Consider the following 70,745-nt stretch of genomic DNA (forward strand, 5'->3'; position numbering starts at 1 on the left):
ATATTACTTGCCTATGCTACTTACCATGGCTTTAAGCTTTACCAAATGGACATGAAAAGTGCCTTCCTCAATGGACCAATCAAGGAAGAGGTCTATGTTGAGCAACCTCCCGGCTTTGAAGATAGTGAGTATCCTAACTATGTTTACAAACTCTCTAAGGCGCTTTATGGGCTAAAGCAAGCCCCAAGAGCATGGTATGAATGCCTAAGAGATTTTCTTATCACTAATGGCTTCAAAGTCGGAAAGGCCGATCCTACTTTATTTACTAAAACTCTTAACAATGATTTGTTTGTATGCCAAATTTATGTTGATGATATTATATTTGGGTCTACTGACGAATCTACATGTGAAGAATTTAGTAGGATCATGACACAAAAATTTGAGATGTCGATGATGGGGGAGTTGAAGTACTTCTTGGGATTTCAAGTGAAGCAACTCCAAGAGGGCACCTTCATTAGCCAAACAAAGTACATTCAAGACATTCTAAACAAGTTTGGGATTAAGGATGCCAAACCCATCAAGACACCCATGGGAACCAATGGGCATCTCGACCTCGACACGGGAGGTAAATCCGTAGATCAAAAGGTATACCGGTCGATGATAGGTTCTCTACTCTATTTATGTGCATCTCGACCGGACATTATGCTTTCCATATGCATGTGTGCAAGATTCCAAGCCGACCCTAAGGAAGCTCACCTTACGGCCGTAAAACGAATCTTGAGATATTCAGTTTATACTCCTAAGTTTGGGCTTTGGTACCCTCGGGGATCCACATTTGATTTAATTGGTTTTTCGGATGTCGATTGGGCGGGGTGTAAAATTAATAGAAAGAGCACATCGGGGACTTGCCAGTTCTTGGGAAGGTCTCTGGTGTCTTGGGCTTCAAAGAAGCAAAATTTCGTAGCTCTTTCTACCGCCGAAGCCGAGTATATTGCCGCCGGCCATTGTTACGCGCAATTACTTTGGATGAGGCAAACCCTTAGGGACTATGGTTACAAATTAACCAAAGTTCCTCTTCTATGTGATAATGAGAGTGCAATCCGCATGGCGGATAATCTCGTTGAGCATAGCCGCACTAAACACATAGTCATTCAGTATCATTTTCTAAGGGATCACCGGCAAAAGGGGGATATCGAGATTGCATATATTAACACCAAGGAACAATTAGCCGATATCTTTACCAAGCCACTAGATGAACAAACCTTTAACAAACTTAGGCATGAGCTAAATATTCTTGATTCTATGAATTTCTTTTAATGATTTGCACACATAGCTCTTTAACATACCTTTGATCATGTCTCTTTTATATGCTATGACTAATGTGTTTTCAAGTGAATTTCAAACCAAGTCATAGATTGAAAGGGATTTGGAGTCTTCGGCGAAGACAAAGGCTTCCACTCCACTCCATCGAATCACTCACCCTTCGCCGTCGCTCCGAGCAACTCTCCAACTTTGGTATAATATTCACTCATATTTTATTCGCCAAAGGGGGACAAAATAGTTAAAAGGGCTTATATTTCACTCAAGTATCCGTTTTGGCGATTCATGCCAAAGGGGGAGAAAGTATTAGCCCAAAGCAAAAGGACCGCACCACCACCAATTTTCAAAATTTGAGTTAAGAAAAGATTTTTGAAATGATGAAATTTTCAATTGGTATCTTATTTTTGATAGAATTTCAAATTGTAACACCCTCTTCAAAAACTAATATCTAAAACCCTCTTGAACACTAAGAGGAGGATTTAATTGAGGGGGAGTTTTGTTTAGTCAAAGGAAAAGCATTTGAAAAGGGGGAGAAAATTTCAAATCTTGAAAATGCTTCTCAAAATCTTATTCATTTACCTTTAACTACTTGCAAAAGGACTTTGAAAAGAATTTACAAAAGAATTTGTAAAAACAAAACATGTGGTGCAAGCGTGGTCCAAAATGTTAAAAATATAAAGAAACAATCCATGCATATCTTACGAGAATTTATTGGTTCAAATTCTTAGTAACCTTTTGCACTTACATTATGCAAACTAGTTCAATTATGCACTTCTATATTTGCTTTGTTTTGTGTTGGCATCAATCACCAAAAAGGGGAGATTGAAAGGGAAATAGGCTTACACCTTTTCCTAAATTGATTTTGGTGGTTGAATTGCCCAACACAAATAATTGGACTAACTAGTTTGCTCTAGTCTATAAGTTTTAAAGGTTCACAACAAGCCAATAAAAAGACCAAAGATGGGTTCAAATAAAGAGAGCTAAAGGGCCTGTTTGGTTCAGCTTTTTTCTGACCAGCTTTTCTGAGAATCTGGCTGTGAGGAGAATCTGGCTGTAGGGAGAATCTGAGTATTATCAGGATTACGTGCGGAGAAAGATAAAGATGTTCATAGGGCTCAGGATCTAGAAAGTGACGGATTCCAACTATTGCAACAACTCAACCGATTATATGTTTATGTTGATTTTGAATAGTTTTTACCTAAACGAATTTTATAGAAGCTGACTGAAAAGCTGACGTGTTTGGCAGTCTGCAGCAGCTTCTGGTGGCCAGAAGCTGTAAAAAGCTGAAACAAACACCTACAAAGACATCCCAAAGGCACCCTGGTCTGGCGCACCGGACTGTCCGGTGTGCCACCGGACTGTCCGGTGCACCAGGGAACTCGACGCTGAACTCGCTACCTTCGGGAAAATGGGAGGCTGGTCCGCTATAATTCACCCGGTGTCACACCAGACTGTCCGGTGTACCAGCGGAGCAACGGCTACTTCGCACGCAACAGTCGACTGCAACGCATTTAATGCGCGCCTACGCGCGCAGAGGACAGAGCACGCGCAGAAGGCACACCGGACAGTCTACAGGACCTGTCCGGTGCACCACCGGACAGCCCAGAGACCCCACCGGTCATAGCTCCAACGGTCAGAACCCAACGACCGGCTGACGTGGCTGGCGCACCGGACAGTGTCCGATGGTGCACCTGACTGTCCGGTGCGCCATGCGACAGACAGCCTCCCAACGGCCACTTTTGGTGGTTGGGGCTATAAATACCCCAACCACCCCATATTCAATTGCATCCAAGTTTTCCATCTTCACTACATTACAAGAGCTATAGCATTCAATTCTAGACACAACCAAAGAGATCAAATCCTCTCCCAAGTCCGGAATCACTCCAAATCAAATAGTGACTAGAGAGAGCGACATTTGTGTTCATTTGAGCTCTTGCGCTTGGATTGCTTATTTTCTTTCTCATTCTTCTTGTGATCAAACTCAATTGTAACCGAGGCAAGAGACGCCAATTGTGTGGTGGTCCTTGCGGGAACTTTGTGTTCCGTTTGATAGAGAAAAGAAGCTCACTCGGTCTAAGTGGCCGTTTGAGAGAGGGAAAGGGTTGAAAGAGACCCGGTCTTTGTGACCACCTCAACGGGGAGTAGGTTTGCAAGAACCGAACCTCGGTAAAACAAATCCTTGTTTCTCACGCTTTATTTGCTTACGATTTGTTTTTCGCCCTCTCTCTCGGACTCGTTTATATTTCTAACGTTAACCCGGCTTGTAGTTGTGCTTAAGTTTATAAATTTCAGATTCGCCCTATTCACCCCCCTCTAGGCGACTTTCAGGTACGCTGTTTGAGTTGAATTGAGTAAATACCTGAATAAGAATTTGGATTTGACTATCCGTTTTGTATTTGTATCCAAAGATATACGAATTCGTATCCAAAATCGGACTAAAGTATGGCAAACTATGATACTCGAATTCATATACGTGCGTATTCGATCTATTTCCATTCCTAGCCATGAGCTCGAGCTTTTTTTTTCAGCCCTAGTTATAGCAATCAGTTCTGTTACCTACCATAAAACTTAGATCCAACCAAAACTGAAACACACAAAAGTCTAAATGTAAGTATTTGTTTAAATAAAAAACTAAAAAATTAGAGAAATCTTGAAAGAGATAATACAAGCGGCCTACAAACTAACCTGCAGCTTATACACGAGAACCAAAAAAACCGTGAGAGAGATAATTGGAACATATAGTAATTATAATAGGCTAATCATTATACATCTCGACTATAAAAAATAATCTGTAAATATCCTTATAGCCATCCGTTTGCAATATTATGAAACTTGCTCTTACAATTTGGGTACCCACCGGGAGCTTCCAGTGGCTCGTACGCTGCTACTCCCCCGTGCTTTATCGCTAGTAACCGAGATGGATCTCGTATTTCTCTCTCTGCTTCTTTAATTAATAACATTTTAATCATGGCGTCTGCGTCGGTGCACAGGTGATTGCGTCCTAACCCAAGCCGGTCCATTTATTAATTTAAAGGTTTTGACACCAAACAGATCTGGCTGATGGGCATGAGGAGAGGATGGTCGCCTGTCGGTTGTCATCTGGCAGCTACGTTTGCTCCGGTTCCCGTTTCTTTTTTAACCGGGGGAGCAAAGCATATCGCTTTCGGCATTCCATATGTGCGCGTAATCAGATGCGCCAGTGGCTCAGTGCTGCTGACTATGATGTTAGCGTTACGTGGGTTCGCTTTGAATTAAAACCGGTTGTTCGTTTGACTGATACAACTATAATTTATAAAAATAAAATACTGTAGAAACAGTCCGTTACGAATTAAAACTTTAAGACTTTGTTTGAATGCTTTAATATTGACCTCAATCCATATATATTGAGATAGATCATGATTTAACTTAAATTAATTTATACTTTAATCCACCTCAACGTATGTAGATTCGAGTCAATACCGGAAATACCGGAGTAACTAAACTAGACCTAAACGAATTGTTAGGGCGAAAAGGCAACGGACACATGGACGAGCTAGCGCGAGCCTAGCAGCACACGTGGTGGACTGATTTAGGCCTCCTTTGAGTAGGAATTTCATAAAAATAATATAAAAAATTTACAAAATTAATTTTAGAATATAGGAAAAACATAGGATTCAGGAAATAATCATGGGATTCAAAGGATGCCTTATAGGCAAGAAATTCTGCAGCTGAGCGGTTCTAGCTCCGTAAGAAAAACAAAAGAAGGACCAGTCATGTGATTCGCGACTTTTCTAAGCTCCAGAAGGAACGAGGGTTTGACGATTGACGCCGTCGTGAAAGGAGGAGGGCCTCCCGTTCCCGTCCTTCCAGTCTGGCCCACCTACCAGTCACCCAGCCAGCCTGTGATCGCGTAATAATAACCAGATCCAACTAAACCTCCCCAACTGACTTTTCGAAAATGGAGGAGTCGTCGGTGACGGTACCTGTGCTTTTCCCAGCTCCAGCTCGTTTTTAACAACCCCGGACAGAATTTTAATCCAAGCGAGAAGGTACAAAAAAAAGGAAACACTCCACCGTCGTTACCTAATCACCGTAGATTAATTATTCTGTACTCCCGCTAACCGTCCGATTAATTATTATTCGTTCGCGCAGCAAGCATTCCCACTCGCGGGGTGGGGTGCCTGGAAAGAAAGCACGCACAATTCCTCTTTCCCTCACTGCTCGCCAACCCAGCGCACGGCACAACCCATTCGCACCGCAGCGCGTCGCGGCGAGCGGGCGGGCGGGCGACACCGACAGCTCAGGAAGACAAGGAGGGGAGCGAGGGAGGCGGAAGAAAAAGGCACGAAAGCCAAGGGAAGCGGGCGCGACCACCGCCACGCCCTACCCCCCCCCCTCCCCCGCCGCCTAGTCCGAGTTGTGGAATCCCCGTGGACTCCCGCCCCCCGTCCATCCCCCGCGCGTCGCCGCGGCGCGCCGGGCCGATCTGCTCCGCCGCCCCGCCCGCCTCCTCAGGTGCGCTTCTGGCTGCCTTCACGCCGTCTCCGTCGCTGCCGCGTCTCCTCCCCCGGTCGGTCCGAGAATGGCTCGGCCACCGGACCTCCTTCGGGGACGCGGCGGTGTCGGTGGCTGCTAGATCTGGGGCGCGCGGCACGGCCACGGCCGCGGCCGCGAGGTTGCCGCCGGCGTGGCCCGCGTAGATCTAGCCGTCCCGCATTCTTTTTTCCGGTTTCTGGGGCTGCTTCGAATTTTAGAGCTGCGGGGTTTCGTGTCGCCGTCCAAATTCGTGCTCTGAGCTTCCAGCCGAGGCCGAAACGGGAGCGCGAGCGGGAATGCTTGCGACGGGATCTCGATCGCAGCTGGATCTTACGTACGCGGTGTGAATGAATTGTCTCACCCCTGACTGTTGCAGGTGTCCAGCCGAGGAGGACGTAGAGCTGGGCATATAACGAGCTAGATTTCAAAAAAAAAAAAGGGAACCATGAAGAAAGTGTTCGATCAGACGGTCCGGGACCTGTACGTGATCTGCGCGCTGTATTCCTGTCGTTTACCGCGTGCGATTCCGAGCCGCGTTTGTTTGCTAGCTCTCTGGCTGCATGGATTCACATAGAGATTTGTTTTCACGTCTTCCCTTCGCAGAAAAAGAGAGGTGAACAAGAAGGTCCTCAAGGTGCCTGGAATAGAACAAAAGGTGAGGGATCTGTGCGCTCTGCACCCCTTCTCATCCACGATCATGTTCTTGGGGGCGTTTGTTTGTTTTCTGTTAGTATTACTTTACCTTGCCAGTTGTTACAAGAAGGAATAGTTTTGACACTCCGTTATTACTTTACCTTGCTAGATCCTTGATGCCACAAGCAACGAGCCGTGGGGTCCACATGGATCTCTACTGGCAGACATTGCTCAAGCGACGAATAACTAGTATGCTATTTTTTTCTCCTGTTTTTTGGTTGGCTACTTGTTGAACAGAAACCAGTTTTGATGGCGCTAATGTGGCCTGCATGTCCGTTTGCAGTCATGAGTACCAGATGATCATGCACATTGTGTGGAAGAGGGTCAGTGACACTGGTAAAAATTGGCGTCATGTTTACAAGGTAAGATTGTCCTGGCGCCACGAATATTCAAACATTGTGTTTTGGGAAATATGCGAAAACATAAATAATTACATCATTATTTTGAACAGTTGGATCTGATTACTCTCTCTGTCGTGCTGTAGGGATTGATTGTTTTGGATTACCTGGTGGCGCATGGCACTGAACGAGTTATTGATGACATCAGAGAACATGCTTATCAGATATCAGTAATGCTAACTGCCCTCTTTTATGCATTATATTTTTAATACCATCTTTGGGTTTGGTTCTGGTATTGGGAATTCTTGGATCTTGTTTGTTTGGTGCGCTAACACTATGCTTCAAATTCCAGGCACTAGCTGATTTCCAGTACATTGATTCTTCTGGGAGAGATCAAGGTAGCAATGTACGAAGGAAATCTCAGAGCCTTGTCAGTTTAGTTAATGATAAAGAAAGGATACAGGAAGTTAGAGAGAAAGCACTCTCTACCAAGGACAAGTAAGTAAAACTTTATGCCATGCTTGCTTCATATTGAATAGTGCATACTGTTTTGCAGGCACTTAAGTTTCCTGTTGTTGAACTGATTACCTTTATCTGATTATCTTTAGGTACAGGAGTGCGTTTGCCCCCAGTGGCAGGAGCCCAGGTGGATATGGTGGTGGTTATGATAATGACCGCTATGAAGGCAGCTATGGCAGTAGATATGACAACAGAAATGGAAATGGGAGGGGAGACTATGGATACAGGGACGATGACAGATATGGTGGACCTGGAGGTACACCCAATCGGGAAGGAGATCGTTATTCCAGAGATTCTAATGAACGCTATGGCAGAGATTATAGAGAAGATGAATACAAAGGAAGTCATAGCAACCATGAATATGCTGAAGGAGCAGGTCGCAGGAGCTATGGTCAGGAAAGAGATTCATATGGGGATGGTGAAGCTTATTCATCCCGGTCTGTTTTCTGTTTCAACTTGAAAATATTACTTATTGTCCATAGTTGTTGTCAGCAACTAATGTACATAATACTTAGTTCCTTAAACTAGCAATACACCAGTCTTACGATTTTAGGGCTCGTAGTGGATCATAACACCCTTCTTCCCGTGCAGTGGTCGTGGCAGCAATGCTGATGATCCTACTCAGGATGATAGGTAAATAATGGAGAGTGGTCATGTGCATTAACTTCTTAGCTTATCTGTTGAAGTATTCCTTCTAAGTTCTGTTTCCTGTGATGATAGGCCTATAGAGCGAAAGCTTTCTAACCAGCAAATTTCTTCACCACCACCGAACTACGAAGATGTCACAAGAGATGGCCAGGACAATCTTCACGATGACAGGTCGGTATTATAGTTTGGATGCTTTAATTTCTTGCCTGAGCAATGTCTGGATGTCCCCTTGCTGAAATTCTCAAAATCTCAGAAATGGAGGAAGTGTTCCTGCTGCTGTATCAAGGGTGCCCTCTCCTTCAGTTCCTGCAACAACTGTTCCTGCAGTACAGGTGAATGGGGTTCATGACAGCACTGTTGAAGATGTACCTGCACCACCAACTGCTCATGCCGAGCCTAATGGATTTGATGAGTTTGATCCACGTGGATCTGTACCAGGTATAGTTCTGTTTCTGTGGTAAATACACCACTTGTTTAAATGAAATTAATGAAAACATCAGTATGGACGGGATATATGTTGTTTTTTCTTGTACAAGATCAATGTACAAGGGAATGGTGCCTAACCTGGCATGTTGCTAGTATTGACATTTTTGGTTGGTAAATATGTGCTGATATTATGTTTGGTGTTCAATATCCCTTTTCAGATTCTTCCCCTCCTGTAAACCCTGCATCAGTAGCGAATAGCTTGGAGATGGATTTGTTTGGATCAGATCCTATTAGTTCGTTGGCTTTGGTGTCTGTGCCTCAACCAACGACTACATCAAATGTTGAAGCACCGGCAAATTCAGGTTTTGAAACAAATAGTTTTGTGGGCATGCCTCCTGCTTCAACTGGATTTGGCGAGGTATATGCATAACTAACTGTCATTCATGTATTTGTTCTTGTTGGGTTTGTTGATGCTATTTTACAATGCGTGGGTTCTTAAATTGGCTTGCAACTGTTCTAAAACATCGGAAGAGGTTTCCACAATTTTGTGGAGTTTGATGTACTAGATAAGCTAAATGCTAGGCCCCGTTTGTTTCGTTGGAATTGAATTCCATTTTAATAATTATAATTTAGACAAAACTAATTAAGTTCATATATTTAAATATTTAATGTATTTGTATATTATCCTAAATCATATGAGAGAGATAGTTGTATACTACATTTATGTTATAGCAAAGCAAGTAGAAGAGTGTGCTACAAGTTGTGCATTGGAAAAATAGCATGTAAATCTATAGAATCAATTTCCATCTCTCATCTCATGAATTTGAGATAGGCTTATATGATAACTTTGGAAAGTGGTGAAAAGTCACATTCTAAAAAAATAGCCTATTCCATTAGTAAGATTCCAATTCCTCAAAATGAAAGGAAACAAACAGGACATAAGGGAAATGCCTTGTTAACATAGCTATAGCTTTCTATTAAAACTACACTTAGACTTGAAGCACAAGCAGTAACAAGTAACAACAGAATTTCTGTCAGTAGTCATGTTATAAATCAAACATCAAGTAACTTCGTTTGGTGATATTGTCTGTTAGTGTTTTATTATAATCTGTCTGGTCATAATAGCTAATCTAAGAATTCTCTTGTTCTCTTTTAACTTTGCAACAGATTGATGCTTCAAATCCTTTTGGGGATCCTACACCTTTCAAGGCAGTTCTTGATGAAAGTCCAGCACTACCTCAGACACATGCTGCACCAGCTGGTTCTTTCCAACCCACTGGACCTGGTACGGATGTGAACCCTTTCCAGCCTGCTTCAGCCGCAAGCTTTGGTTTTGGAGACACTCTTGGTGATCTCACTTTTGCACCAAATGCTGCACCTGAGCTGCAAGATATGTTTGCAAACACAGCCTCCTTGCCTTCAGAGGTAGCACCAGCAAACCCATCTGTGGTTCTCCAACAGCCAGTTCCTACTAATTTCTCCTCTCAGGTATCTCAGCCAGTTGCTGGCACATTGCATGCTGCTCCTACAGCATTTGCTCCTTCTCAGGCTCCTCCCACATCATTTGCTCATTCTCAGGCACCTCAGGCTGCCCCTGCATTTTCTTATTCACAAGGGCCTCATCCTGGTGCTGCCATCCAGTCTCAATTTCCCCAGACTGTCGCCCCATCATTTCCTCCTTCGCAGGTGCCTCAATCTGTAACACCCAATCTGCCACCAGGCCAATCGAACTTTTTTTTGCAATCAGCATCAGGGTCTGGTATTGACAGCCTGTCTGGGGTTCCTACCCAGAATGGAGCACCATCCTACATTCCCCCACAGAATTCTCAGTTCACTGCTCCGGCAAATCAACAACCATTGCAGCCAAGCTTCATCCCACAAACTAGCACACCAGCACTCCAGCCGGCCTTGATCTCTAGGGGGGCATCCCAGCCCCTTGGTGTGCCAAATTCAGTGCCTACTAGTGGCAGCTTCCCGTTGCAGTCAAGTTCATCAGCTCCCCCAGAAACAATCGTTTCTGCTTTGCAAGTCAATCAAACTGAGCCAGTGAAGAAGTTTGAGCCCAGATCTAAACTGTGGTCTGATACTTTGAGCCGAGGTCTAGTCAATCTGGACATTTCTGGACGTAAGTGGCCTGTCGTCGTTTACTTTTTTCCCCTGCAATGCCAACAGCTTACCTTTGTGTTGGCTGACCCCATTGCGTATGTTTTTTTTACAGCAAAAGCGAATCCTCATGCTGATATTGGAGTTGACTTTGATTCAATCAATCGCAAGGAGAAAAGGCAGGAAAAGAAAATCAACCAAGCACCTGTGGTGTCTACAGTCACCATGGGCAAGGCCATGGGAGCTGGTTCCGGCATTGGTCGGGCTGGTGTAGGTGCAATGGCACCTCCTCCTAACCAAATGGGTGCCGGGAGGGGTATGGGTCCTGGTGCCGGTGCCGGTTATGGTGGTGGAATGGGAATGAACCGGCCAATGGGCATGGGGATGGGAATGAATCAACAACAGATGAGGATGGGGATGAACCAACAACCGATGGGAATGGGGATGGGGATGAACCAACAACCGATGGGAGGAATGAACATGGGGATGGGGATGAACCAGGGGATGCCGATGCGTCCTCCAATGGGGATGGGTCCTGGTGGAATGCCCGGTGCTGGCTACAATCAGATGGGCGCGGCGTACGGTGGCCAGCAGCCATACGGTGGATACAGGTGAGGAGGGGCTATGCAGTCCCCCACACCACAGATTTATGGGGGCGAGGTGTTGAAGAAACGGTTTTGGAGGCATCTGTATTTTGCTCACCTGGTTTTGCTTTGGGTATGATTTCTTGTTTCTTTTGGGGGTGGAGGTGAGAAGGGTATAATTTTCGTCACTATTCTTTTACAGTCTATGTTGGATACTGTACCTACTTTACTAAATAGCAAAAAGCAAACATATGAACAAGGGCGGTGCTACAACTACTGCGTTGTGTTGGATGTAAAGCCTTGATATATTATCTCTTTCCCATGTAGTTGTGGCTATAGGCGGCTTCTTTTCAGTGAACATATTGTCTGTTCCAGCGTTCTTGCTGGATGGATAGTAAATGGCTGTACCATTTGGTTGAATTATCATGGTTTTTGCTTTGATGTTAGTTTGCATGTGAAATTTGACATGCTTTGTTCACATCGTTATTCTTGTATCAGTTACTATCGAGGAACTAACCGCAATGGCTTAGATCTAGCTGGAGGACAGTCGTCATTCTGAAGGAACAAAGATCGGTCAAAAACTAGGTCAATTTGGCTACCGAAGATTGGGACGAAAACTTTGTGCGGGAGCCTGAGACATTTTTGGGAGAGGACTTGGTAGAATGAATTCCACCTCCGTCTTTAAATAAATCAACCCAAAACCCATTCATGCAAGTCAAACTATCTTAAAATAAATCACCTCAAAATCCATACAAGCAAGTCAAACTATCTTATCTTAAAAATAAATCAACTCAAAATCCATACGTGCAAGTCAAACTATCTTAAGTTTAATTAAATTTACAGGTCAAACTTTTACAAATTTTACGTGAAAGAGAGCCACCATCTATGATATAAAACGAGTATATTATAAAAAATATGTTCTATGGTATATATAACACGAAAGCATCTAGTCCCTAATTTGATTTCGGTGATTAATGGCGTATGTTTTATAGAAACAATGTAAATTAGGTCATACTGCCTCCATCCCATAAAATATGGCATATTTTTTTTTTGCAAAATCTTTAGAGTGAAACTTAGACAAGTATTTTTTTAAAAAAATACGACATTAACAAATATAAATTGAGCATCATATTAAAGTATTTTAAATACAAATTCAAGTATATAAGATGTATACACTATTTTTTCTTGAATTATTAGTCAAAGTTTTGAAATGTTGACTTTTTTAAAAACATGTACGACTTATTTTATGTGATGGAGGGAGTAATAATGAAAGGTGAATGACCTCTTATGGTATTCATGCCCTTATTAACGAAGGCCAATGATTGATTTTTGAACGATGGTCGAAAAGGTTAAGGATTAACTAGTTCTAAGTGTCAAAGCGTCAATAGAGTTGTTTAAGCACCCAAATTAATGATATGATCTTTATTTTATTTCAAGTCGTACTATATTGGGGCGACAACATCAACATTCAAACGACTAGTACATGTGTCAAGCTATGAAGTCATGAGAAGATTCAGAACGATGATCGATGGTTTGACGGTTGGCATTGGATGGTCCAACACCCACAATTTGTGCACACTAAAGGGGCCAACTCTAGTTGTCTCTGGGACCCTATAAAATAGAGCTCATCCTGTCTTGAGACATCCTAGTTTCCCAATTTGATGTACACCCTATTAAATTTAAAAAACATCTCCCACTCACTCTAGTGATATTTATTCATCTAAAGTGAAATTGAAAGTGGTCTCTAATGATTTGTATTGAGTTGTTGCATCCATGGACGACGCCAAAAAAAATAGAAGGGCCTAAGTAAACCACTACAATGATATAATCTCACTAAATTACTTACAATAGACATATAATAGCTTGAAGTAATATTATATTAAAACATTGATGCACAGTACAAACCATAAAACACACAATAGTATTATATACTATGCACGTTTAAAAAATTAGGAGAAATTTTAGTGGGTCTCTATAGGCTTGGGAGCAGTAGGGGGCTCGAGTCCCACTTGCCTCACCGTTAGAACCGTCCCTGGTTGTATTTAGTGGTACTAGTGATCATATTAAGCTATGAGATTCTTATTGTTATTGATGGTTGTCGCAACCTAGATTGCTTGATGGCACAAGAATATTTGAGCAGCTTTGGCGATTGTTGCCGCTCTGATCATCATTGAAAAGGTCTCTTGTGGTTATTCCTTGTGGGAGATTTGAGAGGATTAACTATAGTAACATTGTGGCTTGTTGGAGTGACTCTCTCGAGTGATTTTTGGACACCCTTATTGTGAGAGGTACATAGATGCACCACTGATAGAATCCAACAAGAGACTTTGGTGTGCTGACTTTCTACCCACCACACTTGTCGAGGCCCGACATGATTATCAAGTAGATGAGCATGGACAACATCACAAAGTTAAGAGGGGAACAAAGGACATAGAGAGGCTCGGGCCACCGAAGTGTAATACCCTACATTCTCTTTTGAATGAGGTGGATTGACTAAAATTATTTAGTGCCTGTTTTCATGGACACTCCTCTGTGTTGTTCGTCCCCTCCCCCTCTCACTTTTATAGATCAAGGGAGAGTGAGTCACAACCTGATAGTGGGGGCAATCCATAAATTATCATATCTTGCAATTAATGATTACACTATTTGACATCAATCTGAGGTCCTATAGCTGCACGTCTTTTTAGGAGGGGATGTTCCTAGCATGTACATTTCGCAGCCTGTACGGGAACTCGAAGATGTGACCGGTGGAGATCTACACCATCCATGCTGCTATAGGTGACTTGGGAAGCTGTGAGCACGTCCCAGATGAGCGGTTATATACACTAGCGCATACGTCCCAGAAGACCCGAGAATGTGGTATGGCATTGTGGAGTTGTCCATGCCACTACATGACACATGGCAGGTTGTGGAGTACACTTCCATGTTACCACATCGACCCATTGTAGCCATGCTCGAAAAATATTGGGTCTTGGTTATGAGGAGATGTGCAGAGTGGTTATACCAGCACCCATTCCGTGGAGTATTGTCTTGTAGGGCTTCTTACCCTCATTAACTCTTTTAACCAGGTACGCAGTATGGCCGATCCCATTCCCATGTGGCATCTTTGGGACGAGAGAGTGATATATATCTGTTGGGTATGGCCGTATGGGTCCTACCCGAAATAGAGGCATAACTACTCCTATCTTGTCCGAGACAGGACCCTCTCTAGAAATACGAGGCTCCAGAGCGAACTCAATGAAAGACCCTCTCTCTCTCTCTCTCTCTCTCTCTCTCTCTCTCTCTCTATATATATATATATATATATATATATATATATATATATATATTAGTTTGTGGATGCACAGACCCAAGACTTCCTGTCCCCGTCGCCGCCTCGCGCACAGATCCAAGACTCCCTGCCCCCCGTCGCCGCCTCGCGCCTCCCTGTCCCGCGCCGCCGCGCGCCTCTCTGTCAGCGCGCCTCCCTGACCCGCCGACTCCTCCTTCCTCCGATCCTCTAACCCTAGATCCATGGCCCCACCGTCGCTGCCGCACCTTGAATCGCCTCGATGCTCAACCCCGCATTAGGTGTGATTGCAACTGCTGTATAATTCTACCCAAATATCTGTTAAAAAATGTAAACAAAATGATTGCAACTGCTGGTGTGGTGTGGATGCAACTGCTGAGTTACTCTGATGTGATTGCAAGTACTGAATAACTATGTGAAATTTTGTTTAAAAAATATGATTGCAACTGTTGGTCTGGTGTAATTGCAACTGCTGGTCTGGTGTGATTGCAACTTCTATATAACTATGTCCAAAATCTGTTAAACAAATAATGATTGCAACTGCTGTCTGGTGTAATTGCAACGGATGGTCTGGTGTGATTGCAACTTCTATGTAACTATATCCAAAAATCTGTTAAACAAACAATGATTGCAACTGCTGTCTGGTGTAATTGCAACTGCTGATCTGGTGTGATTGCAACTTCTATATAACTATGTCCAAAAATCTGTTAAACAAATAATGATTGCAACTGCTGTCTGGTGTAATTGCAACTGCTGGTCTGGTGTGATTGCAACCTCTATATAACTATGTCCAAAAATCTGTTAAAATAAACAATGATTGTAACTGCTGTCTGGTAATTGCAACTGCTGGTCTGGTGTGATTGCAACTTTTATATAACTATGTCCAAAAATTTGTTAAACAAAACAATGATTGCAATTGTTGTCTGGTATAATTGCAACTGCTGGTCTGGTGTGATTGCAACTTATGTGAAGAGGTTGAGCCGTTCGCGGAGGAGCCGTTCACGGAGAAAGAGGGGCGGGGGCGAGGAAGTGAAAAGGTTCTGTCAGGAGCGTGCGGGAGGGACGAAGACGGCCTGGGTGGGGCGGTTGGCTCGGACCTGGCGCGTAGATTCGGCCTGGGTGCATTCTCTATATTGAATGCACCCAGGTGTAATATATAAAAACAATATATATATATATATATATATATATATATATATATATATATATATATATATATATATATATATATATATATATATATATATATATATAAACTTATATGTATAGTATAGCTTATACATGATTTTAGACATTCAAATAACTTAAATATGTATTGTTCCATATCAAATACTATGTTAAAAGAGTATACACAGTGCTGACATCATGTTCTAGAGAAAAGCATCATCCATCCTTTATTTTTAGAGATGAATTCTTCATAATTAATGGGCCGACAAACAAGGACGGTTCCATCACTATGTATGATCGTATATTCCTATTCTATTCCAACGAGACGAACAAATAGGCCGGCAAAAGGAGCGAATGTGTGCTTACTTGTTTGTTGATTGTTAATGGACCAAAGCCAAAACAAATTGGAGGTACTAATTTGTACCAAAGCAAAAACAAACTTGTTAGCAGTGGTAAAAAAATTGTTTTTGCTTTGGTATTAGTATGGGACAGTACTAATTTGTACTACCATAAATTTTGCAAATTTTGGATTATCAATTCATGGAAGAATAGATAATAGAAGGTGTGTTGCAGCTGCACATAGCTGACCCCCCCCCCCCCCCCCTCCCCTTAAGCCATCTTCCTGGTAGTTGTATGATGGTTGACTGAAGAACAATGATGTGAAGGATTCATGATGTCAACTTGTCAAGGTAATGTGGTCAAAAAAATCATCCATCTTCCATGCCAAGGTGTCAGGCTGTCTCCAGCAACGTTCTCTATATCTATCCTCTATATCCGTCCTTTACAGTCTCTTCTAAAAGATTTCATCCTCTATATCTCCTCCTCTCTTACAATGTCCTCTAAATTACGTCCTCTATAGTCGAATACCTATATTAGAGACATTTTTTATTTTTATTTTTTATACATACGTATTTGTTATACTCTAAAATGTATTTTGTATATTTTAGTTTTGCTAAACCGGTTATTTAAAGTATTAAAATGTATAGAGGACAGTTTAGAGAAACTTTATATATAGAGAATTCAGCAGCTGCTGGAGAGCATAGAGGACCAAATTTGGTCCTCTATATTTAGGGTAGAGGACCCTTTAGGGGTCCTTGCTGGAGCCAGCCTCATGCTGTCTGCCAAACTCTGAAACACAGCCATCTTGCTGCTCTTCAGCCTTTTGTTTCGGATTGTATCCATAGCCACTTTTTATGCCATACAAAAATTACGGAGACTCTTCATTTGAGAAGGACTTGGATTTGTATCGATTCCGTTCTACGGCCAGCTCATCTACCAATACGTTTCATTTCACCGAGTTGTCTTGTCTCTTGCCCGCAGAAGACACTATTTTCCATTTGATTCTACCTGCGTCTCAAGTTTAACTAAGTTTAAAGGAAAATATTTATTACATTTATGACTTCAAATAGATAGATTATTAAAACATATTTTATGAATAATCTAATGATATTCGTATTATAAACAGCATTATTATTTTTATAAATTTGGTTAAACTAAAACCATTTGTTTATAAACTGCTTGTCTTACTGCTGCTTTATTCATGAGTTTTTTCTCTCTCTCTCCTTTTGCTGGTTTTCAATATTATTGATATATCTACTTCTCTATTCATACACTAATCGACATTTTTAGATAGAATAGAGGAAGTATACTGTATACCATAGCAACAAATGCCACGATAATTATTCGCTCGTTCATGCTAAGGTACTTTTTCATAGTCCAGTTCATGTTGCTTGTTAGTCATCTTGCAGCTGCAAAAGTAGCCAAAGCCCTCAGCTCATTAGGATTACTGAAGCCATTTCTGAGCTGCAACCGAGTGAGGAGCTTGAAAAGGATAAAGCCCTCAGCTCACAGCTTCTGTATGGATGGGGAGCCATGGAGGCAACAAGGCAGGAGAAAAGAACGAGAGCAAAAGCATATATAATTAATTATTCGCTAAGAGGTAGCACTACTAGTATAGAAGAAACCAAACAACACTTATCAAATCCCTAAACATAGATGAACTGCAAAAAGAAGTTTCAGAGTTCAGTACACCAAGCTCCGGATACAGAGTACAGACTATGATGGATGATGGCTGTCCCCCTCTTCTTAAGTTTTAAAATCATCATGGACGATGATAGCTACTACTGACCTGCCCTGCATAACCTCCCTTCTAATTAGCAAACCAACAAATTCCCCTTTCATTTGCTTAAAAGCACTCTCCATGCTTTCTTCTAATTGATTGACTGACTGACTGACTAGCTGCAAAGTTTCCTCTCTAGATCTGTCTCCCTCTGCTGCTGGTTTAGCTCTCCTTCTCACCTAGTACCTAACCTGCAAGCAACTGCAACTGCAATGCAGCAACCACTCTGATTCATCTATTTCTCCTGCCTCTCCTCTCACCCTCCTCTCTCTTTCTCTCTCTATACAAACAAAAAAACATTCAGGGGGAACCAATTAACCAATAGACAGAAAAGAAGAAAGGTAAAATAACACTAGCCCCCGATGAGAAAGAAGACCTAATGAACTAAACGCGCCGGGATGCCCGGCGATGGATTGGGATTGGATGGATGTTGACAGAAACCAATGCATGTGATGAGGGGTGGGATCCATGCCATGGCGGTGACCGGTGAAGTGGTGATGATGACCATGATGGACGACGACGACGACGACCGACGACTGCTGAAGCAACCATGCATGCATACATACTAGCATGTATACATATACTATATAGCTAGCTATAAGGGGGACGAGACCGACCGACAGTCCGGCGACGCCGTGCCGGGACGTCAATCCCGGCGGCGGATGAACTGCAGGAGGTCGCACGACGGGTCACCGCTCCGGACAGCCTTCTGGCGCATCTCCACCACCTTCTTGTGCGAGTTGGAGTGGATGGACGGCACGAAGGTGGGGCTCGCCGCGGGACGGTACTCCGGGAACAGGCGGCCGGACTTGTAGCGCACGCCACAGGCGTTGCACAGCGTCTTGGGCCCCAGCGGCCCCGCGCGCCACTGCGGCGTCTTCTCGATCTGGCAGTGCGTGCACCTCCTGACGGCGCCGCCCTGCGGCTCCGCGCGCTCGCCGCCTTCCTCGTAGTCGGCGTCGCCGTCGTTGTCGTCGGAAGAGGCGGGCGCGGGCGGCGCCGGCGGCTTCTTGGCCTTCTTCTTTTTCTTCATGGGCGGCGCCGGGTGCGGGCTGGACTCAGCGATGCTCTCGGGGTCCGAGTGGGACGGCCCGGACGAGTACATGGGCGTCGGCACGAGGATGGTGGGCGCCTCCGCCCCGGCGCGCGTGAACGCGGACGGGCGGGAGCGCTTGCTCCGCGCGCGCGCCGGTATGACGAGCACGGGCGGCGGCGACACGGGCGCCGACCACGCGTGGCCTTCGCCGCTCCCGCTCCCGCTGCCGGAGAAAGACTCCGAGGACGAGGACGCCGAGGACGACTCCGACGACGCGGAGCAGCCGCCGCCACCGCCGTTGGCGTTGTTGAAGCTGCCGTGCTCCAGCACCGAGATGGGGCTGGAGCTGCGGAACAGCAGCGCGTCCTCCATCTTGTCCGGCGGCAGCAGCGCGCCGGCCGCCAGCGCGGAGCTCTTGATGATGGGCGCCGCGCCGGGGAACGCCGGCTCGTGCGGGATGGATGCGTCGTCGAAGAGCCCCGACAGCCACTCCAGCTGCGCCATGTCCATGTCCATGTCAATGTCGTCGCACTGCAACCAAAGGGAATCGGAATCGTTAGCTGCCACGTCAGGAGGACAGAATCATGCGACGCGCCGCTCGCCCGCTCCCCAGCACCGACGCCGACGACGACACCGACACCGACACTGCCAGCTTTGCAGCTGCAGTTACTACTTACTACCTGTGTATCTGCCATGAATGACGTCATCGTCTTTCCCCACTACTTCAGTCACTGCACACATTACGTGCCAGGCCGGGGCCCACGTTTGCACTGCAGCAAAGCAATCATGAACGAACGGGCCAGGCCGGGGCCCAGGTTTGTGTAGAGCAGGAAATAAAAATACTAGTACAGCACTAGTGAATTAGTTACTGGGCTGGCGAACTACCAAGAAAAGCGACGGGCCCCCCGACCGACGTAACACGGGCCCGGCCGTAATATCCAAGTCCAACCAACAAACCAAACAGCGGCCGGGCGGTGGTAACTCCGGTCACGACTCCCACCGGCCACCGACACCGCCCGCTCCTCCTCCTGTCCCAACCAGCAACCACCAACCGCACCGCACCGCGCCGCGCAGCGCACGGACAAGACAACAAGTCATCACGTCCCGCGCGCGACGCAAGGCAGGCACCAGGTCGTGGCCGTGGCCGACGCGCGTGGCGTGTCCCGTGGTGCCCGCGGCGTTGGCGTCCAGCTATTTTGAACTCCGCTCCATTCCACGAGGAATCGCCCGCACAGCACGAGCAGGGTTAGAGAAAAGGGGGGAAAAAAGAAGAAGAAAAACGCGTCGCGGTTGCACGACTGGCACGGGCAATGCGAGGAAGGAGGCACCCACCGAGCCGAGGTGAGCGCCGACGTCCCTGGGGTCGAACACGTCGGGCCCCGCGGCGGCGAAGAAGGCGGTGGTGTCTTGCTGCGCGGGAAGCGACGGCGCCAGCGCGGGGGGAGCGGGCGCACTGCCGGCGCGGCCGACGTCGATGATGCGCGCCGACGACAGCGGGCTCCCCGGCGCCGGCGCGTCCAGCAGGAGCACGTCGGCGGCCGAGTCCTCCTTGGGGAAGTCGAGCAGGTCGTCGATGTGGTCGAAGAGGTCGCCGCACGTCGCCTCCAGGAGGCTCTGCTCCCTCATCATCTCTCCTCCGCGAATCCGCCGCCTGCGTCTGCTTCGATGGATCGAGCAACACAGTTGCGCCAGTCAGTCAGTCGCCTCCGGGGCTGCGTTGGATGGACGTATATTTATGAATAAATAAAGTGTAAAGGAAGGGATAGATAGGCAGAAGATAGAAGACGATGAATATCCTCCATATCAATGCGCAAAATGCATGCAAATCAGGCTGGATACGCATGCACTAATCACAAAAAAATGGAATGAAACTAAGGCAACGCCGATTATACTTTCACCTGCTATTTACTTATTCCAAAGATACGACGACGACTGCATATGGAGGGCAGGGAGGCGAATGAATTCGTATTCTTTTTTGTCCCATTACTTTTACAACTCCTACCCCTTGCTATAGCAGTATCCCAAATATGACATTTCGATGAGCTGGGCTGTATAAATAAACACAAACAAACAAATAGAGGGGGAGCGAGCGGGACAACAGGATATTTTTATTCCGTCCCAAATCTCAATTCAATTCAATTCAAATAGTGACGGCAGGGGGCGGGGTCCATATGTATGCGGTGCTGCATGATAATGCGTGGGGCCCACCCACCATGCGAGCAGCGCATGTGACGCGTCCATTTTTCTTCGCTCATTCTTTATTCTGAAGCAAACATAGGCGACCCACATGGAAGCACAGTACAAGCACGATACGGTAAATTTCAAAAATAAAATAAAATAATATATACTAGTAGTAAAATAATGCGAACAAACGAGGGTGGAAAAATCTGAGCGTCGCTGGGGCTGCCACCTGGACGGCTGCTTCGTGCCGAAGCGGCTTCCACCCTCGGTAAAGCGGCTAATTATTGCCGAGTCCTCAAGTGAAACCCCCGAGGAATTCTACAGGCTGGAACGGCGACTCTTCCGTTTTGCTTTTTCTTATTTTTTTCAACTTCTAGATTTTATAACAATTAACAACCATTGTGCGTTGATCCGATCGCGCTGGTTGCAAATAATGGAAGGAATCGAATCTTCATGTCTTTCAATTCACTATACTACAGGCATTTTACCTTTTTACCCATTCCAATACAGCCAGGAACGAGCAACTGTTTGGTTTGGTTTTTGGACATTTTGTTTTTTTGGCGCTGTCTGCCTGTCCCCTCCGCTTCGGGGAGGAATCCATCATCCGGACTGGAAGGAAGGGTGGAAGCGTGTATCTGCGAAAGCACGGGGGGGATGCGTGCAAAAGGTACAGACAGGGACGCTGTGGAAAAAACAGGGCAAGGCTGCTGCTGGGATTGGAACGGAATGCCCTGCCAGAAGCAGCGTCTCCCCTTCTTCACCCCAGTCAATTCCAATTCCACCGATTCATACGCGTCTATCCATTTACCAGGACAAGGCCAGCAGATGTCCTTGCAACCGGGAAGCTTCTGCCTCCCTGCCTAGTGGCCTACTAGATAGTCCCTTCCCTTGGCAAGCAATTCTGTGCAGTCATGGAATTCAATTCAGAAACAGCAGTTCATATTGGGTCCTTGTTTTGCCTTGTCTTTCTTGCCTTTTCTTTTCATTTCCCCCCATGAATTGAATTCGAAGGTGCCTGAATAAGCTGTGCGACTACAGATATACGCATGGGGAATGGGGATCAAGAACCAACCGCACATGGCAATGAAGCAGCCGGCTGCCGACAATATTGCCCGCCAGGCCGGCCGGCTCTCAGTTTCAGAAAATGGCAACTCGAGAAAGCAAATGAAAAGGCCAAGAAACGGGCAGGCGAAATGGAGGAACATGCGATTCTTCGCTGCTGCCCGCGACCAATCCTTGCTACAGAGTTTCGGAGGCGAAAAAATGGCTAGTTTTTTTTTGCATGACATGCACCGACCGTCGGGGATCGGCTGATGATGACTCACCTGTGAGTTGCTTGCTCTGTTCGCCGGAAACGATCGGCCAACACGGAGAGCTTGGACTGGGGTTGTTGCTTGGTGAACACAGAAAAAGAAGGCCGCTTTCTCTCTCTCTCTCTCTAGCTCTGCCCGGCCCGTTGCACTCTCTCTAGCTGACGAGTAGCTGTTGGTGATCACGAACGCCTGTAAATAAGCAAGGGACAGCGGTGGGTGGAATCAGGGTGGTGCACTCTCTCTCTCTCTCTCTCTCTCTCTCTCTGGCTGTACTCTTACTCCTCCTGCTTGGCTAGCTTGGTGACAAGCAAGCTGCTGTGTCGATGGACGGGGCGGGAGGGAGGACTGGAGAAGATGAAGAAGAAGGTTGCTGAGCGGCTTGTGCAACTCCAATTATAAGGAGGACTGTGTACTCCTAACGAGAGAAGGGAGGGCCGGGGAATTATGGAGAGATATATAGGTGGAGGTAAAAGGAAAGGGGTGGGGTGGTGGTGGTGGTGACCTAGAGGTGCGTGGGTCGGTGGAATTCAATTCTTGCCCCTCTCTCTCTGTCTCTCTCTCGTCAGGCGAGTGTCTCCACGGGGAGAGAGAGAAGAGAACAAGATTAGACGAGGGTATTGTTAGGATTTATGGGTTTGGCCCAATTAAGAATTTCTAATAATTCCAGGAAAATCTCAAAAGCCCATATAAGTGGATGGCAAAGGGATAGGTGGAACCAATAGCACCATATTGCTAACTCTTGTGGAGTAGAGCTAGCTTAAATATGGAAGCCACACTCACTCACCAAGTCATGGATGAGAGGAGAGAGTGTGGAGAGCCACACGCGCGCGCGCGCTCGCTCGCTCGCCTCGCCGGGGCGGGGCGGGGCGGGGCGGGGCGAAGGGCGCGGGCGCACGACATGCGCGTGAATGGTCCGCCGAAATCCGGCCCCTCGCCTTGCGGGGGCGCGGCTACCTTTTGCCGTTTGATTTTTTGGTTTCTTGGCTGTTACGCTTATCCTAACCGATCGCTACAAAATCTCAACTGATTGCGAGATTTTCGTGGGCGGATAAGCACGGGGGGTCGCGGACTCGACCCTATAAAAGGAGCCCGGCAGCCAGCCTCCAAATCATCCCCAGATCCCAGTTCCCTTTCGCCTCTCTTCATAGCTGAGCCGCTTTTTAGTTCCCTTCGTCCCGACCGCAGAGGTGCATCTGCGATCAGGAGAGCAGGTCTCCGGAACCCTTCGTCTTCTAGATCCTGCACCGGGAGAGGGCGAATAAGGTTTTTGGGAAGCGTCTTCACGCGACTGCTCGTGATCTTCTGACATCGTCGACCCAGCTGATCCTGGCGCGCGCCAACAATCAGTAAGTCTAATCAGTACGCATCATCTGATTTGGCTTTTATTTCAGTTCTTCTGATTTGGTCATGATTTATATTCGGAATTTAATTTGGAATTTGTCTAATTATTCAACAATCCAAAAACCTTATTGTAGACAATTTCCTAGTTTTTCTATGGCTGCTTTTGCCGACGCGCTGAAGCCAGAAAAGTTTAATGGTATGCACTTTAAGAGACAAGTCAAGGCCACGCTCTGGCTTACTGCTATGAATGTCTTCCATGTTAGTAAAGGCAGACCTGAGGGTCCACTGACTCCTGAACAGGAGAAAGAGTACGACCATGCCAATACTATGTTGACGGGAGCCGTTCTTAGCGCCCTTGTTGACCGTCTGGTTGATGCGAATATGCAGTACACAGACGGGAAAGAGTTGTGGGATGCACTTACTACTAAGTATGGTGCATCAGATGCTGGCAGTGACCTGTATATCATGGAGAGCTTTCATGATTATAAGATGGTTGATAATCGCTCTATTGTAGAGCAAGCTCATGAAATACAGTGTATAGCCAAGGAGCTCGACCACCTTAAGATAGTCCTTCCTGACCGATTTGTGGCCGGATGCATTATTGCAAAGTTGCCTTCTACATGGAGGAACTTCGCCACAGCTCTGAAACATAAGAGACAGGAGATATCAGTTGAAAATCTGATAGCGTCTCTGGATGTTGAGGAGAAAGCTCGGGCTAAGGACACGGGATCTAAAGGAGGCGAGGGCCACTCCAGCGCCAACATGGTTCAGAAGAACCACAACAAGGGCAAAGGAAAGCCAAAATCTAACAAGCCCAACAAAACTACCAACTTCAAGAAGAAGAAGAACAAGGCTGAATTGACATGTTTCGCATGTGGCGAGGCGGGTCATTTTGCCAAGGATTGTCCCGATCGAGCGGATCGCCGTGGCAAAAAGGGCAATGTCAACACAGTGGTCGCTAGCAATGAGGAAGACAAAGGGTATGGTAATTTACCTTTCATCTTCTCAGTATTTCAATCACCTAGCTGGTGGCTTGATACTGGTGCTAATGTTCATGTGTGTTCTGACATCAACTTGTTCTCTTCTTATCAGGGCGCCCGGGATTCTTCCGTGCTAATGGGGAATGGGTCACATGCTTCTGTTCATGGCACTGGCACGGTGGATCTGAAGTTTACTTCGGGAAAGATCGTGCAGCTGAAGAACGTGCATCATGTCCCTTCTATACACAAGAATCTCGTTAGCGGAACCCTTCTATGTAGAGATGGGTTCAAGGTAGTTTTAGAGTCCAATAAGTTAGTTGTGTCCAAGTCTGGACAATTTATTGGTAAAGGCTATGATTGCGGAGGCTTGTTCCGCTTTTCTTTGTTAGATTTCAATAATAAGTCTGTGAACCATATTTGTGCAAATGTTGATGATCTTGCGAGTATTTGGCATTCTCGTTTGTGTCATATTAATTTTGGCTCTATGTCTCGGCTTGCAACCATGAGTTTAATTCCGAATATCACCATAGTCAAAGGTTCTAAGTGCCATAGTTGTGTGCAGTCGAAGCAACCTCGAAAGCCTCATAAGGCTGCTGAGGAGAGACACCTGGCACCACTAGAACTCATACATTCTGATCTTTGTGAGATGAATGGTGTGTTGACAAAAGGTGGTAAGAGATACTTCATGACATTGATTGATGATGCGTCTAGATTTTGCTATGTATACTTGCTAAAAACTAAAGATGAGGCTTTAGACTACTTTAAAATCTATAAGGCTGAGGTTGAAAACCAACTAGAGAGAAAGATCAAACGTCTTAGATCAGATCGTGGTGGCGAGTTCTTTCCCAAAGTCTTTGATGATTTCTGTGCAGAACATGGCATTATTCATGAGAGGACTCCTCCCTATTCACCCGAGTCAAACGGGATTGCTGAAAGGAAAAACCGTACGTTGACTGACCTGGTGAATGCCATGTTAGACACTTGTGGTTTATCTAAGGCATGGTGGGGGGAGGCAGTCCTGACTTCATGTCATGTTCTGAATAGAATTCCTATGGGCAAAGAAGAGAAAACCCCTTATGAGAAGTGGGTTGGGAGAAAACCATCACTTTCATACTTGCGCACTTGGGGGTGCATGGCAAAAGTCAATGTACCAATTAATAAAAAGCGCAAGCTTGGTCCAAGGACAGTGGATTGTGTCTTTCTTGGATATGCTTCGTGTAGCATAGCATATAGATTTTTAGTAGTTAAATCTGAAGTTCCTGATGTGTATGTTGATACTATTATGGAATCACGTGATGCTACTTTCTTTGAGCATATATTTCCAATGAAAGACATTCATAGCAATTCTAGATACTCTTCTGAGATAATTCCTGAACATAATACACCTATTGAGAGTTTTGAACAGCCACATGAAATTGTCCTAGAGGAGGATGACAATGATGCTCCTAAAAGGAGCAAGAGACAAAGGGTTGAAAAATTCTTTGGTAATGATTTCATTGTGTACCTTGTGGACGATACTCCTACTACCATTGCAGAAGCATTTGCATCTCCAGATGCAGATGATTGGAAAGAAGCAGTTCATAATAAGATGGACTCTATTCTTTCAAATGGTACGTGGGAAGTCACTGATCGACCCTATGGATGCAAACCCGTGGGTTGTAAGTGGGTGTTTAAAAAGAAGCTCAAGCCTGATGGTACAATTGAAAAGTACAAGGCTAGGCTTGTGGCTAAAGGCTATACTCAGAAAGAAGGAGAAGACTTCTTTGATACTTACTCACCTGTTGCTAGAATGACCACTATTCGAGTACTACTTTCTTTGGCTGCCTCGTATGGTCTCCTTGTTCATCAGATGGATGTAAAGACAGCTTTTCTTAATGGAGAGCTGGACGAGGAAATCTATATGGAACAGCCTGATGGATTTGTAGTAAAGGGTCAAGAAAGCAAGGTGTGCAAGTTATTGAAATCTTTGTATGGTCTGAAGCAAGCACCAAAGCAGTGGCATGAGAAGTTTGACACTACTCTAACGTCTGCAGGCTTTGCCATTAATGAGGCAGACAGGTGTGTATATTATCGCTGTGGTGGGGGCGAAGGAGTTATATTGTGCTTATATGTTGATGATATATTAATATTTGGCACAAACATTGATGTGATCAATGAAGTCAAGTCTTTTCTATCAAAGAGTTTTGATATGAAAGATCTGGGAGAAGCTGATGTGATTCTAAACATCAAGCTGATTAAGGCAGATGGTGGGATTACTCTCTCGCAATCTCACTATGTTGAAAAGGTTTTGAAGCGATTTGGCTTCTCTGAGTGCAAACCTTCTCCAACACCTTATGATCCTAGTGTGACACTGCGAAAGAACAAGAGAATTGGTTTAGACCAATTGAGATACTCTCAGATTGTCGGTTCACTCATGTATCTTGCTGGTGCAACAAGGCCCGATATCTCGTTTGCTGTGAGCAAATTGAGTAGGTTCATGTCAAACCCCGGGACTGATCATTGGCATGCACTTGAGCGGGTTATGCGCTACCTGCAAGGTACAATGAGTTATGGAATTCACTATTCTGGTCAGCATGCAGTACTTGAAGGATATAGTGATTCGAACTGGATATCTGATGCAGACGAGCTTTATGCCACCAGTGGTTATGTCTTTACTATTGGTGGAGGTGCGGTATCATGGAGGTCATGCAAGCAGACCATTTTGACGAGGTCAACCATGGAAGCCGAGCTAGCTGCACTTGACACAGCAACTGTTGAGGCAGAATGGTTGCGTGAACTCTTGATGGACTTGCCGGTGGTTGAGAAACCAATACCAGCTATCCTTATGAACTGTGACAATCAGACAGTGATTGCTAAAGTGACGAGTTCTAAGGATAATGGAAAGTCATCAAGACATGTCAAAAGACGATTGAAGTCTGTCAGAAAGTTGAGAAACTCCGGAGTTATAAGTGTGACTTATATTTCAACAGATAAAAATCTGGCAGATCCTTTTACCAAGGGACTACCACGTAATGTGATAGAAATCGCATCGAGAGAGATGGGTATGAGACCCGAATAAAGTTGCCATGGTGGAAACCCAGTCTATGTGATCGGAGATCCCGTGAATTAGGTCCTGGGAAGAACAAGCCATTGGTGAACTGAGGAGAGTAACTTTTGACCCTCTCTAAGTAAAGATGCAATACTCTCAAATGCTGTAAGGCAGGTTGGCTTTGTGCCTTAATGTGTTCTGTTGGCTTGTATTAGCGAAGATGTTGTCCTGCAGAACATTCTTTGAAAGAACACACCTATATGAGTTAGACTGTCTAACGTCGCAGTCTATGAGATTTGGGTGATCTCTAGTAAACTCATGAAGAGACCTTGGAGTACGACGTATATGCTCCACCCGAGAAGGGGACTACTGGTAGCCAAGTACTGGTCATGACTTCAAGTGAAACCCATTCACGCAAAACTTGCAATTCAAGGCATAGTCCATCGTCCAAGTTGTGGGTTGGTGTAACTTGGAGTTCTAGGCGGAAGTTCAACTTAACAGTCTCTGCTGAAAAACTAGTATATTAAACGGTAGTGAAGAGTGGCGAAAACTGCAGATGGGCATTTGAGATCTGGTGGGGGATTGTTAGGATTTATGGGCTTGGCCCAATTAAGAATTTCTAATAATTCCAGGAAAATCTCAAAAGCCCATATAAGTGGATGGCAAAGGGATAGGTGGAACCAATAGCACCATATTGCTAGCTCTTGTGGAGTAGAGCTAGCTTAAATATGGAAGCCACACTCACTCACCAAGTCATGGATGAGAGGAGAGAGTGTGGAGAGCCACACGCGCGCGCGCGCTCGCTCGCCTCGCCTCGCCTGGCCTGGCCTGGCCGGGCCGGGGCGGGGCGGGGCGAAGGGCGCGGGCGCACGACATGCGCGTGAATGGTCCGCCGAAATCCGGCCCCTCGCCTTGCGGGGGCGCGACTACCTTTTGCCGTTTGATTTTTTGGTTTCTTGGCTGTTACGCTGAGCCCGGCAGCCAGCCTCCAAATCATCCCCAGATCCCAGTTCCCTTTCGCCTCTCTTCATAGCTGAGCCGCTTTTTAGTTCCCTTCGTCCCGACCGCAGAGGTGCATCTGCGATCAGGAGAGCAGGTCTCCGGAACCCTTCGTCTTCTAGATCCTGCACCGGGAGAGGGCGAATAAGGTTTTTGGGAAGCGTCTTCACGCGACTGCTCGTGATCTTCTGACATCGTCGACCCAGCTGATCCTGGCGCGCGCCAACAATCAGTAAGTCTAATCAGTACGCATCATCTGATTTGGCTTTTATTTCAGTTCTTCTGATTTGGTCATGATTTATATTCGGAATTTAATTTGGAATTTGTCTAATTATTCAACAGGTATTGTACTACCATAGAGTTCAGGCGACAGTGTGTGAGCTCGGAGAGTGGGAAATAATAATCGAAGAATTATTAATACAAATAAACCCTAAACCAATAAACTAGGGGTGGCAGAACGTGAGAGAGGTAATATAAGTGATGAGGCCTACAGCAGCTGCTGATTCGTTATCAGGATAGATGAGGGGGAAAAAAATATGGCTGGGATAGCCTCCTGGGTTTTGAACGTTTGGGGTTGAAGGGCAGGCAGACAGGCAAGCAGGGGTTGTGTCGACGGAAGTGACGATCCACTCCCCTCCTTTTACATTTGACCCGCTCGTCCTCTCTCTCGATCCACCGGGTCTATCAGGAGGAGGACGACGACGGGAAAGAAGACGACGACGGGGGCTAGCTGCAGCTGGCCTAACGTAAGGACGGACGAAGGGGGACGAGGTGCACGCATGGTGCAATGCAACCGGCCAAGTCGTTGGCTGGGAGAGTACTAATCTAGCAGTAGTACGTGCTCACACTGCGGCGGTTAAATGTTAACGGATGCAGCTAGCCCTGCCGGATCTTTCACTGCATCATCGTACGCGCGAGGAGCAATCAATTAGTGCCGGTCATTGTATTAGCACCAGCAAAGCACGCAACAGCAAGTTGGTCGCTGCACCGCACCGCACCGCACCACTAGTGAGAGCTTGAGGACTAGTAACATGGGACGGGGCGGAGAGAGAAAACAATCAGGCTAGAGAGAGAGAGAGAGAGAGACTGTGTGTGTTGTGTTCTCATGTTGTGTGTGAGGACAGACAGACACACGGTAGGTACGCCAGCCTCCCTCACCGCCAGCTGTCGTCTCGTCCCCCCGCCTTTCCTGTCGTGACGTTGAAGTTTCCTCCCGATCCCCCCTCCCCCGATTTTTTTCCCCGGCTGTGTGGGAGGGAGGGAGGGATTTTAAAGAAGAAAAAAAAACAGAGGAGAGAGAAGGTGCTGCTGGGTTTCCCTTTCCCCTCTACACATGGCACGTGAGGGAGGAACTAACCGACGGCCACCGCTCCAGCTCTGGATCCTCTGCGGCCGGGAGCCGCAGCCGCGACCATCCGTCGCGGTTACCGCGACCGAGAGCCTCCCTCTCCTCATCCTCCAGTAGTCCAGTCCACGGAACGGAAGCATCCACCCGGCCGCGTGCAAACGTCCCCATTGGCCGCCGCGGCTCGGCTCGGCTCGTCCGCGTCCGCTGACCCGTATCCTGTACACGCACGCCCAAGTCGCGCGGCAGGACAGCGAGCGGGCAGGCCGCACCGCACGCGCTGCGGGGGGGCGGGATTGGCTGTGTGATTGAGAGGGACGCGGACCGGCCTGGCAGGCCTTGCGTTGCGTCCGTCCAACGACGCGCGGCGCGGACTCGCCGGCGGAATCTGGCGGGGGTGTGGCCGCCTGCCTAACCTCACCTTGGTTCGTTCGTTCGTTCTGGCCTCTGACCCAACCCATGCACGTCGGTACGAGTACAACAAGCATGTTTACCGAACCTGTTAGGCTAGGCTGTTACTGTCTCTAGGCGTAATGCGTTTGGTCGAATTAAACCCGATCCATAGATCTGATACAGACCTTCGCTTGTACGTAATTTTTTTATATATATACGTATACCATATGCTGCGGCCATTGGCAGTGCCACCGACTGCCGGTGGTGGATCGCATCCGAAACTAAGCCGGGGGGGGGGGGGGGGGGGGGGCGTCTGTCTGAATGGCAGAGTATTCATTCATTCGGTATACGATGCGTGCAGCCACGCAAGCAGCTCCCCAACGTCCTGCCACTGCCATGCCCATGTGACGCCGGTTAGCTGGCAGCTGTTGGAGCAGGAGACGGGACGGAAAATGTAGATACTAGCAAGAGGGATTAAAACTGACGAAAAGGAAAGGCGCTGCGTGTGCTGCCGGGAGCGGAAATGAATGAAAAGCGAGGAGGGCGGAGAGGCGAGGACTGCTAGTATCGGAGCAGGAGTAAAGTGACCGCGCACCCGACGGTGGTTCGAGAGCGCGGGGGGGGGGGGGGGGGGGGGGGGGGGGGGCTCCCTGTCCCAGTCCCAGCGAAACAAGCGCAAAATCATCATACGATCGAGTCCGGAGGGCCCGGCTGCCTTTTGCAGCGCTAACTAACTTGGGTTGCACTCCTTGCATCCGACCGTCCCATGCCTTGAGCTTTACTGCTTGCCCCTTTCACTCGCGCTCCCGCGCTGACGTGTGTTGCGTTCGTTCGCGGCTTCGCGCTGAGTCTGTCAGTCGTCTGTCAGAGAATCAGAGGCGACAGGGGTTCTGCCCAGGTTTTGCCGATGGCTGCTGCTGTCTGGCTAGGTACGGCCTCAATTTGTTGGTGCCGGATCACTCATCAGCAGCCACCGTCTCCTAGTCCTATACGTGCGGAGCTGCAAGGCTGGCGGGCGCCCGGCCCAACCCCAACTGCCGCTGCCATCTAGATGGACAGACCGTCGCGTGCACTCCCAGCAACTCAGCACGACCGCACCGCAACCACCCACCCCATGCCGAGCACGGACCCTGAAAAAGGAGCCGCTCGCCTTTGTACTACCCTCCTCCTCTGCTCCTGGTACCATGGAGCAGCAGCAGTAGTGTCCGGTCCCGGTGCAGAAGCTACTAGATGGCCCCTGCCTGCCGCGTCACTGGCGGCAGGGCTCCATCGGCCGGACACGGGCGCCACGTACGGCGCTTTATGAGCGGCGGTTGGTCGATCGATCGCGTTGCGTTGCGTTGCGACGAACCCAGCCAGCCCCGTCCAGTCCCCGTCCCCGGTCACGGGACCAGCTAGCCCGTCCGTCGGTCGGTCGGTCGGTCCGGCCGCACGGCGGGACCAACGAGCCGTTAACTGCCCTGGGCAGCCCGATCCAGCGTCTGGTGCGCGCCGTTGGCAGCAGCCACGAGCGAGCGCACGCTGTCACGGGAGGAAGCAGGCGGAGAGCACACAGGCCGGCCTTTCTGTTTATCCCGCCAGGTAGATCGGGTTTAGCGAGATGATTGCGGCGGTAACAGCCTCGTGATCCATTGCCCACCAGTAACAGGGGCCGGCCGATCCATCTCTGACGACAACGCTGGCATATAGAACTCGCCGCGCCGATCCCGAGGCCGCGAGGCGACCAATGATCGCTCAACATGCGGCCTGCATGTCCCCATATATATATATATATAGTACTATATCCGATATTTTTTATTTCAAAAAAAAAAACAATCAATAGGATTCCATTAATTCAATAGCTAGACCATGTGTGCCGTACGCGTGATACGGTGGCGGTGCGTGCAGTGGTGAACTGCATGAAGTGGCGGTGGCCGATCGATCCACCACCCATCATCACACATGACCGTGATCCGGTCCGGGCACGTCCGGCCAGCCGGCGACGACCGCAACGGCAGCGCCCTTGGACACGGCGGGAGCTGAACGTGCCCCGGTAACATGTCCGCGTCGTGTTCCTGTTGCCGCTGCGATTGCGCGCGTTGCTGGCTAGCGCGTGGGGTAGTAGTGGTGAGTGTGCGAGCACAGGACAAAACGCAAATAAAGGCACCCGCATCATGCATGCATGCGTGCTGTGCATCTCATGCGTCTTTGTTCCATGTAAGTGCCTGGTGCTGTGATAACAGGCGCGAATCACGGGATTAGTTTACGATGACAGCGTCAAAAGGAGAGAAAAAAATGTCAGAGGACACGTATATATATGGGCATCTGTGATCCACTGTCTCGCAATTCAAACAGGTTGATCCAAACCGCAGGCTACGCCAGTGTTCCTAGCTGGCTGTTTTTTTTTTGTAATGAATATGGTTTTTATATCGATGGTTCGATTATAATTATTAATCAAGCTAATTGATCGATTATAAAGTAGGTGTAGCACACTGTAACATGCATGCTAATGGCAGCAGCGATGGGTCAGCGGTAGTACAGAGTGAGGCGAGTCATGTGCGTTTGTGTGATCCACCGGTGCGACGACGTACGGTGCCCCCACCGGACGACGCCGCGCATGTGGCTGCAAGCTCACCCGGGGCTGGGCCGGGCCTCGCCGTCGGTTGCGCGGTCGCTACCTGCTGCTGCCGCCGCTCATCATGCGCCTGCACCGGCGTGCGTGGGCGTGGGCGTGGGCGTAGGCGTCCGCGTGGATGTGGATCCATGCATGATCCATCTCACCTATCTATCTTCGTCAACTTATTCATTTTCATATTCATAATCAAATTTTGCTATACGAATAGCGTAATCTATAATATAAAATCGTGTTTTAAGTGGCCATATAGGTAAACTGCTTTAAATGTATGTATTGTCCGCGCGTGTATATATTTGCGCTGTAAATTCGGATTTGGTACTGCTTTTTAATAAACTTTTAACTTTGGCTCAAATACAGAATCCTAAATTTTTAGGACTGGGCTGGGGCGGGGGTGGAGTAGGTACAGACGTACAGTGCGATTCAAAGGAAGCTGGAATCGTCTCGTGTGCATCCTATCGATGGATCGCCTGTATTTATGCTAGTATCCTACTACCACTACTACGCACAGTGCGTACCAGTGACAGTTGGTGGCTGTCCGATGGACGACGATGAGGCCATTGACCAGAGACTGGCCTTGTGGTTTATTTGCTGATAGCTAGCTAGCCTGAGTGGCTGATGACGATGCCATGCCAGCCTGCAGAGATCCTCGATTGCTAGCTGCTTGCCCTGGGGGCTAACGTACGACGACCGAGTCTGAATTTGACGACGCGTAGTATGCGTGCAATGGGGTTCGTTTCTTTCCCGGACAGCGTCAGCGTGTGATTCACAGTGGGGTTAACGTTACTACTTTACTAGCCATCTAGCCCTCTTGTTCGTTGACAAGCGAGACAGTGATGCTGACCGTGCCAGGTAAACTGCATGCAGCCTGCAGGCGACTGGTCAATCCTTTTCGCTTTCACCCTGCCCCACAGCCACAGGTCGTTGTAGCACTCCGTCAAAAAATGGTTTGTTTTTGCCTCGGCAGACGGTGTCACGTTGAAGCGGTATTGTAATTGTACTAGCATTCGGGGACTGCCCACGACTACGAACCTGTCAGGTTGCTGGATTGATCGGTTCTTGCGCACTGCATACTTGCAGCTTCCTTTCTGTGTGCCATGTCCAAATGGGCATGGGGTTCGGACTTCGGAGCCAGGTAACACATGCATGCAGGTCATCAGATTCAGAGGCTCCTTCGTGTGATGTGTTGTGAGTTGTAACCATGCACGCACGTCATGGGCACCACTTTTTTCTGTCTCCTTTTTCTTTTTTTTTCCAAGGATGATGCGCGTCGTGCTGTGCATTCCTCGCATAGTCGCTTGTGTTTCTTGCCTTTTAAGATACTGTTTTCTTGAGGGGCGAGTACGTATTTTTCAATGGCATATCCTTGACCGGACAGATTTCTAACGATACAGCTCACGTACAGACCTTTTTCATGTTTGGGTCTCTAGATTGCTGCGGTGCGCGCGCGGTTGCTTCAGCCTATAGACAAACAGACAGTCAAACAGTTTATCTCTACTATTCCTTAAGAGCATAGTGTAGACGTTCACATTATATTGGTGGTGCACGGTTCTGCCACAGCGTGTCCGCGCCCCTTCGTCCCGCCCCGAAATCTCGCTTCGCGTCGATGGAAGGTTGTGCCCGTACGTTGCGCCACCTCCTCATCAGCCGCGTTGCCTCCCCCTGCCCCACGAATCTCGCCCCACGAATCTCGCCTCCCCCACCCCCGTAAATCTCGTCGTCGCCATTATCTCAACCCGTCCACCGCCTCCTCTCCAACAGCAAGCCTACTCCGACGACTCTGACGAGGCCGCTGCCCCACGCCAGGAGGGAGGTCAAGAAGCCTAAGAAGCCCAAGGTGAAGAAGCTGAAGGTGACGATCGCCGAGGCCGCTGTCCTGATCGACGCCAAGAACCTCGCAACGCACCTCTTTGAGATCTCGGTAAGTCCCACGTCCCAGTCGAATTCCTGTTAAAAAATGAGATCTTGTGATGACCTCCCTCCTGGCGTCGACGGCGTGTCAGTCGTCGCGGCAGACAGATCTCTTGGGCTCCTGCTCTTTTCTCCGCACCCAGCGCCGCCGTGGGCGATTTTAGGGTTTCGTCGCCGGCGGCAACAACCTGCCTGTAGCGATTCGACGTAGGCATCCCCGTTCCTCTCCTCCAGAGGTCTGTCTCCTCGACATCTCGTCGGTGTAGCCTGAGTGCGGCTCCACGCCCCTACAGACCCACGACGACGGCCTGGAGATCTAGTCCACCTCCGACGACCTCGACCTATCTGCAACTTGTGGACAGCCTGCAGAAACAGCTCGTATTGGAGGTTTGCCTTTTCTGTCCTTATGGCTTCTTCTAATCCCCCTCATTTATGTTCAGTGATGATGAATTCATTCATGTCTTTGAGAATGTCGATTTGTAGTTGGATTTATGTCCCTTCGTGATTTATTTCATTTTTAGTAGGCCATGGCACCAGTAGAGTCGCCAAACTTCCTGCGATGTCTTTCGTGTGTTGTTTTTAGTTCTCTATTAAAGACTCTTCTGAGGTTGGGTTGTTTCTAATTTGTTAGGTTTCTAATTTGTTAGGTGGCCTCAGGTCTGGTGGTAATGCTTATGTGATTGGTGGTTCTGCAAAGCCTGAGCAGAAGTGGCACGCCTACTATGCCACTACTGAGCACCCCTGAGGAGCTTGTTGTTACTCTTAACATGTGCATGGCTGGGCTGGACAAGAAGAGAGCTTCTGTCTTCTTCGAGGCCTCTGCTGATGGTTACACATCTTGTGCTAAGGAGATGACCAAGCTCTCAGGTATCTCGGACATTATCCTATAGACAGAGATCTGCGACTAATTTGTTAGGTTGGTTCTTCATCATTTTGTAGATGCCCTTCCTTCTCGCTACGTGAACTAACTAATGAAAGAGGGTGGAAGTGACCCATGAAGCTTGTCGTCAAGCTCACTACATGAACTAACTATACTCAGACTGCTTGTCGTCAAGCTCACTACATCAACAATATGAAGCTCAATAGGGTGGAAGTGGACCTTATAAGGCTGTTGGAGGCTACTTTATGGCAGCAAAACAGGTTAAACTTGTCTATGTATGTAACTGTAGCTAATATGAATATCTTAGATCATTTGTTTTCCATCCCGTGTAACTGATTTAAAGGAAAATAAGTAGTGCAGCCTCATTCTGTTCTTATTAGTGATAGAGAACAATCTCAGAGACTTAGACTATTTTGTTTTAGCACATGATGTCTGATTCTTCTATCAATCTGAGTTGGGTTACAATATTAGTGGTGTGGTGGTTATTTGTGCTCCCCCAAATGTTTTTTAAGGTTCCCTTGTTTGAATGAAACAGAAAAATAATCTTCTACATGACAACGGCAAACAAAATTGGGAAACTATTAATACATAATCCACTTTTTGTATTTTGCATCAATGTAAAAACCTGAATCCTGTACATGGAGTATTGGTCGCCAATTAAGAGTACATTCTGATAAGCCTTTTGCATATTGCTGCTGTTTACAGAGGTTTCAGGATTCAGGATTTTACATTGACACAGGTTTCAGGATTCAGGCTATCCTTGCATTCTTATCCACGGAATTCGATTTGGCTGATACTGGCATTGGGTTTCAATATTTTGTTAAATCTTTATGACTTAACATTATGATGAGCGACAAAACGGCCCAAAATGATAAGAATGGGGGCTTTAAGTGCTCCACTAACTTAGCCTCTAGGAAAATCAGTCAGGCGCATTATTTCAGGGTTCAGTCGGTCTCACAAACTGGGTTCTTCAGGTAGGTGATATTAAATTCCGTGGCATGAAATGATTTAATATAATCATGGCAATAAGCAGTATCTGCTTCTTTCGTAAATGTTTATTTATTATAAAAACTTGAAAAGATGTCTAGAATTGTATGGTTTGTTGTCTATGCTAATCATCTTTATTGATAAGACTTCCAATATTTTTTGACACAAATATCTGGGCAAGCAGCACAAAGTCGACCATGGCAGATATTATCGGTATCGATCTAGGCACACCGAATTCATGCGGGTTCCTGAAGGACAGATCGACGGGTTCCTGAAGGACAGATCGACGGCACTGACGCCCCCGCACCTGTTATTGTAAAGTTGAATGTTTACAATAATGGATGCCAATACACATGATCTTGCTGGTGCTTACATTGTTTCTGAAGAATATTTAGAACTAATAATGGCTTTTCCTGTTAAATTTGCAGAGAGAAGGGATGACCATTCATGCTGAACGGCTCAACTTTCATCGTTATATCTCACACTTCCGTTATGTTCATAGGGGCTGTGCTTTTGCTAAAATGCGTACAACATCTGTTAGAAAGTTACTCCCGGAGTATGTTTATCCTCTTAATGTCATTCTGCTGTTGTTTGCTTGCATCTATTGTACCTGCACTGAAAATGTCCTTGTAGATCATGGGGTTTCCTGTGTCCAGTTCATACACCTGACGGAGAGCCTTGTGGTTTACTGAATCACATGACTTCTACATGACGTATGATATTCTCATCTTGTCATTTCTCTTGAATTTAAATCTGCACAGTACCTCATGAACACATAACACAGCCTTCAATCATATACTTGATTTCTTGCTTCTCTTTCATCTTTGGCAGCGTACTGCATCTGCATTCTTCTGTCTAAATGTTTCTATATATAAATGTGTGCTTGTCCTTTTTGGGGACAGTATAGCTAAAGTTTGTAGTAAGCTATCATTTCTTTAGCTCTAGCTAAATTTGGTGTTTCAGGTGTTTCATCGTTCTACAACTCAGAAGGGGTGATCAAAAATTTTGGGGAAATGAAGAAGTTGCTTTCTGCGGTTCGTGTTGGAATGAACCCAGTGTTACCGAAGATTGAGCAAACCGGTCCCCCAGAAGTACTCCATGTCCATTTGGATGGGTGCATTCTTGGTACTATTGCTTCTGCTATGATTGAGAAAGCAGTTAATTATCTTCGTACATTGAAACTTCTGGCACAATCACTTGCTATTACTGACTGACATGTCCACTCCTCATATGTGAGATATTGGGGTTGATATATATGTTGTTCGTTTCCATGTACTTGTTGTGCACTAACATTTATCGAATAATTTGTACACCGTCGCAACGTACGGTCACTCACCTGTAACTAATTAACCATACAAAGTTGCCAGTTTGCCACGGTTTTTAACCTCTCGTGTTGTCAGCATTCTGTCCTTTGGTACCTTCTGTTGTTGCCCAAACCACAATAGTCATTGCCGTCCTCTGGTACCTAACGAAGGGGTACCTTTTGTTGTTTGTTGCCTTTAAAACACTAATATTTCTTTTTTTCGGTCATTGTTGAGACGTTACTAGGTGAGTGCTCGTGCGTTGCAACGGAGACATATAATACATAAGTTATCGTGATATTATATGTCCCCGTTGCAACGCATGGGCACTCACCTAGTTATATAATAACTGTGTATTTAGTTGTATGTGTACGAGTTTCTAAATACTCTATGGAAAACACCATCGTTTATATATGGAAAACACCATCACGTAAACCAAGAATTAGTCCTACAACGATCCTGTCATAGGTTACAATTAATACTGACCTCCGTTTTCTACGATACTCAGCAACTACACCCTCCAGGCCTCCAACAACCATCCAACAACGGTCATCTTTCATAAAAAATATCAAATGATTACATCTCCTAGATCATCAATATAGTACCCCATATATTATAACTCTATCCTCGTTTGCTTTTAATCTCCCACTGATTTAAGACATTGTTGGAGATGCTCTTAATATTCTCTAGCAATTCTAGCATAGTCATAGGAACAAGGTCCACAGTCACAAGATGTAGATGCATAACAACAGCCTATAGGCTCATCGGGCCAGTGGTTGACCCAAGGGAGGGTTAGGCGGGCTCCATAAAAAAAGAAGATAATTAGATTCAGTCCCCTTTGCAATTGATCCTAGATCCACAACTGCAACTCACACAAGTTTGTAATTCGTGCATCCTCTCTATAATGGTTCCGTTCATTCGTGCATCCCCGATCCATGAGTCAACCCCTCCCTTGATCTGTTTCTGAATTCATCGCTGAAAATAGTAATGGACTAAATCGCATACCTTGGACAACCATTTGCAGTCTCCCTACCTAAACGCTACGACTACGTTTTTAGACCACCAATAGGTCGACCATAACTCATATGTTTTCGAAGGACTTGTTAGGTTGTGTCTGTATCGAAGAGAATCTGATACATCACTAATAAAAATTGAATAAAAGATGATTTGATTTTTCCAATTCTCTTTGATCTATACGCAACCGAACCAACTGGATGCACCGACATATAAGGCCTTATTCGGTAGCCTAGTATTTGATACACACTGGGATGTAATACAGGGATGGATTGAGTGAATCCATCCCATATCAACTAAACCATGTGTGTTTTATTTACAACTTGAATTTAATACATGCACATTTTTTTATTGTTCGGTTGGCATCCCACACACCTATGGCATGCCATTCCAGTCTCACAAATCACAACTGCATCATCCAACCGGCATCACAATAGCAAGAGAAATATGACATAGCAAATTGGAATCACAGATTTTAGCGCCACAACACCACAGCATGAGAAATAATAGATGCAATCCAACATCAATAAAAAAACATGGATATATTCATTTGTTGCATGCATATAAAAAGATCAATGCCCCACATATTAGGTCTGCAAAGCGGATCAAACTTGAAGCATCAAAACCAGAACCTTGTTGTTGTTGGATTAGTTCAGTTGTCTCTTATTATATCACAATAGAGTGCTTGCATTTAGATTAAAAACAAACCAAAGAGAGGGGGCTAGTTTTTCATTCAAACATCATAACATAACTGGCTGTCCAGACAGGCAATTCAGACGACTCCACCTGCAAGAGAATGTAAGCGTTAAACACTAGAATTTCTCAAAAACTATACAATATGGAGTTGGAAATGCACAATGGGCTACAAATGGCATGAACATGTGAGCAGTGTCAAACAATGAACATATACAGTGTGAAGTATGTCTTTTAGCAGTGATAGACTATTCGGTTCGAAATGCTATGCCTGTAATCAGACAGGTAGTAACCTCCAAAAGATTGAATGGGAAGAGAAGAGATGAGAGAAGAGGCGAAGGAAGAGAGCGTACCAGCTAAGCCATTTCGTTTCTCAACCAAATCAGTGTAGACTCGGCATCATCATCGCAGACACTCAAGAAAATTTGCCTATTGGCAAGGTCCTTGAATACATTGTAGGCTTTCGCTTTTTCCTCCTTTGTAACTTCCATTGTACCAAGAATGGATATGCACTTCTTGATTGAGAAATCTGCAGCTTGACTCGCTTCCTTTTCCTCCCTCTCTTTTGCTAGTTGTGTGGCTTCTTCCTCAGCTTGCTTCATTCTCATGTCAATGTATCTTCCCATTATTCCTTCTAGGTTATCTCCCTTTTTATGCCTCTTTGTCCTTGTTTCTTCATTGTTCCCTCTTGCAGCAGTAGTCCTTCTCAGCGCCACTGGATCATGCCTTTCACCTGTTGCATCGCCTGCCTCAACTACATGGACATCATCTTCTTCATGTGTCGGCAAGATTTCTTCCACTTCATCTTGTTCATGTTCTACGTTGAGAAACTCATCTCCATTTCCTACTTGAGTAAGATCTGGAAGTTGGGTGGAGGTGTAGTTGTAGGTACCTTCAGCTGTTTGCCCTGCACAATGAAGTTTTACTAAAAAGGGTATACAACATAATATATTGGAAAGCATGGACATTGTAATGTGACTAACCATCATAAAGCTCCCCTAAGGCCTCATATAGAGGAAAAGACTTGTTGCGGAACTTTTTAGCCTTAGGATGAGAAGTCAGTATATTTTTCCATAAAGCTGGGTCAGCCGTAATCCTCCCTGTCTTCTCATCAAAATGAGCTCCACTTTGATTTTTTGCATCCTTTAGCAACCTATAGTCCCTTTTCAACTCTCTTTCTTTATCTTGTATTTGTGTTTTTGTGAAATAGACATATTGTTCCCTCTGATGAAATTCCTTGACAATTTTGTTCCATGCTTCTGTTGTCCATCCATTTTGACCCCTATAATCAGCTGTCTTGTGCTCATGCAAGAGGTCCACAAGAGTCTTCTCTAGAGTTGAGTTCCAAGCGGCTCTTAATTTCTCTACATAAGACAAGGAAGAAACCTTAGTTGCAAAATTCCAAGAGACTCTTAATTTCTCTACATAAGACAAGGAAGAAAAATCAGTTGCAAAATTCCAATAGAACCTCCATGTTTTCTTGGATCGCCAGCTTTAGGAGAAGGCTTCTTTGTTGCACTTTTTGATAAGAGCATGTTGATTCTTGGGGAACCCCTTCCAAACATGTCAACTGAGATTATATAACACAAGATTATACCAAATTTATATGCTGAAACAGAAACTAACTAAACAAAGAAACATATTTCTAGCAGATTTGATATCAATAAATTTGGGGAGTGCCCATAACGCCAAAGAGAATGAAAGTCCAGCCCAATGGGTATCTCAAACAGAAGCAAGATCCACATGTTTTTTCATTAGGAAGCAACAGTAAACAAAGACAACTTCTACTAATTTCTATGATGTTGGTAATCATTCCACATTTCTTGTGCTATTGCATCTCTAAGATTATTGCCTTGGACATTTCCTTGATCGTTGCCTTGATCGCCATCCGGTAGATCAACAAAGTTTTGTGGCAAGATATTATCCGGTTGATTATCTAACCATTCCTCATCCCCATTGAGTGATCGAATAATATTGTGAAGTACAGCGGCTGCTACTGGTATCTTCACTTGATTCCTTATTTTGTGAAATGTGGCAGCTTTGAGGATGGGAAAGCGCTTCTTCACAACCCCCAAAGTCCTTTCAACATGATTCCTCAGTATGGCATGTCGATGGTTAAATAATTCCTTGTAGTTCTGAGGTCTACGGTGACCTTGCCCATACTCCTTTAGATGGTATCTAACTCCACGATAAGGTGCAAGGAATGATGAGGTGTTGGCATACCCACCATCGACCAAATAGAACTTTTCTGGAGGTACATTGAATCCATTGTTCATTGCAGATCGAAGAACTCTAGCATCTGTAGCAGATCCCTCCCACCCAGTAGATATGAAAGCGATATTTAGGTCGAAATCACAAGCTATCATCACGTTTTGGCTAAGAGTTCCCTTCCTGTTCCTAAAAGGAGCAGCTTTGTCAGGTGAAATTGTAATGGGCACATGAGTGCCATCAATTGCACCAATGCAGTTCTGCATAAGAAAACTACATGTGAATTTCTAAAATTTAGAAGAAAATGGATAGATATTGGGCAAACATTGAAATGCCATCACCTTGAAGTAAGGATAGAACCTAGGATTCCTTTCAATTTTTGGATGTACTTGAATTGGAGAAGGAGGCTTCAAAAATCGTTTGGCGAGGGAAGGGACAACTATGTCAAAAAAATGCTTTATATGATGGTGGAAAGTGTCACCACTATGCCCGAACTCTTCTTGTAGGTCCTCAAATGAAGCATTATGGCTTATCATGTATAGAAAGAAGCCGAGCTTCTCCTCAACTTTTATCCTTGTGTCACGTACCAACCTTTCCTTCCTAAGATAGTTGGCTATGGCTCTAAAAATTTCAGGTTCCATTCTGAATGCTACTCGACAGTTCTTGACATGCCCTTGAAGCAACTCTGAAACATGCTCCTCGCCACTTAGCTTCGATGTGTGTCGCTGCTTCTTAACCCTCCTCCCTCTAGGAGAACTATAACGCAACAAATGTAATGCAGGAAGGAAGAACATCATCATATCATCATCATCCTCCCGTCTCCTCTTCCTAATGCGCTCCAATAACCCCATACTCATTGCAAAAAAGATGGGGGGTACCGGGTCCCAAGAAGTACCTCTTGGGGATGGTACCGGGTCCCAAGATGGTGGGGGTTGGTCTTCTCCAACTCTAACCGGTGCGGGTACAATCTACAAAAAAAAGTAGAATATTCAAATTAGTATATATACATTCAAATATATGTATGGCTGACTCATGAACCGTAGGGAAAAGTAGACTCCTTTCACTGGATTTCTGGATGCAAATGGTTACTTCCAATGTACAAAAGCACATAAGTTAAATGCCTCAATCGGCTGATGGAGTATCTGATTTGATCTGCTGTGGACGCTTGGACCTAACCCTTCACCGTTTTCAGTGGTGGCGGCATTGATTATCTACAAAGAAATAGGTCTAATGCCTACTATAACTAATTATGTAATATAATGAGTATATTATAACACTACCTACATATAATTCTTTTTCACGGAGTCTATGTATACATTCTCTAATTGTTACAGTTCTTCAATTAGAAACAACATGTGTGCAATTACAAACGTATTATTTTTCACATTATATATACAAAAAAAATTAAAGCAGTAATAATACGACAATGTCTTCACGGAATTTGACACTAGAATGACATAGGAAATTTCAATTTGTATACTGCTATCCACTATGACTTAGAAGCAGCACAAGATCTGTGGAAGAAGCCTAAAATATTAAACCGCCGTCCTAACCTACCAGAAGCGGCACAGTGGAGGGCAGTGACTCTGTAGGTATACCAGCAGGCACAAGTCTATGTATACTAGCAGGCGGAGGGCAGCAAGGCTCCCGTAGGTGGCGGCGACCATCAGCAGAGTGTGAAGCGTCGGCAAGAAACTCAAACCCTAGCACATAGACACGGGAGAGGAGAAGGGAAGCAAGAACTCACAGGAGAAAAGAGCCCTGATGAAGAGGGCGGCCAGCGGCGGAAGAAGCCTTGCGCCGCCGTCGTCTCGAATCGCGCCACTGCTCGCTTCCGCACCGTGGGCAGCGCAGTGTGGCCGGGATGAGTTCCACAGCTGTTGGTTTGTTCCAGGCCGGGGTTGAGGTTTTTCGTGTGGATTGGGCCTGGTTTGTAAACACGTGTGGGCTAAGCGAACAACTATTTCTCCGTGGGCTAGTATTTGATCCAGGTTGGGATGACACCCATAGATCAGGCCATCATACCAGCCAATTCCAACCCTAACGAACAAGCCCTAAACGGGAAGCCGACCGGGGCGGCGAGCGATGCTTCCCAAAACGCGTGCGTGTGGACGCCACGCAAAGCCAGACAAATCGAAGAGGTGTGTTCATACGTACGTACTTAGTCGGTTCATATTACGGCCGCTGCATGCGCTTTAGTGGGCATCGCATGCAGCTTGAGTTGGCATGCATGGATGGGATGGATGGGTACGGGAGGCGGGACACACCATCGATGGGCCCGCAGGCCATCCGGCGCGGGAGTCACACGCGTCGGCGAGCGGACTCTGCTGTCTGTCGGGGCGTATTTTGAACCTAAGGTACGTAGAGGGGCTTTGATTTTGTTCTTCGTTCGCTTGGATTGGACGCAGCTAGAGTTAGCGGAAATCACCTCCCGAAATCTCGTCCGGTCATCCTGTTAGGACGCAGCGCAACGCGTTACGAATGACATGTGGCGCCATCACGCATGCGCGTCCGCATCATATGACGGGGTGTGTGGGAGGAGAGTACAGCTTCAATTCAGAGGCAGCGCGTTGCCTTCCAAGCAAGGATTCGTCCGTCCAGCTGGCCGTGCTACGAGCCTACGACCTGTGCGTGTGTGGCTCTCTGCACAATGCCAGTGTACCGCGGGTGAGTGGTAACAGCAGAAAAAACAACAACTGGAGAAAGAAAAAAAAAAACGGGGCAGCCAGATCGGATTCGGATTCTGATTTGGAGAAATAGGTCGTGATTAGCATAGTGTCCATATTTAGCCATTTTGAAACGTTGTTTTTGCAGTGCAGTGTAGACTGCAGACAGGTAGCCCAGCAAGAGCAGGGGTACGTACCTGCAGACGGGAATTAGGTGCGGTTCGGTGAGCGGAGCAGGGGTGGTTTTGGACGCTTCCCCCGCCGACGGCTGCCGATGTCGACCCCGTTCCGTTCGTTCGGGTGCCAGCTGGAGGGTCGTGACGCTGACGTCCCCTGTAACACTGACCTGGCATCGCGCGCCCCTCCCCCCTGAATCCGACGTGCCACTTGCTTGCAGTTGCAGCCGCCTCGGCCTCGGACTCGCTCTCCCGTGCCGCAAGCTGACAAGTACGGCGTCGCCGTCGTCGCCATGTAGGCGCCCGACCGACCCCCGGGCCGGTGATGCGCCACCGGACGTGCGGAGGACTTTGGAGCGGGAACACACACAACTGCACGTTTAATGCACAGCGTCACGGTTGATGCTTACGGTTACGGATGCTCCGTGAGGTCCCTTTTAGCGGAGAGTCTTATCTAACTTTGTTTCTAAGGTTGTTTTTAAGCGGGTGCACAGCCAAGACAGGGACGTCACTTGGCGTACTCTTTCGTTCCTCCAATTTTAAAGAACAACTGGAAACAACATGTGATAGTCTTGTCTCAACCTTTGACCCTGAATCAAACAATTTTATTTGAGGAATCGTCTTACAACCAAACACGCTCTAAATGTACTGTAGCTAATAGTTAGTGGCTAAAATTAGTTTTGAGACATCAAACGCCCTAATTAATTATTCAACTATTAGCTATTTTTAGTAAATTAGTTAATAGTTAGCTAATTATTTATTAACTAGAAAATTACACTAGTAATTTTTTAGTCAACTAACTACTACCTCCGTTTCTTTTTATTTGTCGCTGGATAGTACAAAATTACACTATCCAGCGACAAATAAAAAGAAACGGAGGAAGTATTATCTTTAGTACATTCAAACACTCGCTAAGAATGCTAACGACGTTAGACTATGGACGAAACGCTAACACTCTAAATAATGTCACGACGAGTCCCTTAATTTTAGCCTCGTGCTTGAACAGTGATCCGATCACAGTCTTGTGCTGCACCCAGCCGAACCGATCTGCTGACCCCGCAGACCGTGTCGTGATCGGACCAGACAATAATAAAACCATGCATGTTTCGGGCTAGCCAGCTAGGCTATACCGAGCTGGGGAGTTGCACGCACGTCTCTCTGGGTGAGTGATCGTCGTCTCCTGTGAGTGTGCATGCATATGCGCGACGCGAGGCACGAACACACTGAAATAAATACCTCAACTTTTTTTTAACCCGCTGAGGGCTAGCCCTATTTTCTCAAAGGATTTTTATTTTTATAAGAGAAATTAGTTTATTTTCCCTCGTGAAAATAAAAATCTCTTGTAAAAATGAGGTTCTCAAACTAGCCGTAAAAGAAAAAATGATGACTTTATTTGGTCAAATGGATGCTGGTGTAGCACGAGTAGCAACAGTAAGTAGGTATTTGAATGCAATAGAGCTAATAGTTGGCTAAAAAATTACTAGATAAATTAGCTAGCTAACAAATAGCTAGCTATGTATTAGCTAATTTGATAAAAGTAGCTAATAGTTAAAATATTAGCTAGACTGTTTCAATATGTTCAACTTAATTTATCATCTAAATATTAGCTCTAGTGCATTCAAACATGATCTTAGTTTATGCAATGCAGCAGTAATGATCTCTGTTATCTGTAGCTACCAAAAAAATTGGTAGTGCTTAATTCTAAAAACGGCTACCTAGCCAGTTCATCACTGTCAAATACTGCTACTGAGTGTTTTCATCAGTTAGTTAGGGGCATTAGGTGATGGGATTCTATGCTGGTACTCCATGCATGCTCAACCATAAATTAAATAAGAAGGGGGTGTTGATTTGGGATCGAGAAGGGGGAATGCAAACCATGGGATCACGTTGCCTGCATGTGCGCGTATATAAAGATAGGCCACGTACACGCGGTCGTACCATGACCAACTACGTGCTTCTGCTAAGATAGGCCAGCTGCATTCTTAAAAAAAAGGATAGTCCGATCCAGTTGCCTTGCGTTGCGCGTATAAAGAAATCAACCAGAGTGGAAACTTTGGACTTTTTATTTATACACATGTTGTGTCTTCGTTCGAACGAACGCGATCGTCTCTGCATATGCATGTGTGAGCACTTCCAGATTATTTGTTTCCATGTTCTTTTAAGACTATCTACTTGAGAGACCCTCTCGAAAACAAACATTAGGTTACGGCAGCAGCTTATGCATATGGCTATACAAAGAATTGTAGAATGCATTGTTTATAGAGTAGAGTTTGAAATGAGCAGGGCTGGGCCTGATGCATGTGCCACGAGTGCGACCGCGCGGGGACCAAAATTCTGAGGGGCCTAAAAAACTTCTTAGCTCAGTAGTAAGCCTAAATAATATGCATCAATGAGCAGACTAACATTACACAATTTACACCATCTAAGTTGAACTCAGTTAGCAGCTAGACTATTACTCTTCAAACACATATATTAATACGTATGTTTATTTATATACTCTATTACAATATAATTTTGTAAAAACAGATAGATTTAAAAGAATTATCTAGTAAACCTTTTACAGTTCAGAATACATAAATTCTATTACAATGTAATTTCAATTATATTTTTCTATAAAATAGAATATCTTTTAAAGTTTAGTACAGGGCCTCTAAAATTGTCGGCCCGCACCTGGAAATGAGATATAGGAATAACTAAATAAGTAAGTTGTGTCGAAGATAGTCTTACAGCTTTTGTAATGGACATCCACTAAGAGATCGATGTGAATGAAAGTATACAAAAGAAAAGGAAAAAAGGCTTAGGACAGGAGCGTCGGCCATGTTGGAGTGTATTCTAAGCACGCGATTACAGGCGTTGGTGATGGTACCTATGCGCTGTGCACTGCGACGACCGAGCCTGCAGCTTCAGAGCTGCTAAAGCTAGCCAGCGTCGGCCACCGACACGGCCACTCCACCGGCTGCAGCCCGCGCGCACCCGGCACCGGCGGACGGCGCCGGTGCATGCAGACCTCCATGCCAGATCCTCCACTATACCCTAAAATTTAGAGAAGATTTTCATCCTCTATGTATCCAGCAGCGTCCTCTAAAAAGTTCTTTAAATTTAGAGGACGATACAGAATCTTATGTATATAAAGTTCCTCTCTCCTCTCCTCTATCCAATTTAATATTTTAAACAATAGATTTAATAAAACTAAAATATGCACAATACATTTGAGAGTGTGATAAATATGTATGTATAAAAATTAAAAATAAAAATATGTCTCTAATATAGGTATTTACGTATTAAGGACGAGATATAGAGAAAAATATAGAGGAGATAATCTTTTAAAGGAGACTGTAGAGGACGAATATAGATGATGATATAGAGGACGTTGTTGGAGACATTTAAGACTGGCTCCAACAGACCCTCTAAAGGGTTCTGTACTCTAAATTATAGAGAAGATTACCGTCGTCTACTCCCTCCAGAAGCGTTTTCTAAACGGTCCTCTAAATTTAGAGGACGCTGTTGTGGATCCTCTCTATATGGAGTTTCTCTCTACTCTTCTCTATCCATTTGAATACTATCAACCGGTTTAGCGAAACTAAAATATGTACAATATATTTGAGTATGACAAATACGTATGTAAAAAAATAAAAAATAAAAAATTTCTTTAATATAGGTATTTGCGTATACAGAACGTGATTTTGAGAGCGTTGTTGGAGTGGAAGGAGATATATAGGATACAATCTTTTAGAGGATAGATATATAGGACGTGATTGGCTCCTCCTAAAAATAATTTTAGGTTTTGGTTTATATTAAACTATTGATATCCATGGATCTATTAAACGATATGCTTTTAATACTATATTCCATCATAGTAAATTTATTGTTTTGAATATTGAACGCCATTTTTTTTTAAAAAAAAACTAACAAGGCCGTATAACCAATTACACTCCAATACATCTCAATAATGAATTGAGCTGAATAAGAGATTATACCGTATTGTTTTTTTACACGGAACGGCGCTAGTATTGGCGAGTTTGCCTCGTAAATTGCGCCGCGGCTGAGATGTCCAATTGCCCCCGGTCAAATCACACCAGCCAACCACAGCAGCGGCAATGTGAGCAGTACCAGCTGCTACTAGCACAAGTCAAAAGGATCAAGCTACTGACAAAACGCGACGACTTGAATTCAATATATTATTTTTTGCACATTTTATACTCTACAGATGGTCAGAAGTGAAGATGAAATGGTAGCAAGAGAATATGTTTGGTCCTAAAATTCAAAACAAGTTCTGATCATTTGATTAAGATTAGACCCCTTTTTTTCTGAAACGAAAAGACGTCGAAACCAGAAACTTAGACTCAAACCCCATTACTGTCTTACCACTGCATGTGATGATCGGACGAGCAACATTTTCTGCATGCGCGTCCGATCGATCTCGTCTGCTAATCCTCCCATTAATTAGCAGCGCGCGGTGCAGTGGCATTTAGTAGTGCATGTGGACTGTGGAGTACTCCCTTCCCTTGTTAAAAAACCCAGAGCTCCCTGCCGATCTGAATCTCGATGACCCAAAGGCAATGTATGTGGCCTCGATCCCTCTGAGAGGTGGTAGCATAATGCTGGCCAGGCTCAACGCAATAAAGGGGGACAAAAATGATGCGAAGAGTTCGTTGGGTCACATGCATTCAGCACACACGCCGTGTATCTGTCTACCATGTTGCTTGCTGCTGGTGTGGATATGATGAGAGAGAGAGAGAGAGAGGGGTGGGCTTCCAGGACAGCGCGTGTACGCATCCCATGTGAGATGTTCTTCTTCAGTTCAGATCAGGCCCATGCAAAGAAGCGGAAAAGATTTTTTTCCCCCTCAGCTCTGCAGCTTACCTGTGCAGGATCATCGCTTTGGAGCAATAATTCATGCACCAACAACTGATGTACATGTGGAAGGGGCATCTGCGCAGGATCTATGTATTGCAACTTCGTTTTTCTGACCAAATCTTGCGTTCCCTTGTGCAACCTTGGGTTCTGGCCATTTATTTAGCTCGATCCTGCTGCTACAAACATCTACATGGACGCATTTGAAACCTTGTTGTTTATTTGTACAGGCGCAGGGCATGCAATTCCATGGCCCATTGGGCCGACCCTCTACTTCTTGGACCTCCAGTTCTAAACAACGGAAATACAAATTCAGCTCTGCATTTCCATGGAACAATCAGTTCACCATTCTCAAGAACTTCGAGAGAATCACCAATAAACTTCAAATGAACTGCACTAAATGGCCTGAATTGGCTGTGTCTCATTGCATTTTCTTTATGGGGTTTTTAACAATATATCCATATATCACCCTTCTCATAATGTTCAAAAGGTTTTGTAGGAGTTTTGATACTGCACATGTCGTGTCTCTAATTTTTTTTCCAATACAAAATTTTAAATGGGATACCAATAACATAGTGATTTGCGAATTAAAATTGGAAAATTATTCTCATATATCATTAACGGTTGTGATATTTTACAAAAAAAACTTTGACGCTCCTCTCTCTCTCGTCAATCTATATATTTCAAGAAAAAAACACATGCACGATCAGTTGTCGATTATTAGACGAAGACTCCAGATTTAATTTGTGTATATGTTCATGGATAGATCGTGTGCATAGAATATATTTTCTTACAAATTATACCTATTGTTTTTTTAAACTCGTTTATGATTTTCCTTTCTCAAAAGGGATACATGTATAACTTTGGATTGAGCAATGTCATATTATTTTCTCCTCATTCACTACAGGAAATCAATTAATTCCCGTCGGCCAGGAACCGACGGGAATAAGCCTTAAACCGACGGGAATTACTTATTCCCGTCGGCTTAAGGCTTATTTCCGTCGGTTGTTAGCCGACAGACGTTAGATGTCGGGGATACAGTTATTCCCGTCGGCGGCTGACGGGAATAATTAATCCCCGTCGGCTAGTTAGTGGCCGACGGGAGTTATGGCTAATTCACGTCGGCCAGGAGAATCGACGGGCGTTATCAATTAATTCCCGTCGGCCCTACCAGCTGACGGGGATTAATAATTAATCCCCGTCGGCCCAGTCAGCCGACGGGAATTAACTGGGCCGACGGGGATTAATAGTTAATTCCCGTCGACTATGGTCAAACCGACGGGGATTAACTGGGCCGACGAGAGTTAATCTATAATTCTGCAACAGCAACACCAAATTAGGTATTTCTCCACAGACAAACTGTAACACCCCAGGTGTTTATATTCCGCTCGACAACGCGTACGGATTTAAGCACGTTATATCAGTGGATAAAACAGATGCTAAACTCTAAACATCTTCGCCTCTCGCGATTTTAATATCGCATCTGTTTCGTCGGTCGCGAGTTCGACACCGTTTTTATTTATCCGGACTCTTTCGAAATTTTAATTTTTAGAACCATGGTACTTTGGCAGGCGTTTTTGCGTGAGAGAAAATAACGAAAATAGGAGTGAAAATATCCTCTCTCTCTCTACCGCTATTCTCTCTTCTCTGAATTTTTTTCCAGCCATCCTTATCTCCTACGCGTCATCGTTCTCTGCCTTGATTTTTTTTCTACGGCCACCGCTCACCGCCGGTGAAGATCCCAGCCGTCGTTCTTATCTTCTCCCAGCCGCTCTTCCCTATCCCCTCCGCGCGATCCTCCCCTGCTCCCTGATTTCTCCAGCCCGTGGAGCTTTTGCTATGCGCTCCCTCCCTGCTCCGGTCTTCTCCATAGCCGAGCGCCCGACGTTCTCCCTGGTGCTCGCCCAAGTCACCGTTGCAGCTCTAGCTCGGATTCCCCTTCCCATGGCGGCGCCCACCTCCCTGTGCTCCCTGTTCCAGCTCGTCGGGGATGCCCCTTCCTCCAGCCGTGTTCTGCTTCTCTCCCTGCGCCCCTATTCATCTCCTGCGCGCCTTGGTTTTGGTCCCAAGCTCCATGGCCGCCGCGCTGCAGCTCTCTGGTGCTCGGTCGCCAAGTCTCCCTGCTCTATGCGTTCTTCTTCCTCCCTGGCTCCTGCTCGTCCAACGACGCCGTCGGCCGGACCTCTCTGCTTCTCCTGCGCCCGCGTCGTGGCTCTCCACTGCGCGTAGTGGTGCTTCAGTTCTGCTCTGTCCATTTTCCTGTGCCGCGCCACTGCAGCTCGCCTCGGCTCCTCGCCTCATCCATGGCCGAGCGCCCTCTGCCCAGCCTGTCGAAGCTCCTCTGCCGGCTGCAAGCTCCTGCTCAAGCTTGCTCTCGGCGCTCGCCCCTGATTTCTGCGCTCAGCTCCACCGCGACGTGAAGTCCCTGCGCGCAAGCTATCTGTTGGCCGCGCGCGAACTCCTCTGCTTGGCCCGTCGTCGTTCTCCAGCGCACTCGATGGTTTCGTCGTCTCGTCTTGATGTCAGTCCCTACGTGACATCTATGACGTGGGTTCACGCCGACAAAAGAATCCCAAGAAGATATAGAGAAGCAAGCCTTTGATCAATGTTCAAGTGGTCGGCGAAAGGCCAGAACAAGAATCATCACCGTTTATACGGAGTTCTACTTAATATGAAAAGATTCCAAGAATTGTGGATAGAAGAGAAAGTGAAGCTTCGTGCTATACTCGTCAGCTGCTCGATCGAATACTTCAATCGAAGACTATCGTCGTTCCCGCCAACACTGAATCAAGTTGATAACGGTGAGCCAAATCACTATTTTTACTATGGATTTTATGATCGTGAAATAAGATGCTTAGTTTGCGTAGGAAGTTAAAATTAGAAATACCCGTGAGGCGAGGTGTGCTTCGAGGGGTTTAGTGGCCGAATATATTCGAACTAGTTCTATTTTGTAGAATATAGTATTTTAGTGACGCGTAGGTTAAGTTCAGGATTTTATGCTTTTGTCGATAGCGCTATCAATGCTAATGGTGTTCAATGCACGTAGGCGGAAGTCGATGTCCTGCGCTAGTAGTTAGTATCGTCTAGGTTTGTGGTCGATAATGTTGAAGTAGGAGATGATCGACAGTTTTCTTATCCAGTGATTGGTGTGATGATATGTTGTTTAAAATATGCTTGGTAAAAATATATTTAGTAATATGATTCTGTTAATAAATCATAAAAGAAAGTAGAGCGTGAATAAATATATATACTATTGTTTTGTGGTATATAAAATACCTTTGAATAGGCTAGAGAAGCGTAATTATTGCGCTTAGTCGTGCATCGATAATTAGTGCCTCCGTATGAAATTGTTCCGCTAGGTATTTAATTCGCTATCGCGTAGCAGTGTTTAGGCTTGTGGTATTCCTGTCGATATGCATTCATGTGCATAATGCATTCCATTCAGGTACGTTAACTAATCGCGTGATGCAGAAGACGACCCAAGTCGACCCCAAGCGCGGGCTACTCCGCAGGATGGTGCTGATGGACGAATCGGAAGATGGATAATCTAAATGAGTGCCAAGCCAAAGGATGCTCATCAAGTGGACGTCGTCTAATAACACTAACCTAGTGTTATTCAGGCAAGCCCCGGTGCATTTGCCACCTCCTTGCTATTTTAAAAATCTTTTTCACTTGCTTGATGCTTTAGGTGATAGGAGTTGATTGCTAAAACAATTCCTGCATTACCTTCCTTGAATTTGATTACCTTCCTTGAAATCCCTGTTTTACAAAAAGAATTTTGATGCTTAGCTTTGCTTTAGAAAAACAAAATGTTTTGTTTTTACAAAAGATGATGTGGCAAAAGTGGGTGGGATGTTTTCGAAAATAAAACTTGATGGTGGATCCATCATGGCCATGATGGATTTAACATCGGAAAAGATGTACCTCTGCCAGGTACCAAACTTTGGGTTTAAATTATAAAGCTGAGACCGGGCGGGTGACTTGCACGAGAAAGGAGTCTCGGTGTAGTGTCTCCGTCTGAGTCGTTTAAGGACCGTACCGATTGTTGGCCTGCTGATCTAGGACCCTTTATCTGGCCACATACCTCATCATGGGTAAGCCTGAACCCGGCTATTCCATACATGAAAAGACAATCGCGCACTGGGAGTGGAGAGATGGCGAGAGTGGCACGTACCCTCCTGGCAAAGGACCGCCTAAAAGGGGTGGTGTGCTCTCGGGTGGCGCGGACCTGTTCATGTGGTGGAGGATCCGTGGGAATGGTAGACATGTGCAAAAGAGTTAAGAGAAGCATATGTCGTGTGGTTGGAGATCCCCAGCTGGGTATTAATCGATTCGGATCGCCGAACTTCTCGGATATGAAGACTAGATCTTCGACCCTCATCGTAGATAACAAGCGAAACAAAGGTTGGATTTTAAAAGAAAGCTAGTGTAGGACAAGTGAATGCTCTAGATTAGGCAAATCTAGATTCAGGAAAAGTACTTAACTTGTGATGTAAAATTTTGGCTTAAGGACCCACTTCTAGTAAGCTTTTCTGCAAAAGAGTCTTTGATTCTTGATAAGCCATACCTTGAATCCCTCTAGCCAGCATACCCTTGAGAGTCTTTTCTTTAGTTGGGTAAGTCTTGCTGAGTAATTCTGTACTCAGGGTTTTATTCCCTGTTGTTTTTCAGGTTATAGTTTTGTGCTGCTGATGATGGTGTTAAGTGCCGGTGGGCTCGACCTTCTTATAAGTCTAAGTAACTCTTCTATACTTCTTATCGAGGATGGTCACTTGAGCTAGCATATATTTCAAAATTATAAATAATTTATAACATTTCAAAGTTTATTCTTTGAACCACTTATGTAATCGCTCCGATAAATATAATGTAAAACTTGATGTAACTTCTAAAATTTGGTAAAAAGATTTCCGCTGCAAAATGTTGGTGTGTGATTTGTGTTTACTTAATCTTGTGATCCTGGTTGTTCGTGGTTTATCCGGGGTCCCTGGGACACTCGGACAGATCCTATTAAGTTATCTGGTGCACATGCATAGCCGTCTGAGGTCTTTGAGACAAGGGCAGGTGCATGTGGGCCCAATAACTTGGGAGGTTCTGCCACAGCTGGTATCGGAGCAGGATTAAGTATCTACAGTCACATACGTATTTTCAAAACAAAGGTCTTGGTTTTAGAAAACCTATTTTCAACTAAACACATTATTTGGCTTTGAAAAACAGTTTTAAAAAAACTATAATGCTAGCGACATCCTCTATTAAGCCCTGAGTTAAGGACTATCAGGTGGCTTATTTAAAAACATAACCCACAACCGGGTGGATATTGCATACATGTTTAATGTTATTTTTGAGGCCATTCAGTCTTGAATGGATCGACGCTCAGGTAAGGTGAGACCGTGAGATGTGAGAGCATGACCGAGCAAACGTCGGTCTAGGGGAGTGCTTAATTGTGGCGCTTGACTATATACATGTTCCATATATGTATATATGAAGGCTGCGAGGTGGAGTAATTACTTTTTCTGGGAATTCGGTACCCCATGGATGTGTATGGGTATACAGACATGGGAATACTGAGAAGTGTAATGTACTTGTAACGACGCACCTACGTTCAGGTAAGAAGGTGAGTTACCATAATGGGTTGCCCTATGGTTAAAGTGTGGCAACGGCGCCTATGCGTGGCTCGGCGCTTAATGATGAGCTAGCCTCCATATAGCAATATATGGAGTATAAACTGTGATAAACTGTCATGTGTGAACTGCATCATTGGGAATTGGGCTGTGATGGATTTTTCTGCAGGTACACTAACCTCGAAAACGTATGTGTAGTTGACGACTAGCAAAATACCGTGAGAATCGTACATATGCCACCGATATAGAACGTTATTGCCACATTATGTTGGCAAAAACTCAGTGAGGACGGATAAGACGAGCATGCATCCTGATTGTTGCATTATGTTTGTCACCTATACACCCAAAATGCTTCTCTCATCTTTATTCCAGTAACCATTGATTGTAGATAATATGGTGTAATGCTAAATTATGAACTTCGATGAAATAGGTGTCCTCCATTCTTTAGGTGACCTCTTAAAGTGCTCTATGTGTGCTCTTTTGTTGATGTGCCGATAGAGGGTTAGTAGTTTGGTTGCTTAAACCCAAAATTAGGCCATGTTCTTAGTTGGTGAACCGAGACCCAAATTTGAATTTACCATTATCACTCTGTGACCAAGCCCATACAAATAAATGCTTGATAATTTCTTTGTTGGACATAAGTTGCATTCGGACTCCAAATAAGGATCTTGGCAATTAACTTGTCACTCCCTTAGTGGTCATGTCTCCATCCTAGACCATGCCCTTATTCGATTTGTGCAAGCTGATGTCTCTATTCCAGTTTGCCTGTTCTTAAGGATCGCCATGTTGCTTTTTCAACCTAACTCAGGAAAGACCTGTTCGATCATTTCATTGAATTTGATGCCTTTGGTTTCCCCATACCTATCGAAGGCATACCAACTTAATCCTTGACCTTGTAATCTCTATGATGGGCATAGAAATATGCTTGGGGCTGAATTAACAGTCTCCTGTCGTACTCCTTTCATCAAATTTAGGTTATGGCGTGTTTTGTTCATTTCATCGGGCCATGATCTGTTTGGCTCTCTACTTGTAACCATCCTTACAGGTGGAGTATCTCTTTGTATATTATCACCCTTGCCCAATTCATTTGTGTCGCGTGAGATTTCTTATTGATTATGTCTAATAATGGTGTTATGACTAAAACCAGTGGTGCCTGACGAAACCGAGGGCCTTCTGTGTGTGCGCACATGGTTGCGCTACTCGGCACACGCTAGTATCACAGTTAGTAGTCATAATCCATTATGAGATTATATCAATATGTTATCTTTCGTAGACTTCCTCCTTGAAACAATTTCTATGTTATCTGTCAAGTGATCAAGCAACATCTGTCATCTTCGTTGGATCAAAAGGGCATACCACTTTCATGTGTGGTCTTATTTCTTTTGATCTTGGTAGTGACTACTCATGCAAGTTCCCTTTACGTCCTTTGTGTAAAGGTGAAGCCTTGGAGCTTTTTAGTGTCGAGAGACAATTGATTAGCTCTCAAAATGGAGATTGTATTTTCCCTGCTGTTGAGATGCAGGAGTTTGTTCATTCGCTCTCCTATTTAATCCATGTATTCCCTAACCAAGTGGATAATGCGTCTCGCATGAAGAAACGGATGAACAACCTGACCAAATGGATTTCTACCCAAATGCATGACCCTTTGCTTGCAAATGTGAGCTCTCGACCGTTGGCTTACCGATGGTACTGAGAGGACTTGCTCAATGTCAAAAGTAGTTCAACAAGTTGGTTTTGACTAACTTGTAACTGCTCAATGAACAAAGATTGAGTTTAGAGATCGTTTTATCGATTTGCCTAAACTCATTTTGGTTCAACCCATACTGAGAAAGTACTTATAAAAATCAAGATTAAGTCGGCCAATAGCCACCTAGTCATCGCTCTAGTCGTGCCTCGATCGCCGCACATGTGCTTTTCCAGCATGAGTGCTTGGGTCAAGTCATGCCTAGTGCTTGATAAAATGAATTGGTCGTGAAGTCAACATCAACGGATCTCTTCGTTGATATCTTCCGAGTCTTTATCATTTTTCGTGGACTTGGATTCTCTGGCTAACACGAGCTGACTGTGATGTTGTTCGACATCTGCACTCGTCTCGTGTGTTATGAGCTTACCGTAATCACTTGTTGGTAAACCTCTTTCTGTGGGTTTTACCCAAGAGGTTGCAACTGATTTTGTTTGGGTAAAATCGCGTATTTGTCGCTCGCCCAACAGACTCAGATAGTACAGTGTTATCAGAAAAAGCAAACTGCATTCATGGAACCTTAAATGTTCTTCTGGCAGACATTGTCTCTACTAATGGACATCTCTAAATTAGCCTAAGGCGATACATGATATGTCCACTAGAGAAACCATATTCTGAGACACTCGTCCTTGCTTGGAACTGCCTTATGATTATCGCTGATATGGACATGGGTTACATGCTTCTCTACTCTTAGAAATCTTTCGTTTCGAATCTCGGGACGAGATTCTTTTAAGGGGGAGGGTTGTAACACCCCAGGTGTTTATATTCCGCTCGACAACGCGTACAGATTTAAGCACGTTATATCAGTGGATAAAACAGATGCTAAACTCTAAACATCTTCGCCTCTCGCGATTTTAATATCGCATCTGTTTCGTCGGTTGCGAGTTCGACACCGTTTTTATTTATCCGGACTCTTTCGAAATTTTAATTTTTAGAACCATGGTATTTTGGCAGGCGTTTTTGCGTGAGAGAAAATAACGAAAATAGGAGTGAAAATATCCTCTCTCTCTCTCTCTCTCTCTACCGCTATTCTCTCTTCTCTGAATTTTTTCCAGCCATCCTTATCTCCTACGCGTCATCGTTCTCATCCTGCCTTGATTTTTTTTCTACGGCCACCGCTCACCGCCGGTGAAGATCCCAGCCGTCGTTCTTATCTTCTCCCAGCCGCTCTTCCCTATCCCCTCCGCGCGATCCTCCCCTGCTCCCTGATTTCTCCAGCCCGTGGAGCTTTTGCTATGCGCTCCCTCCCTGCTCCGGTCTTCTCCATAGCCGAGCGCCCGACGTTCTCCCTGGTGCTCGCCCAAGTCACCGTTGCAGCTCCAGCTCGGATTCCCCTTCCCATGGCGGCGCCCACCTCCCTGTGCTCCCTGTTCCAGCTCGTCGGGGATGCCCCTTCCAGCCGTGTTCTGCTTCTCTCCCTGCGCCCCTATTCATCTCCTGCGCGCCTTGGTTTTGGTCCCAAGCTCCATGGCCGCCGCGCTGCAGCTCTCTGGTGCTCGGTCGCCAAGTCTCCCTGCTCTATGTGTTCTTCTTCCTCCCTGGCTCCTGCTCGTCCAACGACGCCGTCGGCCGGACCTCTCTGCTTCTCCTGCGCCCGCGTCGTGGCTCTCCACTGCGCGTAGTGGTGCTTCAGTTCTGCTCTGTCCATTTTCCTGTGCCGCGCCACTGCAGCTCGCCTCGGCTCCTCGCCTCATCCATGGTCGAGCGCCCTCTGCCCAGCCTGTCGAAGCTCCTCTGCCGGCTGCAAGCTTCTGCTCAAGCTTGCTCTCGGCGCTCGCCCCTGATTTCTGCGCTCAGCTCCACCGCGACGTGAAGTCCCTGCGCGCAAGCTATCTGTTGGCCGCGCGCGAACTCCTCTGCTTGGCCCGTCGTCGTTCTCCAGCGCACTCGATGGTTTCGTCGTCTCGTCTTGACGTCAGTCTCTACGTGACATCTCTGACGTGGGTTCACGCCGACAAAAGAATCCCAAGAAGATATAGAGAAGCAAGCCTTTGATCAATGTTCAAGTGGTCGGCGAAAGGCCAGAACAAGAATCATCACCGTTTATACGGAGTTCTACTTAATATGAAAAGATTCCAAGAATTGTGGATAGAAGAGAAAGTGAAGCTTCGTGCTATACTCGTCAGCTGCTCGATCGAAGACTTCAATCGAAGACTATCGTCGTTCCCGCCAACACTGAATCAAGTTGATAACGGTGAGCCAAATCACTATTTTTACTATGGATTTTATGATCGTGAAATAAGACGCTTAGTTTGCGTAGGAAGTTAAAATTAGAAATACCCGTGAGGCGAGGTGTGCTTCGAGGGGTTTAGTGGCCGAATATATTCGAACTAGTTCTATTTTGTAGAATATAGTATTTTAGTGACGCGTAGGTTAAGTTCAGGATTTTATGCTTTTGTCGATAGCGCTATCAATGCTAATGGTGTTCAATGCACGTAGGCTGAAGTCGATGTCCTGCGCTAGTAGTTAGTATCGTCTAGGTTTGTGATCGATAATGTTGAAGTAGGAGATGATCGACGGTTTTCTTATCCAGTGATTGGTGTGATGATATGTTGTTTAAAATATGCTTGGTAAAAATATATTTAGTAATATGATTCTGTTAATAAATCATAAAAGAAAGTAGAGCGTGAATAAATATATATACTATTGTTTTGTGGTATATAAAATACCTTTGAATAGGCTAGAGAAGCGTAATTATTGCGCTTAGTCGTGCATCGATAATTAGTGCCTCCGTATGAAATTGTTCCGCTAGGTATTTAATTCGCTATCGCGTAGCAGTGTTTAGGCTTGTGGTATTCCTGTCGATATGCATTCATGTGCATAATGCATTCCATTCAGGTACGTTAACTAATCGCGTGATGCGGAAGACGACCCAAGTCGACCCCAAGCGCGGGCTACTCCGCAGGATGGTGCTGATGGACGAATCGGAAGATGGATAATCTAAATGAGTGCCAAGCCAAAGGATGCTCATCAAGTGGACGTCGTCTAACAACACTAACCTAGTGTTATTCAGGCAAGCCCCGGTGCATTTGCCACCTCCTTGCTATTTTAAAAATCTTTTTCACTTGCTTGATGCATTAGGTGATAGGAGTTGATTGCTAAAACAATTCCTGCATTACCTTTCTTGAATTTGATTACCTTCCTTGAAATCCCTGTTTTACAAAAAGAATTTTGATGCTTAGCTTTGCTTTAGAAAAACAAAATGTTTTGTTTTTACAAAAGATGATGTGGCAAAAGTGGGTGGGATGTTTTCGAAAATAAAACTTGATGGTGGATCCATCATGGCCATGATGGATTTAACATCGGAAAAGATGTACCTCTGCCAGGTACCAAACTTTGGGTTTAAATTATAAAGCTGAGACCGGGCGGGTGACTTGCACGAGAAAGGAGTCTCGGTGTAGTGTCTCCGTCTGAGTCGTTTAAGGACCGTACCGATTGTTGGCCTGCTGATCTAGGACCCTTTATCTGGCCACATACCTCATCATGGGTAAGCCTGAACCCGGCTATTCCATACATGAAAAGACAATCGCGCACTGGGAGTGGAGAGATGGCGAGAGTGGCACGTACCCTCCTGGCAAAGGACCGCCTAAAAGGGGTGGTGTGCTCTCGGGTGGCGCGGACCTGTTCATGTGGTGGAGGATCCGTGGGAATGGTAGACATGTGCAAAAGAGTTAAGAGAAGCATATGTCGTGTGGTTGGAGATCCCCAGCTGGGTATTAATCGATTCGGATCGCCGAACTTCTCGGATATGAAGACTAGATCTTCGACCCTCATCGTAGATAACAAGCGAAACAAAGGTTGGATTTTAAAAGAAAGCTAGTGTAGGACAAGTGAATGCTCTAGATTAGGCAAATCTAGATTCAGGAAAAGTACTTAACTTGTGATGTAAAATTTTGGCTTAAGGACCCACTTCTAGTAAGCTTTTCTGCAAAAGAGTCTTTGATTCTTGATAAGCCATACCTTGAATCCCTCTAGCCAGCATACCCTTGAGAGTCTTTTCTTTAGTCGGGTAAGTCTTGCTGAGTAATTCTGTACTCAGGGTTTTATTCCCTGTTGTTTTTCAGGTTATAGTTTTGTGCTGCTGATGATGGTGTTAAGTGCCGGTGGGCTCGGCCTTCTTATAAGTCTAAGTAACTCTTCTATACTTCTTATCGAGGATGGTCACTTGAGCTAGCATATATTTCAAAATTATAAATAATTTATAACATTTCAAAGTTTATTCTTTGAACCACTTATGTAATCGCTCCGATAAATATAATGTAAAACTTGATGTAACTTCTAAAATTTGGTAAAAAGATTTCCGCTGCAAAATGTTGGTGTGTGATTTGTGTTTACTTAATCTTGTGATCCTAGTTGTTCGTGGTTTATCCGGGGTCCCTGGGACACTCGGACAGATCCTATTAAGTTATCTGGTGCACATGCATAGCCGTCTGAGGTCTTTGAGACAAGGGCAGGTGCATGTGGGCCCAATAACTTGGGAGGTTCTGCCACAGCTGGTATCTGTCGACGTTTCGAGACCGGGGGGTCCCCAAGCCGACGAGTGAGTGTGCTGCGTGCCCCAGCCCAGATGGGTCGAGCGCGTGGGCGAGCGCGAAGGGGGGAGAGGCGAGGTGGCCGGAGACGGGCGTGAGAGAGGTGGAGATCCCACGGCCTTCGTGTTCGTCCCGCGCCCAGGTCGGGTGCGCTTGCAGTAGGGGGGTTACAAGCGTCCACGCGGGTGAGGGAAGCGAGTGGCCCCAAGAGAGCGTCTGTCTCGTCCTCGTCCCCGCGCGGCCAACCTTCTCTAAGAAGGCCCTGGTCCTTCCTTTTATAGTCGTAAGGAGAGGATCCAGGTGTACAATGGGGGGTGTAGCAGAGTGCTACGTGTCTAGCGGAGCGAGAGCTAGCGCCCTAGGTACATGCCAATGTGGCAGCCGGAGAGGTCTTGGCACCTTGCTGGCGTGATGTCGTGGCTGTCGGAGGAGCAACGGAGCCTGGCGGAGGGACAGCTGTAGGAGCGGTCGAGTCCTTGCTGACGTCGCCCTGCTTCCGTAAGAGAGCTGAGAGCCGCCGTCGTCACAGAGCTTGTGGGGCGCCATCATTGCCCATCTGGCGGAGCTGGTCAGATGGGACGCCGGTCTTGTTCTCCGTGACCCGAGTCGGCTCGGGGTAGGATGATGATGGCGCTTCCTGTTGACGTGGCGGGCCTGTGCCCTAGGTCGGGCGACGTGGGGGTTCCTCCGAGGCCGAGGTCGAGTCTGTCTTCCGTGGCCGAGGCCGAGCCCGAGCCCCCGGGTCGGGCGAGGCGGAGATCGTTCGGCCGAGGTTAGGGCGGAGTTTCGTCGTCTTCCGGGTCTTAGCCCAAGTCCGAGCCCCGGGGGTCGGGCGGAGCGGAGTTCGCCGTCTTCCGGGTCTTAGCCCGAGTCCGAGCCCTGGGGTCGGGCGGAGCGGAGTTCGCCGTCTTCCGGGTCTTAGCCCGAGTCCGAGCCCTGGGGTCGGGCGGAGCGGAGTTCGCCGTCTTCCGGGTCTTAGCCCGAGTCCGAGCCCTGGGGTCGGGCGGAGCGGAGTTCGCCGTCTTCCGGGTCTTAGCCCGAGTCCGAGCCCTGGGGTCGGGCGGAGCGGAGTTCGCCGTCTTCCGGGTCTTAGCCCGAGTCCGAGCCCTGGGGTCGGGCGGAGCGGAGTTCGCCGTCTTCCGGGTCTTAGCCCGAGTCCGAGCCCTGGGGTCGGGCGGAGCAGAGTTTCCTATGGCGCCTTTGGCGAGGCCTGACTGCCTGTCAGACTCACTCTGTCGAGTGGCACTGCAGTCGGAGTGGCGCAGGCGGCGCTGTCCTTCTGTCAGACTGGTCAGTAGAGCGGTGGAGTGACGGCGGTCACTTCGGCTCTGCCGGGGGGGGGGGGGGGGGCGTGTCAGGATAAAGGTGTCAGGCCACCTTTGCGTTAAATGCTCCTGCAACCTGGTTAGTCGGCACGACGATTTAGTCAGGGTTGCTTCTAAGCGAAGCCAAGGCCTCGGGCGAGCCGGAGGTGTGTCCGCCGTAAAAAGGGGGGCCTCGGGCGAGACAGAAGTCTCTCGAGGTCGGCTGCCCTTGGCCGAGGCTAGGCTCGGGCGAAGCGTGATCGAGTCACTCGTGTGGACTGATCCCTGACTTAATCGTACCCATCAGGCCTTTGCAGCTTTATGCTGATGGGGGTTACCAGCTGAGAATTAGGCGTCTTGAGGGTACCCCTAATTATGGTCCCCGACAGTAGCCCCCGAGCCTCGAAGGGAGTGCTAGCACTCGCTTGGAGGCTTTCGTCGCACTTTTTTGCAAGGGGACCAGCCTTTCTCGGTTGCATTTTGTTCCGGTGGGTGCGCGCGAGCGCACCCGCCGGGTGTAGCCCCCGAGGCCTCGGAGGAGTGGTTACACTCCTTCGAGGTCTTAGTGCCTCGCGTAATGCTTCGGCTGGTCTGGTTGTTCCCTCATGCGAACTGGCCGTAGCCCGGGTGCACGGTCGGGGCCCAAGCTCTCGGGCTGGTATGTTGACGCTGTCAACGGTTTGGCCGGAGCCGGGTTTGCGAGAGCAGCCCCCGAGCCTCTGCACAGGGCGAGAGGACGATCAGGGACAGACTCGGCTTTTTTATATACGCCCCTACGTCGCCTTTCCGCAAGGAGGAGGGGGGAGAGCGCCATGTTACCCTCGATGGGCACCGAACATGGTGTCTCCAGTGAGCTGCAAGCGGGTAATCCGAGTGGACGTCCGTGCCTCGTTCGTTGGGGGTCGGCTAGGGGCCCAGAGGCACGCCCAAAAGTACCTGCGGGTGATCTGCCGGACCCGGTCCCCTGACGACGGGGTCCGAGGGCTCGATGCCTCCCTCCGATGGGATTCCGTTACAAGATCGCTCCCGCTGGTCTCGGAAATGTCCTAGGGTACCTCGGGAGCGCAGCCCGAGCCTCGGTTATGTATCGAACGTACCCCTGGTCATCCCTCGCTCGATGTTTGAGGCGACTGTGAACCCTTCGGGGGGCCAGCCTTCGAACCCCTGATCAGTAATGGGCGCGGAGCCCGAGTAGCCTGAGGCGGCCATGGAGCCCTTCGGGGGGCTGGCCTTCGAACCCCTGACCAGTAGTGGGTGTCGGGCCCACGCGATCTGAGGCGACTGTTGAACCCTTCGGAGGGCCAGCCTTCGAACCTCTGATCAGTAGGGGGGGCTCGGAGCCCGGTTCCTTCACAGGGAAGGATCCTTTTCGGGGTATCCCCCTTTCCCGGTCCCTGTTGCAAGAGATAGAGAAGGAGGAAAAAAGGAAAAGGATACGAAATCGAACGTCGTGGCGTACCTTTTTTGATGCGGTTATTACGGCGAAGGCGAAGCGTCGTCCGCTTCTCCTGCCAGTGGCGCCGCCTGTCCCGCCGCGGAGTTAATGCGACAGGGCGAGTGGTTGGCGGGGCGGCCGTTGCGCGTGCGTGAGCCGTTCGAGGAACGGATCACGGGTGCACCGTCTTCACGCCGTGAGAGGAGGCTCTCTTGCTGTTCCAGGATGGGACGTGAGCCCGGCTGACGACGTGACTGCTGCGCCCGCCCGCCTGCCACCGCCATTACTGCCGGCCCACTTTCGGTCGCTTTGACCGTCGCGCCAGGCTGGCGCTGCTGGGTCGTGCGCTGGGTCGCCTCGAGTCGCGGCACAGGCTCCACAACCGAAGAGGTGCGACGGTGGTACAAGTGGCGGTGCGGTTGCCTGCATGCAGCAACTGGCGCGCTGGTTGCGCGACGCGTGGGCCTGGGCCTCCAAGCCGGCGTGTCAGAAGTCGGAGAAGCGCGTCCACCTGGCGCGGTTGCATGCCGCCTGCATGGCTGCCCGCCCCTTCCGCCCGTTGGTCTGGGCGAAAGTGGGGTATCGCTTGCAACCGCTGGGCGGTTGTGTGCACCGCGCGCGGCGGTTTGGCTTCTTCTGCTTCTGAGCCGGTTTTCATGACATGCGGGACCCAGCCCCCGCGCCGCAGGGGAGGGCCTTGGAGCGTGTTGGAGAAGACTCGGCCCGTGGCGTTTGAGGGCGCACGTAGGGAGAGTCGCCTTTAAAAGGAGGGCGACCCCTTTCGGAAGGCAACCATGTCTTCTTCCTCCCTTATGCGTCGTGTCTTTCCATCTTCCAAGCCCCCGGATGGGGGGTACCCGCCGTCTTTCCGCCTCCTCGTTGGAGGAACGCAACTCCGTGGGAGTTGGTACCTTTCAGCCATCGTTCGGCTTCAAGGATTTTCATCAGCTGGCCCGGCTGCACCCCTTCACCGGCGGTCACCCAGGATGGTGACCACCAGTTCCCGGGTGGGGAAGAGCAAGCCGGGCTGCGATCTTGGTCCCACCCTCAGCTTCAAGGATGTTCATCATCCTCGCTGGGGTGGGGTCCAGGCTGAGCCGGCGCTCTACCTCCCGCGCGGGTCTGCGGGTCACCCTCTCCCGCGGCATTCGAGGGAGGAGGCGCTCACTGGTCCTGCGGGCGGCGCGGACTTGGACAACGTGGGGCTGATCGACGGCGGACGTCGTCACCTCCAGCGTGTCGGAGTCGTCGGCTTGGCTCCCGGCGGCCCCTCCTGCTGGGGGGGCGGCTGCCGCGCCGTGAGCACGGGAGGACCACCCACGATGCCGCGCGCTGCTAGGGCGGCGTTCGTGTTCTGGGGTGGCCCTACTTTTGCACCGGGATGGCGGCCTCCGGCAGAGGCCGGCGACCCACTCGCCTGGGAGGATTTGAGTGGGGATTTGCCGGGAGGCCGGTGGCCCCCGCCATCAGCGCCGAGGCGGAGGCGGCTCGAGAAGTCCCCGTCGCCGACGGGATCACTGCCACCATCCGCGCCCCGGGCCTCCGGTTCTTCGTACTTGTCCTCGCCCCTCGAGCGTCGGCGTGGGCGAGGGCAAGATTGCAGCAGCGCCCACCCTGAGGCCTGCGCTGCCGTGGCTCGGCCATCGGGAGCGGGGGTCGTTGTCGTCGTGATTAGAACGGGCGGTGGTGAGCCGCTCGTCAGTCTTCTGTTGCTCCGCAGGCCTTCCCCATGGAGTGGGGTTGTTCGTACCTGCGGAGGGGGGAACCGGAGTTCCGTTTGTAACGGCACTTCGAATGCCGGTGTTTTTGTTCATTGCGGCTGTCGAGGCCTGAACATGTATGTAATTTTGGCACGGAGCCGTGTTTTTTCCTCATTTTCGAGCACTAAGTCTCGCCTGTTGATCATCTGAACCGCTTCGCCAAGCATGAGTCGCCCCGTGTCAAGGTGACGAGTGAGGTATCCGTATCCCGGAGGCGTAGGAATCCCTCGGCTCGATCGGCCTTGTTGTCTGAGGCTCCTCTAGTTTAGTTAAAGAGACCCCTCGGCCGCTCTTCGATGAGCCGAGGCCAGGGGTAGCGATATCAGTACGAACAGAGGCGGAGTTGGCTCGAAAATGGGGACCTGGTTGGCCGGAGCCTAGCCGGGTTGCCCGTCAGCGGGGGTCGACGTCGGAGTCGATCAGCCGAGGCCTCGGGTCGGGCTGGCGCCCTTGGAAGATGCTTGGCCGAGGCCCCAGGGGTAACCGGCCGAGCCGCCTGCTCGGGCCGGATTCCGGGAGAAGTCCCCGGACCGCGTCGCCGTCCGAGGCTGGGTCGGACCTTGCTGAAGACGTCGTTGATGCCGAGGGTGTTGTGGCCCCCTTCAGCGTGAAGACCCGAGCCTGCAGGATCAGATTGTCTTGTAGCGTGTGCCTTCTGCGGCCGCCGAGGCCAGAAAACACACCCTCGCTCCGTTGTAAAGCCGCGTCTTCTTTCCTCTTATTTCGAGCATCTGGACTTTTCGTCGGTAACAGGGATGTTTGTGTGGGCGAGAGTTGCTTCTCACGGAAGGTGATGAGTGAGGTATCCGTATCCCAGAGGCGTGGGAGTCCCTCGGCTCGGTCGGCCTTGCCGCTTACGCGTACCTTCACCCGTCCATGAGGCCCTGTCCCCGACTTAGTCGAGAAAGCTTGAAGGACCGCTTTGGCAGAAGAGCTTCCGAACGTGAAGACTTGTTCGGTCCACGGAGTCGCTTTATCCGAACGCGAGTTACTTATCGCAGAAGGTGATGAGTGAGGTATCCGTATCCCGGAGGCGTAGGAGTCCCTCGGCTCGGTCAGCCTTGGCTGCTTACGTGTACTCCGTCGTTTCCAGGATCCGCTTTTCGAAGTAGTCAAAAAGCACGAAAGAAATTCTGCTAAAAAGAGATCCTTTTTCGAGGAAAATTTCGACGCAGAGGGGGTCTCCCCCCTTTTAGCCCCCGAGGGAGGGTCGGGCTTTGCCGAGGCTAGGCCGACCCTTCCTTGATGACTAAACTTTGCGTAGGTGCGAGGTATATGAACAACTTGAAAGCATCTTAAGGGTAGAAGCGACGTAGCTGTTTGATGTTCCAAGCGTTGCCGTAGATCTCGCCTTGATTGTTGGCCAGCTTGTATGTTCCGGGCTTCAGAACTTTGGCGATGACGAATGGCCCCTCCCAGGGGGGCGTGAGTTTGTGCCTTCCCCGGGCGTCTTGCCGCAGCCGAAGCACCAGATCGCCAACCTGGAGGTCTCGGGACCGGACCCCTCGGGCGTGGTAGCGTCGCAGGGACTGCTGGTACCGCGCCGAGTGTAGTAAGGCCTTGTCCCGAGCCTCCTCCAGCTGGTCCAGCGATTCTTCTCGGCTAGCTTGGTTGCTTTGATCGGTGTAGGCCCTCGTCCTCGGGGAGCCGTGCTCCAGGTCAGCGGGCAAGATGGCCTCGGCCCCGTAGACCAGGAAGAACGGTGTGAAACCCGTGGCACGACTCGGCGTCGTCCTTAGGCTCCAGACCACCGAGGGGAGTTCCTTCATCCATCGCTTGTCGAACTTGTTGAGGCCGTTGTAGATCCGAGGCTTGAGCCCTTGTAGAATCATGTCGTTGGCACGCTCTACTTGCCCATTCGACATGGGATGAGCCACGGCGGCCCAGTCCACCCGGATGTGGTGATCTTCGCAAAAATCCAAGAATTTTTTGCCGGTGAACTGGGTACCGTTGTCGGTGATGATGGAGTTTGCGACCCCGAAGCGATGGATGATGTTGGTGAAGAACGCCACCGCCTGCTCGGACCTGATGCTGTTCAGAGGTCGAACCTCGATCCACTTGAGAATTTGTCGATGGCGACCAGCAGGTGCGTGTAGCCCCCGGGCGCCTTCTGCAAGGGACCGACGAGGTCCAGACCCCATACAACAAAGGGCCAGGTGATGGGTATCGTCTGCAGAGCCTGAGCGCGCAGGTGGGTCTGCTTCGCATAGAATTGGCACCCTTCGCAGGTGCGGACAATTCTAGTGGCGTCAGTCACCGCTGTTGGCCAGTAGAAGCCTTGCCGGAAAGCATTCCCGACAAGGGCTCGGGGTGCTGCGTGATGGCCGCAAACCCCCGAGTGTATTTCTTGCAGGAGTTCCTGACCTTCGGCGATGGAGATGCACCGCTGGAGGATGCCCGAGGGGCTCCGGTGGTAGAGCTCCTCCTCATCACCCAGCAAGACGAATGACTTGGCGCGTCGCGCTACCCGCCGAGCCTCGGCTTGGTCGAGGGGTAGCTCTCCTCGGCGGAGATATTGCAGGTACGGGGCCTGCCAATCTCGATCAGGCGTGGCCCCGCTAAGCTCCTCCTCGACGTTCAGTGCCTCGGCTTCGGGGGCCGAGGGTACCTCGGGCCGAGCCGAGGGTGCCTCGGGCCGAGCCGAGGGTGCCTCGGGCTCGGGCGCGTCGTCGATCTTGACGGAGGGTTGATGCAGATCCCGGGAGAAGACGTCCGGTGGGACCGTCGTTCACCCCGAGGCTATTTTAGCCAGCTCATCTACAGTCTCGTTGTAGCGCCGAGCGATGTGGTTGAGCTCGAGCCCGAAGAACTTGTCTTCCAGGCGCCGAACCTCATCGCAGTAGGCCTCCATCTTCGGGTCGCGGCCGTGGGAGTTCTTCATGACTTGGTCGATAACGAGCTGCGAATCACCGCGGGCGTCGAGGCGTCTGACCCCTAGCTCGATGGCGATCCGCAACCCGTTGACCAGAGCTTCGTACTCGGCCACATTGTTGGACGCCGGGAAATGGAGGCGCATCACGTAGCGCAGGTGCTTTCCGAGGGGCGAGATGAAGAGCAGGCCCGCGCCGGCTCCTGTCTTCACCAGCGACCCGTCGAAAAACATGGTCCAGAGCTCCGGTTGGATCGGGGCCGTCGGCAGCTGGGTGTCGACCCATTCGGCCACGAAGTCCGCCAACACCTGGGACTTGATGGCCTTCCGAGGGGCGAACGAGATTGTTTCGCCCATGATTTCCACCGCCCACTTTGCGATCCTGCCCGAGGCCTCTCGGCACTGGATGATCTCCCCGAGGGGGAAAGATGACACCACAGTTACCGGATGAGACTCGAAGTAGTGTCGTAACTTCCGCCTCGTCAGGATCACAGCATACAGCAGCTTCTGAACTTGTGGGTAGCGGATCTTGGTCTCGAACAGTACTTCGCTGACGAAGTAGACTGGCCTCTGAACGGGCAGTGCGTGCCCTTCCTCTTGCCTCTCGACCACAATCGCGGCGCTAACCACCTGAGTGGTGGCGGCGACGTAGACCAAGAGGGCTTCTCCATCAGCTGGGGGCACCAAGACAGGCGCCTTTGTAAGGAGCGCCTTCAGGTTCTCGAGGGCTTCCTCGGCCTCTGGGGTCCGAGCGAAACACTCGGTCTTCCTTAAGAGGCGGTACAGAGGCAGACCTCTTTCGCCGAGGCGTGAGATGAAGCGGCTCAGGGCCGCGAGGCATCCCATGACCCTCTGTACGCCTTTTAAGTCCTTGATGGGTCCCATGCTGGTGATGGCTGCGATCTTCTCCGGGTTGGCTTCGATGCCTCGCTCGGAGACGATGAACCCCAGGAGCATGCCCCGGGGTACCCCGAAGACACACTTCTCAGGATTGAGCTTGACTCCTTTCGCCTTGAGACATCGGAATGTCACTTCAAGGTCGGAGAGGAGGTCGGAAGCCTTCCTTGTCTTGACTACGATGTCATCGACGTAGGCCTCGACTGTGCGACCGATGTGTTCGCCGAACACATGGTTCATGCACCGCTGGTACGTCGCGCCCGCATTCCTCAAACCGAACGGCATGGTGACATAGCAGTACATGCCGAACGGCGTGATGAAAGATGTCGCGAGCTGGTCGGACTCTTTCATCCGGATTTGGTGATACCCTGAGTAGGCATCGAGGAAGGACAAGGTTTCGCACCCAGCAGTGGAATCCACGATTTGATCGATGCGAGGCAGAGGGTAGGGAACCTTCGGACATGCTTTGTTGAGACCAGTGTAGTCAATACACATCCGCCATTTCCCCCCTTTCTTCCTCACAAGCACAGGGTTGGCAAGCCATTCGGGATGGAATACCTCTTTGATGAACCCTGCTGCCATTAGCTTGTGGATCTCTTCGCCAATCACTCTGCGCTTCTCCTCGTCGAATCGGCGCAGAGGCTGCCTGACGGGTCGGGCTCCGGCCCGAATATCCAGCGAGTGCTCGGCGACATCCCTCGGTATGCCGGGCATGTCCGAGGGACTCCACGCAAAGACGTCGGCGTTTGCGCGGAGAAAGTCGACGAGCACTGCTTCCTATTTGGGGTCGAGCCCGGAACCGATCCGGATCTGCTTGGAGGTGTCGCCGCTGGGGTCGAGAGGGACGGCCTTAAACGTCTCCGCTGGCTCGAAGTTGCCGGCATGACGCTTCACGTCTGGCACCTCCTTGGAGAGATTTTCCAGGTCGGCGATGAGGGCCTCGGACTCGGCGAGGGCCTCGGCGTACTCCACGCACTCCACGTCGCATTCGAACGCGTGTTTGTACGTGGG

The 70,745-nt window shown here is 47.7% G+C and overlaps 3 protein-coding genes and 1 long non-coding RNA gene across 7 annotated transcripts; 2 read left to right on the plus strand and 2 right to left on the minus strand.

Moving 5' to 3' along the window:
- Nucleotides 1-5,282: 5,282 nt before the first annotated feature.
- LOC103654150 (clathrin interactor EPSIN 2) lies at nucleotides 5,283-11,532 on the plus strand. The gene is made up of 14 exons (XM_008680981.3): nucleotides 5,283-5,754; nucleotides 6,152-6,255; nucleotides 6,379-6,430; nucleotides 6,578-6,657; nucleotides 6,752-6,830; nucleotides 6,953-7,036; nucleotides 7,159-7,304; nucleotides 7,415-7,762; nucleotides 7,917-7,958; nucleotides 8,046-8,144; nucleotides 8,227-8,411; nucleotides 8,618-8,817; nucleotides 9,567-10,524; nucleotides 10,618-11,532. The coding sequence occupies exons 2-14, from the start codon at nucleotides 6,221-6,223 to the stop codon at nucleotides 11,115-11,117; spliced, it is 2,808 nt and encodes a 935-aa protein (XP_008679203.1). The 5' UTR covers nucleotides 5,283-5,754; nucleotides 6,152-6,220; the 3' UTR covers nucleotides 11,118-11,532.
- A 5,906-nt stretch (nucleotides 11,533-17,438) lies between these two features.
- LOC100280196 (uncharacterized) lies at nucleotides 17,439-22,715 on the minus strand. 4 transcript variants are annotated; one of them, XM_008678918.3, is made up of 3 exons: nucleotides 22,204-22,715; nucleotides 20,030-20,354; nucleotides 17,439-19,228 (listed from the first exon to the last, which is right to left on the minus strand). In XM_008678918.3, exons 2-3 carry the CDS (start codon nucleotides 20,324-20,326, stop codon nucleotides 18,308-18,310), a joined length of 1,218 nt encoding a protein of 405 aa, XP_008677140.1. In that variant the 5' UTR covers nucleotides 20,327-20,354; nucleotides 22,204-22,715; the 3' UTR covers nucleotides 17,439-18,307. The 4 variants fall into 4 exon arrangements, with proteins under 4 accessions (XP_008677140.1, XP_020407097.1, XP_008677139.1 ...); XM_020551508.2 differs by lacking the exon at nucleotides 22,204-22,715 and adding an exon at nucleotides 20,596-22,197; XM_008678917.3 differs by lacking the exon at nucleotides 22,204-22,715 and adding an exon at nucleotides 20,596-22,197 and having other exon boundaries at nucleotides 20,030-20,409.
- A 12,985-nt stretch (nucleotides 22,716-35,700) lies between these two features.
- Nucleotides 35,701-37,983, plus strand: LOC103654151 (uncharacterized). The gene is made up of 3 exons (XR_565934.4): nucleotides 35,701-37,222; nucleotides 37,300-37,379; nucleotides 37,630-37,983. It is a non-coding gene; the product is annotated as an uncharacterized lncRNA (long non-coding RNA).
- A 2,047-nt stretch (nucleotides 37,984-40,030) lies between these two features.
- On the minus strand, nucleotides 40,031-41,239 carry LOC109945588 (uncharacterized). Its single transcript, XM_020551913.1, has 3 exons — nucleotides 41,137-41,239; nucleotides 40,658-41,044; nucleotides 40,031-40,581 (listed from the first exon to the last, which is right to left on the minus strand). Exons 1-3 carry the CDS (start codon nucleotides 41,237-41,239, stop codon nucleotides 40,031-40,033), a joined length of 1,041 nt encoding a protein of 346 aa, XP_020407502.1.
- Nucleotides 41,240-70,745: the final 29,506 nt, after the last annotated feature.

The sequence above is a fragment of the Zea mays genome, chromosome 4, assembly GCF_902167145.1.
Source record: "Zea mays cultivar B73 chromosome 4, Zm-B73-REFERENCE-NAM-5.0, whole genome shotgun sequence".
Classification (NCBI taxonomy): Eukaryota; Viridiplantae; Streptophyta; class Magnoliopsida; order Poales; family Poaceae; genus Zea; species Zea mays.

Coding starts and splice junctions, on each gene's coding strand:
- LOC103654150 (XM_008680981.3), top strand. CDS start 6,221: ATGAAGAAAGTGTTCGATCAGACGGTCCGGGACCT. Junction 6,431..6,577: donor TGCCTGGAATAGAACAAAAG/GTGAGGGATCTG, acceptor TTACCTTGCTAG/ATCCTTGATGCCACAAGCAA. Junction 7,763..7,916: donor GGTGAAGCTTATTCATCCCG/GTCTGTTTTCTG, acceptor CTTCCCGTGCAG/TGGTCGTGGCAGCAATGCTG.
- LOC109945588 (XM_020551913.1), bottom strand. CDS start 41,239: ATGTTTGGAAGGGGTTCCCCAAGAATCAACATGCTCTTATCAAAAAGT. Junction 41,045..41,136: donor AAGAAAACATGGAGGTTCTA/TTGGAATTTTGC, acceptor CTTCCTTGTCTT/ATGTAGAGAAATTAAGAGCC. Junction 40,582..40,657: donor CTTAGGGGAGCTTTATGATG/GTTAGTCACATT, acceptor TTCATTGTGCAG/GGCAAACAGCTGAAGGTACC.
- LOC100280196 (XM_008678918.3), bottom strand. CDS start 20,326: ATGATGAGGGAGCAGAGCCTCCTGGAGGCGACGTGCGGCGACCTCTTC. Junction 19,229..20,029: donor TCGGCGCTCACCTCGGCTCG/GTGGGTGCCTCC, acceptor CTTTGGTTGCAG/TGCGACGACATTGACATGGA.